Source organism: Thamnophis sirtalis, unplaced genomic scaffold (assembly GCF_051295495.1).
Source record: "Thamnophis sirtalis isolate CommonGarterSnake01/CBP01778 unplaced genomic scaffold, rThaSir2_p1.2 scaffold_5, whole genome shotgun sequence".
Lineage (NCBI taxonomy): Eukaryota > Metazoa > Chordata > Lepidosauria > Squamata > Natricidae > Thamnophis > Thamnophis sirtalis.
Window position 1 is genome coordinate 1,023,314 of NW_028261385.1, and position 70,055 is coordinate 1,093,368.

General features: G+C 50.0%; 2 protein-coding genes across 3 annotated transcripts; one reads left to right on the plus strand and one right to left on the minus strand.

The window, feature by feature from the left end:
* Positions 1-22,889: 22,889 nt before the first annotated feature.
* Positions 22,890-45,340, minus strand: LOC106551237 (galactose-1-phosphate uridylyltransferase). 2 transcript variants are annotated; one of them, XM_087715179.1, is made up of 11 exons: positions 45,201-45,340; positions 44,173-44,342; positions 43,760-43,835; positions 40,290-40,338; positions 38,755-38,884; positions 37,242-37,298; positions 30,630-30,752; positions 30,410-30,542; positions 29,350-29,433; positions 25,465-25,619; positions 22,890-24,106 (listed from the first exon to the last, which is right to left on the minus strand). In XM_087715179.1, exons 1-11 carry the CDS (start codon positions 45,229-45,231, stop codon positions 24,041-24,043), a joined length of 1,074 nt encoding a protein of 357 aa, XP_087571305.1. In that variant the 5' UTR covers positions 45,232-45,340; the 3' UTR covers positions 22,890-24,040. The 2 variants fall into 2 exon arrangements, with proteins under 2 accessions (XP_087571305.1, XP_087571304.1); XM_087715178.1 differs by lacking the exons at positions 22,890-24,106; positions 25,465-25,619 and having other exon boundaries at positions 28,825-29,433.
* A 150-nt stretch (positions 45,341-45,490) lies between these two features.
* SIGMAR1 (sigma non-opioid intracellular receptor 1) lies at positions 45,491-52,393 on the plus strand. Its single transcript, XM_087715180.1, has 4 exons — positions 45,491-45,722; positions 45,980-46,180; positions 51,693-51,785; positions 51,878-52,393. The coding sequence occupies exons 1-4, from the start codon at positions 45,554-45,556 to the stop codon at positions 52,102-52,104; spliced, it is 690 nt and encodes a 229-aa protein (XP_087571306.1). The 5' UTR covers positions 45,491-45,553; the 3' UTR covers positions 52,105-52,393.
* Positions 52,394-70,055: the final 17,662 nt, after the last annotated feature.

Below are 70,055 nucleotides of genomic sequence, written 5' to 3' on the forward strand. Positions count from 1 at the left end.
AGGCCAACCTGACACCCAGGGGACCGGGGGGGGGGGGCGGGGGGGGGTGTTTTCACTCTGAAAACCTCTTTGATTCTTTCAGGGAAGGCACGTGGGGAGAAGGGTTGGCATAAAGGCACATTTTTTCCGATGCTTCGCATCTGCCTGGAAAAGTCTCGCTGGGTTCGTGCTGCAGCTTGGAGCAGGGAGAAGCAAGGAAGAGGAACCTATCCTGCCTTCTCTGCACACATCCAGGGGAACAGCCTGACTAATGGGGAACCCTTGGCTCTGGGATGCGCATAGAACCATAGGACTGTGATGACTGCGATGAGGCAATGACCGAAGAGCAAAGCGCAAAAGCAGAATAGGCACACTTCCACATACGGCAACCTGCAAAATTATATTATATTGTCATGTCCTTTGTGTTTGGATTTGCATTTTTTTCCTTGTTTTCTTTCCTTTTTCTTTCTTTACTTGTGGTTTTTTTAAAGTTAAAAATGTTCTATTAATTTTTTTTTTTAAAAAGGAACCGTGATGGCAAACCTCTGGCACGCCATCTCTCCGGGAACGCCAGCCACTGCCTGCTGCTCTTCCGGGCTCCAGCACGCACATACAAGTTGATCTTTGTGCACGCCGAAAAGTGGGAGAGCAGCTCCTTGGCGCGCATGCCCATGCCAGAAGCTGGAAGCTTACCGTCCCGGCACGCGCATGCTCGCCAGGGAATTGCTCTTCTGGTTTCCGGTGATCCCCCACATGCACACGCTCCTGTCTTGGGACTCAGTGTTGAAAAGGTTCACCAACGCTGCTGCCATAGAACATAGAATCCTAGGGCTGGAAGGGACCTTGGAGGTCTTCTAGTCCAACTCCCTGCTCAAGACAGGCGATCCTGTACCATCTTGGAGAAATGGTTATCCACTCTCTTCTTGGTGACCTCCAGTGATGGAACACCCACAACTTCTGGAGGAAAGCCATTGCACTGATTAGAATAACTTTCATCGTCACTTTGAATGTACAGTAATCGGCATATATTAAAATGAAATTTCGTTGCATGCAGCTCTCAAAGGGTCTCCACCTCTAATGTGTTCTACATAAACATGACTAAATAAATAAATAAATAAATACAAAAGTATGTATATACCCACATATATATTATGACACAGAGAGACAATGCAGTCTAGTTCAGATGTATACATGGTGAGGGGAACGAATCTTGTTAGGTTACTGGATGGATGGCCTAGGGAACAAAACTGTTCCAGAATTTGGAATGCCTTCTAGAGATACTTTGAAACGTCCCCCCCCAGAGGGGAGCAATGGAAACAGACCGTGCAGTGGGTGTGTGGGTTAATGCTTTGAGCCCTATGCACAGAATGCTTTAAGCAGCATCCTGATTAACAGGAAGCAAGCTTCCTGTAATCTTCTCCACTGTCCTCACCACTCTCTGTAGGGACTTTCTATCTGAAGCGTTGCAGCCACCAAACTAAATAGGGATGCGATTTGTTAAGAGGCTCTTCATTGTAGGCCAGGACATAAGGAGAAAGAGTGCTCTCTTCATCTGGTGCAGGAAATGCAGGTGCTGGTTTGCATTTTTTAAATTAATTAACAGAATAAGAGAATTGGAAGGGATCCAAGGAGGTTTTCTAGTCCAACCTCAAACAAGAAACCAATACCGTTCTGGAAAAGTGGTTGCCCAGTCTCTTCATGAAGACCCCCAGTGATGGAGCACCCACAACCTCTGGAGGCAAGTCGTTCCACTGGTTAATTGTTCTAGTTGTCAAGAAATTCCTCCTTAGTTCCAGGTTTTATTTATTTTATTTATCTATTTGTTTCGTCAAGTGTGTGCAAGATAATAGATATAAGTACGTACAAGGTTATGAATCCATGAAATGGATACGAATAAATGGGGTTGTGAGGACAGGGACGGTAGGCACGCTGGTGCGCTTATGCAGGCCCCTTCCAGACCTCTTAGGAATGGGGTGAGGAGGTCGACAGTAGGCAGTCTAAGGTGAAAGTTTTGGGGGGTTGAGGATGTAACTACGGGGTCGGGTAGAGCATTCCAGGCGTTGACCACTCTATTGATGAAGTCGGATTTTCTGCAATCGAGTTTGGAGAGGTTTACCTTGAGTTTGTATCTATTGTGTGCTGGTGTATTGTTGCGGTTGAAGATGAAGTAGTTATTGACAGGTAGAAGGTTGTAGCAGATAATTTTATGTACTACACTTAGGTTGGACCGAAGACAGCGAAATTCTAAGTTACTTCTCTCTTTGATTAGTTTCCACCCATTGCTTCTTGTGCTGAGTGTTAAGTAAGCTCCCCGTTGGGAGAGAGAGTGCATTCAGAGAAGCGTTTGTGAGAGTTATGTTGGAGAACACACAAACCAGCATACAGAGACACTGCAGTTTAAATAGGCTTTTACTTTCGTGGAAATAGAGGTATCAGAGTCCATCAAACAGCCCAAGTCATACACGGATAAGACAGTCAGTCATCAACGTCTTTCAGTTAAGGGATAATCCAAATAACATAGTCCAGTATCCATATAATCAGTTCAGTACTCAAAGTTTGCTAGCAGTTGCAAAACTTACAATAGCTCACGGCACTTTCTAACAGCCAGCTTCCAAAACACTCAGATCAGATCAGCCCAGCATCTAACAAACAGAGAGAGCTAACAGTCATTCTGTCTCCCTCTTATGGCCCATTGAGGAAAACAGCAACCAATCACATTTTACAGTATGATTTAAAGAAACAGGTATAGCATTGCTATATGATTTATATATTGCCAACTCAACTGTTAGATTATATTCCTAACAAAAACTATATCCAAAACATACAAACCAATGCCTGGAAGGAAGAGCCACACCCTGCAAGAGGAGCTCAGAGTATTATATACATTTTGGGCAGACAGAAACAACGTTTATCCAATCAGAGACAAACCTGATCTTTAAAGCGTCCTTTTATCCAAGCTCCTGTCTCTGTCTCCCTTCTCTGTGGAGGATCCCTAGAGCCTTGGGGAGGGGGTGGCAGCCCCCCTTGGCCAAGTTGTTATTCCAGCAGAAGGCTTTAAGGATTTATGAGCCAGGAAAACTCCCTGGTTTGGTTCCTTTATCTATGGGGCCTGATATTCCCGTGTAACAATTTCTTCTATGTTTTCAAGAATGTGCCTAGCTTTGAAGCCAAGAATAGAAGCGAGACACAGCAGTGAGATAACATTTGGAAGTCCAGTATTAAGGTTACAATTTGCTGTCCTAGAGAGAAACTAATTTCTGACCGTATGCAATAATATAAGCAGAAGCCAACAGCAAAGCTCAATTCTTAATAAATGATTTCTAGCAGTATCTCATATCAGAAGCAAACGGCAAATATTGGTTTAATCAGTAACAATTATATAGTAACATAAGCAATTCATAATAAAAGCAAATAGCCAATATGGATTCATATTGATTCATATATTCCTTCATTATGACCACAATTAGAATCAGGTTGCCTGATGCTAAGCAAGGCGGCAATTAACTGAGTTGCACCCGGTTTTATCTTTCTGGCCAGGATTATTAAGCGATTCCCTTTGTCCAGGGTGGTATGAAGTCTCCAGCCTTGGGCAGAGGTTGGACTAGAAGACCTCTGAGGTACCACAGAGAGGAGAGGGGGTCAAGCTGTTTTCCAAAGCCCCCGAAGACGAGAGAAGGAATAATGGATGGAAACTGACCAAGGAGAGAGATTCAACCTGGAAACAAGAAGGAATTTCCTGACAGTGAGAACAATCAACCAATGGAACAGAAGTTGCCTTCAGAAGTTGTAGGAGCCTCATCCCTGGAGGCTTTGAAGAAGGGACTGGACTGCCCTCTGTCAGAAAGGATGTAGGGTTTCCTGCTTGGGGGGGGGTGTTGGACAAGATGACCTACAAGGTCCCTTCCGACTTTGTTAATCTGTTAATCTGATGCCCTGCACCAGAGAAGGAGAAGAAGGGAAGAAGCTTGTGAGGAAAAGGGGAGAAAGGTTTGAGCCAGAAAATACAGATAATTTACAGGCAACCCACAACTTATAACCATCCGTTTCGTGACTGATCGAAATTACAGTACTGAAGATTGAGATTGGACAACCATTTGGCTGAATTGATATAGGGTTTCTTGCTTGAGCAGGGGCTTGGGCTAGTCTAGGGAAGAGAAGGACCAGGGGAGACAGGGGAGCATCTTCCAATATTTGAGGGGCTGCCACAGAGAGGGGAAAGGGATCAAGCTATTCTCCAAAGCCTCTGAAGGCCAGTCAAGGAATAACGGATGAAGAGATTCAACCTGGAAATAAGGAATCATTTTCTGACAATGAGGACAATCAACCCATGGACAAGAAGTTGCCTTCGGAAGTTGTAGGAGCTTCATCCCTGGAGGCTTTCAAGAAGAGACTGGACTGCCACCTGTCAGAAAGGATGTAGGGTTTTCTGATCGGGCAAGGGGGTTGGACAAGATGACCTACAAGGTCCCTTCCAGCCCTAGGATCCAACGATTCTGTGCCAAGGATCCATCAACCCCTTCAAAGTTACCAGAATAAAGTTGGCAGTTTTTCCCTATTTCATCCCCACAGTACTTACATTTTATTTTATGTTTTTTGCTGCGTCTATCCTAACGCCCTCTGTTTTTTTAATACATAAGGTAGGACAGCCAGGCGACAAGGCCACAAGTCTCCCTCCCTGGGTGACAATCAAGATATGGAATAGAAGAGAGAGAGAGGAAAAACCTCTCTGGGCTGCTCAGAGCATTTAATTGGTGAGAAAGTTACTGCGCTGTCAAAAGAAGGACGGTGCAATAAGAATAATTTCCAAATTTCCAAATCCACCTCTCACCTGTGTGTCTGGCAATAGCTGGAAGATTTCTAATTTTCACATAAGAGATTCCTTTCGCCCCAGCAGGAGTAAAGGATACACAGCCGAAGTAAAACCAGGGCTTACTATAGCTCTGAATAACTTTTGCTTTGCATCTAATAGCTGGTCAAATGGAGACGTTTGGACTAAACCAGGAGTTTTTGTTTTTCCCCTCTGTACAAAGTCTCCATAAGACACTTTCACTCTCTGGTCTCCTGTCTAAAGTAGCAGCTGCAGCAGTGGTGAGATTCAAAAAGTTTTACTACCGGTTCTGTGGGCGTGGCTTGGTGGGTGTGGCATGTCTTGGTGGGTGTGGCTTGGTGGGTGTGGCAGGAGAAGGATACTGCAAAATCCCCATTTCCTCCTGATCAGCTGGGACTCAGGAGGCAAAGAATAGATGGGGCGGGGCCAGCCAGAGGTGGCATTTGCTGGTTCTCCAAACTACTCAAAACTTCCGCTACCGGTTCTCCAGAACTGGTCAGAACCTGCTGAAAGCCACCTCTGAGCTGTAGTGTGGAAGTAAGACCCTGAACCACTTCTTCCTAACCGTCTACTGTGATTTTTAGGCCAAACACCCCACCTTTTAGGGAAGCTAACAGAAAGCTCAGGGTTGAGGTCTGCGCTCCGTGGTGCTCTCTGAGCTTGGTGGCTTTGTTGCAAACGTTTCACGGGCCAACTAGGGAATGTCATCAGTGCTAGAAGGGAGGGAGGTTTGTGGAGAGGAGGGGAAGGGTAGGAGGAACACTGCGTGGTCCGTGGTGCTCTCTGAGCTTGGTTGATTTCTTGCAGATGTTTCGTGACTTAACTAGGTAACATCATCAGTGCTAGAAGGGAGGGAAGTTTGTGAAGAGGAAGAGGAGGAAGAGGAAGAGGAGGAGGAGGAGGAGGACAACAACAACAACAACAACAACAACGATGACAGTGGGGTCCCTGCTGCTCTCTGAGCTCTTTACAGATATTTCATGACCCAACTAAACCTCTCCAGTGCTAGAACAGAGGCATCATAAGTCTAGGACTACTAGGACTAAATAAATAAACAGAATGAAATCATAAAACGAGTCCTGTGTCGGGAGGTGTATTTGTGCCACACTGACGTTGCTCAAAGGAGGCCTTGTCCCATCACGAAACAATTCCAGAAGGAAACTGAGTCACGGGGCCTCCGGATTCAGAGCCTCTGAACCCAGACCTCCTTCCGAGTCACTCTGGCTCTTTCCTTGCCCCCTTCAATTTTTGCAACTCTGCTCGGTGACTTACCAATCCGAGACCATCTTCGCCAACTCCGCGTTCCGCTACCTTTTCGGAGATGTTCTCCACTGTCCCCCATTTGCATAATCCTTGTCCTAAATCACAGCCCAACAACCACAGCGCTCATTAGCCGCTGTTTAATTAAGCAATATGGATCCTGCTTTGATATTTACAATTCCGCTCTTGGCTGATTGATAGGGGAAAGTGTCTCATTTTTAAATACAGCGGCCATAAAGTTTAATACCGCTTGACTTATTGGGAGTTTTCATTTACCGCTCCAGATGCAGATCCAACCCAGCTTAAAGTAGTGGCCCTATTAAATTAGTGCTAACTGTGCGTGGAGCAATAGATGACGAGGTTCATTACTACCGGTTTGCCGGGTAATTATTGAGATCTGGATTTACACACTCGCACAAGTCTACATCACTCTTCTCCGACTCCGGGAAAAAGACAAGAAAGGACATCAAGATTCACACAAACCTTCTCAGCTTCTACCAAATTGTGGGCAACAGGTTTTCAAAGGAAAACTCAAATACGCAACTAGGAATGGGGAAAAAACAAAGGAAGTTACCCAATCTATAAATAAGGAGGGTTTTTCCCCTTCATGGAGCTGGGGTGGGTAGGGGCTGTGTGTGACACATCTGGCCCGCAGGTGCCAGTTTGATTTGCCAGCTCTTGGCCAGGGGTGTCAAACTGATGTCTGTTGTGGCCTGCCAGTGGCCAGAGGAGCTGGCAGAAGATTCGGACAGTGAGGAGGTTGGGGAGGAACCTGGGCCAGTCCTGGAGTCTGGGGAAGGCTCGGATGAGGGCTCCGGGTTGGAGGCAGAGAGGGGCCCAGGGCCAGCTGACAGTTATCAGCTGCCTTCAGAGTCAGACATCAGTAAGGCAGAGGAACAGCTGGAGCCTGTTCCCAGTGTGCACAGAATTGCCAGACAAAGAGAACAGCTAAAGAACAGGGGCCAACTCGGTAGTAAGGCCACCGGTGGACAATGAATGGCCCTTTCCCACAGGGAATAAAAGAGGAGCGAAAGGGGAGGGGAGTTTGCAGGAGACAATTAGTTCAATTCATTCGGGTGAAGATCTGTTCCTGACGTCTTGCCAAGTAATTGCTGCTACAGCTTGGAGTTTGGAAGATATCGGCCTGGCAGCTCTCCAAGCCTGGATCAAGGCCTGTAGTTGTGAAATCTCTTGAAAGACTTCGCTGGAGAGGAATTCACTTTAAATCAGTGGTTCTCAAACTCTTTTTTTGGCCATGCCCCACCTAAGCATCCTGATGCGCCCCCCCCCCCCACATATGATTCTTACTTTATTCAAATAGTGAACTCTACTCCCTGGAGGAAGCCTAAAAGGCCATTAACCTGGTTTGAACAAGGTTCAAATTGCCCCCATTGCAAATCAAATTGCCCCCCTGTGGGGCACGGGCCCCATGTTGGGAACCACTGATTTAAACTAAATAAAAGGGGTTTTATCGGGGGGAGGAGTCGGCTTCATGCTTTTGGGAAGCCTGGGCCAGAACAGCATCATCATGGCAGCTGTCAGGCCTGCAGCCATCTTGTCTTCTGGGTCTTTGGCCTGCCACCCTTTCTATTAGTCTACTATGCATTTTCTATGGTGGGAAAATGGGAGCGGGGATTGTACGGAGTTAGATGCTATGTAGCCATAACAACATTCTTTCCAGAAAGCCAAGGTCATCCTTTGTCTCTGCACCTCTGCACCTGACCGGAACTGGATGGGTGGAAGCTGCCAACGTAGCAGTGGGAGATTGGACCATGGGATGGGATTGTGGGTGTGGGGGCAAGATCTTGAACTCTCAACTGGGTGGGGAAAACCAGGAAGCTTTCAGATTCGGCTTTTCCCCGATGGGCCAACAGGGCTCTCTTCATAAATTGACCAATACTTTGCCTCGGACTCTGATTTACTGTTGGATGCTATTTGGAATCCTGAGAGTGGCATCACGTGATGTATCACAACTTTCCCCCCCTTCACTAAAGCGGGAGTGGGCATGGTCTGCCAGTGATGCATGGTGCTGTGGATCGCCAGTTTGACACCCCTGCTCTAGGCTATTACTTTGCGACTCTCTGCTACTCAACGTAGCCTTCAAGTACCAGAGAAACTCATCAGAACAACCTGTCTCACTTGGGTGAGCTCTCATGGTGCTGAAAGAGCAAAGACTAATTCCCTCTTTAGTTGGGGAGCTTCCTTTTGAAGATATCTCAGCAGGTAGCATGGCCTGGCTGACTTCATTTGGGCTTTTAACCTAAGCCGCCAAAGCGGCCTTAATTAGTATCTGAACAGTGGAAGGCTGAAGCTGAATATTCAATTTTTTTTTTTTAAACCACAAAAGCAGATGCACTTGTGAGGAGAACTACATGGATGCATCCATGAAATTATTCAGTCAAGCCAACGTTTTCCTCTCGTTCTCTCAACCCCTCCTGGATTTTTTTTCCTGATCATCAAATTTATTAGCAATCTCTAAGTTTGAGAGTACGAAGGCAGTACAAAAAGCAACGGATGGAAACTAATCAAGGAGAGAAGCAACCTGGAACGAAGGAGGAATTTCCAAGATCATGGGACGTGTTCATAACCGCTTTATAAGGCCTTGGTAAGACCACAATTGGAATTCTGCATCCAGTTTTGGTTACCACGATATAAAGAAAGATGTGGAGACTCTGGAAAGAGTGCAGAGAAGAGCAACAGAAGATTAGGGGACTGGGGGATAAAACATACGAAGAACGGTTGCAGGAACTGGGGATGTCTAATGAAAAGAAGGACCAGGGGACAGATAAAAGCAGTCTTTAGTCTGCCCCAAAGAAGTTTGTAGAGTGGAGGAGGGAGGAGAAGGAGAAGGATGGGAGGGAGAAGAGGAGGAGGAGGAGGAGGAGGAGGAGGAGGAGGAGGAGGAGGAGGAGGAGGAGGAGGAAGGAGGATGGGAGGGAGAAGAGGAGAAGGAGGAAGAGGAGGAGGAGGAGGAGGAGGAGGAGGAGGAGGAGGAGGAAGGAGGAGGATGGGAGGGAGAAGAGGAGAAGGAGGAAGAGGAGGAGAGGAGAAGGAGGAAGAGAAGGAGGAGAAGGGGAAGGATGGGAGGGAGAAGAGGAGGAAGAGAAGGAGAAGGAGGACTGCAGCCCTTGGTGCTCTCTGGGCTTGGTGATTTCCTTGCAGACATCTCGTGACCCACTTAGGTAACGTCCTCAGTGCTTCTCGGGGTTTGCTCCCATTTTCTGGTCTTCTACAACTTGGCCTTTGTTCCCTGGTGAAGCCTATTGAGCCTCTTTGATGGGTGACCTATACATCTTACAAATAAACGAAGTAAATCCATTTCTGTCACACGGGGGTCCAAGAAGGGCTTTGCCCTAATAACCCTCTATCCTGCTTCAAATAACACACTCACACCCCTTGTGGGGGGGGGAGCCAGGCTCCATTATTTCACACAAGTGCCCCAAAGCCAGATCTCAAACTCACAACCACCCACGACCGATCGCTCTGCTCCCCCCCCCCCCAATGATCCTCCCGAATGATGAATGTATGTTGCTTGCTATTTTATTACATGTTTTGTCCTAATGTCTGTATTCCCCCTTCCCAGTTTTTGTGTGAGCCGCCCTGAGTCCCCTCAGGGAAAAGGGCGGCCTACAAATTCTAATAAAATTCTAAAAAAAAAAAAATTCCTCTGCCCCAATTCCTCCACTCCCAGTTTAAAACCCCCACGCAGCACGTCCAACCTATCAAGACGTGTTGAATTTTAATTCCCGTCTTCTTCTGCAATGGCTCTTCTGTCACTCGCGGATTTCAAATCCCCTTCCCCCTTCCGCCGCCTCCTCCAAGCAAATAACTGGCATGATTGAAGAGGAGGGGGCTCCGTTCACAGCCCACCCACCCCACCTCTCCCGAATGACACGAGATTGATGAGAATGCCCCATTTGGATGTGTTCTCTCATTTCCCCTCTCATTCCTCACCCGGCAACAGGCGGATCTCGTGATTTGTTTTATTTTTTCCCCGGCTTCTTTCTTTTTCCTTTTTTTAAAGGCAGCTAATTTAAAAATGAAACACCGGTGGTGTGAAAACAACTGTTTTCCTGTGTGTGTGTGTGTGTGTGTATATATCTATCTGTCTTCCGGAGAAACGGCATCATGATATTGTTGGGGTCAGAAGTGTTATATATATATGGAAATAAACACGGTGAGGTTCTTTTAATGGAGAGACAGAACAGAAACTCAGCAGCAGCAGCAGCGGCACCAAACATCACAACTCCGCTCTGCAAAGGGAATCGAGGCAGCTAAAGGTCTTATGCAAAGGTCACAACTCTTTTGTCACAGGGCGGTACAAAATATTCGGCACATGTGCACACACACACACACAAACGCACACACCGCTGCAGGATACAGGTAATCTTTAACGGGCAACCCACAATGGATCCAGAATTTCTGCTGCAACCTGAGAGAATGATGAAAGGAGTTTTGCCCCGTTTTACGGCCTTTCTTGCCGCCGTTGTTAAGTGAATTGCCACTGTGGTTAAGCTGTTAACCCGGTTGTTAAGCGAATCTGGCTTGTCCCCATTGACTTTGCTGGTCAGAAGGTGGCAAAGGGGGATTCAAGTGACCCCGGGGGAGCTCTCCTCCGAAGTACAGGTAACCCTCCGTATACGCCATATACTCATTTAGCAACCATTCAAAGTTACGATGGTCCTGGAAAAGGTGATTGTCACAGTGTTCAGAGTTATGACCGTTGCAGCATCCCTGGGGTCACGTGGTCAAAATATTCAGACGCTTGGCAACTGACTTACATTTATGACGGTGGCAGTTTTGCGACCTACTGAGCAGGAAAGACCATGGGGAAGCCTGATTCACTTAAGGACCAGGTTCCTAACTTAACAACTGCAGTGATTCATTTAACTATTGCAAAAAAAAGGTAGTAAAACGGGGCAAAACCACTTAACAACTGTCTTGCTTAGCAACACTTGGGCTCAATTATGGTCGTAAGTCGAGGAGTGCCATACATGCCAGCTACAAGAGTCCAGATTTTGATCACGTGGCCACAGAGTTGGCTGCAACTGATGGTGAAAGATGGTCATTTTTTTCCAGTGCTTTTGTAACTTTGGTCATTAAATGAACAGACGTATGTTGAGGACAATTCCGACCCTCTCAATTCCTGGCAAATAGATGGGGAAGAAATGGAGGTCGTGACTGATTTTACTTTCCTGGGCTCCAAGATCACTGCAGATGGGGACTGCGGCCCAGAAATCCAAAAATCACTTTGCTCCTGGGGAGGAAAGTGATGGCAAATCTAGACAGCATCCTAAGCAATAGCAATAGCAATAGCAATAGCAGTGGACTTATATACCGCTTCATAGGCCTTTCAGGCCTCTCTAAGCGGTTTACAGAGAGTCAGCATATTGCCCCCAACAATCTGGGTCCTCATTTTACCCACCTCGGAAGGATGGAAGGCTGAGTCAACCCTGAGCCGGTGAGATTTGAACCGCTGACCTGCTGATCTAGCAGTAGCCTGCAGTGCTGCATTTAACCACTGCGCCACCTTGGCTCTAAGAAGCAGAGACATCACCCGTCCTAGAGGAGATTATCCCTGACTGCTCTTTAGAAGGCCAGATCCTGAAGAGGAAACTCAAATTTGAACATTGATAAACTTGAACATTGGGCGCTATCTAATAAAATGAAATTCAATGGTGAAAAGAGTCAGGTTCTACATTTAGGCAAGAAAAACGAAATGCACAGGTACAGTATAGGTGGCAACTTGCTCAATAGTAGTAACTGTGAATCGGGGATCTTGGAGTCCTAGTGGACACCATTTAAATAGGAGCCAGCCGTGTGCAGCAGCTGCCAAAAAAGCCAACACAGTTCTAGGTTTGCATCAACAGAGGGAGAGAATCCAGATCATGTGAAGGGTTAATACCCCTTTATAATGCCTTGGGAAGGCCACACTTGGAATACGGCATTCAGTTTTGGTCGCCATGATGTAGAAAAGATGTTTGAGACTCTAGAAAGAGTCCAGAGAAGAGCAAGAAAGAAGATTAGGGGACTGGAGACTAAAACATAGGAAGAACGGTTGCAGGAACTGGGGATGTCTAGTTTAATGAAAAGAAGGACTAGGGGAGACATGATAGCAGCCTTCCAATATCTCAGGTTCTGCCCCAAAGAAGAGGGAGTCAAGCTATTCTCCAAGGCACCTGAGGGCAGGACAAGAAGCAATGGGTGCAAACTAATCAAGGAGAGAAGCAACTTGGAATTAAGGAAAAAATTCCTGAAAGTGAGAACAATTAACCAGTGGAACAACTTGCCTCCAGGGTTGTAAATGCTCCAACACTGGAAGTTTTTAAGAAGAGGTTGGATAGCTATTTGTCTGAAATGGTATAGGGTTTCCTTCCTAGGCAAGGGGTTATTATTATTATTTATTAGTTTTGTATGCCACCCACTCTCGGAAGACTCCGGGTGGCTTACAATAAAAAAGGGAGGGGGGATATAAAAATAAATAAAACAACAGTTTAAAATTACAACAACATTCACAACCTAGAATGGGGCTGGACAATTCAACAGCCCCAGGCCTGCCGGAAGAGCCAGGTCTTCGTCGCTTTACGGAAGGTTGGAAGGGTAGTGAGGGTCCGGATCTCAGCGGGGATATCGTTCCAGAGGGCCGGAGCAGCTACAGAGAAGGCCCTCCCCCAGGGGGGGGTCGCCAGCCTACATTGACCAGCCGATGGAATCCGGAGGAGGCCTAGTCTGTGCGATCTAATTGGTCGGTGGGAGGTAAATGGCAGGAGGCGGTCTCTCAGGTAGCCAGGTCCGATGCCATGTAGGGCTTTAAAAGTAACGATTAGCACTTTGAAGCATGTTCGGAGACCAATGGGAAGCCAGTGCAGCTCGCGGAGGATAGGTGTAACGTGGGTGTACCTAGGTACCCCCACTATCGCTCGCGCGGCTGCATTCTGGACTACCTGGAGTCTTCGGACACTCTTCAAGGGCAGCCCCATGTAGAGCGCATTACAGTAATCCAGTCTTGAGGTGATGAGGGCGTGAGTGACTATCTAAAAGGCCTCCCGGTCCAGGTAGGGTCGCAATTGGTGCACCAGGCGGACCTGGGCAAAGGCCCCCCTGGTCACAGCCGACAAATGATGTTCTAATGTCAGCTGCGGATCCAGGAGGACTCCGAAATTGCGAACCCTCTCTGAGGGGCGTATAATTTCACCCCCCAGGCTAAGCGATGGAATAGCTGGACATCCTTGGGAGGGAGCATCAACAGCCACTCAGTCTTGTTGGGATTGACTGCAAGCTTGTTCGTTCCCATCCAGACCCTGACAGCCTCCAGGCACTGGCGCATCACTTCTACCGCTTCACTGAGTTGGCACAGGGCGGACAGATACAATTGTGTATCGTCCGCATATTGACGGTATTTAATCCCGTGCCGGCGTGTGATCTCACCCAGCAGCTTCATGTAGATGTTAAATAGGAGGGGGGACAGGACCGAACCCTGCGGCACCCCATAATTGAGGGGCCTAGGGGTCGACCTCTGCCCTCCGACCAACACCGACTGCGACCTGTCCGAGAGGTAGGAGGAGAACCACCGAAGAACGGTGCCTCCCACTCCCACCTCCCGCAACCATCGCAGAAGGATACCATGGTCGATGGTATCGCAGGCCACTGAGAGGTCAAGGAGCACTAGGATAGAAGAGTGACCCCTATCCACTGTTCCCTCTAAGGTGCGCGGCTGCGCGGCCGCGCATGTGGCAAAAAAACCCCGCGCAGCAGTTTCTAACTGCCGCGCAGTGATTTCTCCCAAAGCAAACGTGGGGAAGTCCTTTGCAGGCAGCTAGAACTGGCCGTCCGCAAAGGACCTCCGCAGACTTGTTTTGAGCGACTGACGGTAGTTTGTGCCGGCCGCGGCCGCTCAAACTAGCATCAGTCGCCCCTGTGTTCAGCAAAGCAAGCCCGGGGAGGTCCTTTGTGGGCGGCTAATCCTAGCCGCTTGTGCCCGGCGCTGCAGCTGAAGTAACCCCCCAAAGCCCCTTCCGCCACCAGAATATCTGCTGCCTCCTCCTCCTCCTCCTCCTCTAACAGCACTGGATTTGCCGCCCGATGCCGCAGCTGTGATGAAGCCGCCAAAGCTCCCGTCAGCAGCACCCCCGCCTCCCCCTCCACGCGGAGCACCTGAGCTGGCCCGCACGTTATCCCTCCCCCTTCCTCCTCTGCCGTGCTTTTGAGGAGCCATGAGTAGAAAGGCGACGAAGGGGGCAGGAGCAGGAAAAAAGGCCTCCTGGCTTCTGAAAAGCACGGCGGAGGTGGAGGCTGCGGCAGGGGTAACCCAGAGCCCAGCTGAGGTGCTCCGAACGGAGGGGGAGGCACCGCCGCCGCTGCCATGGGCGGGGGCGCCTGCGGGAGCTTTGGAGGCTTCACCTCGGCTGCAGCGCTGGGCAGCAAATGTGGTGGTCCTCTTGGAGGAGGAGGGTGAGGCGGCAGCAGTTATTCTGGTGGGGGGGGCTCGTCGGCATCTTCAGCGGCCGCCCTGCCCCCTGTGAAGAAACCTGAAGATGGAGCAGATCCACGCAGATGACGTCACCGCAACATGACTGGAGGAGGAATTCTGGGAGTTGAAGTCCACAAGTCTTAAAGCTGTCAGGTTTGAAGACCCCTGGGATTTTTCTCCCTAAAGGGTTAGGGGTGCAAGCATCTTGTAACAACAGCTTTAAGAGTTGCGTGCTTCAAATGCCAGACTTTCTGAGCCAACATTTTGGTTGCTAAGCAGGAGCGTTGTTAAGTGATACTGATATTATATAACACTTTTAATTAAGCGGGTACCTTGAATAAACATAACTTTGCGTTTCAAATAATACTGATTTCGTTGTTGTCTTAGGTGACATCTGTGAAAAAAATTCAGGTGCTCAGGCATGAAAATGTGCCGCTCAAACACTATACTTTTCCGCTCACACTGAAAAAAATTAGAGGGAACATTGCCCCTATCCCTGGCTCGCCAGAGATCATTGATCAGTGCGACCAAAGCAGTTTCCGTGCTGTAACCAGGCCTGAAACCGGACTGAAAGGAGTCCAGATAATCGGTTTCATCCAAGGACCGCCGGAGTTGAAAGGCCACCACCTTCTCAACAACCTTCCCTATAAAGGGGAGGTTGGAGACTGGACGATAGTTACTCAAAATGGCTGGATCCAGAGAAGGTTTCTTCAGGAGGGGTCTCACCACCGCATCCTTTAGGAGGAGCGGGAAGGACCCCTCCCGGAGAGAGGTGTTAACTATTGTCTGGATCCAGCCACGTGTCACCTCCCTGCTGGTCGAGACCAGCCAGGAGGGCCACGGGTCCAGTATACAGGTGGAGGCACTCACCGCTCCCATGGCCTTGTCCACTTCCTCAAGAGCGACAAGTTGAAACTCGATCCATGAAATACGCTCAAGACCTTCCCCCAGTACCTCGGCTGGTACTGTGCAATTGGAGTCCAGATCTGTCCGAATCCGAGCGATTTTATCCGCTAGAAACTGAACAAATTCCTCAGCTCTACCTTGTAAAGGGTCATCCGCATCCCTCCCTTTCAAGAGGGAGCGGGCTATTCTAAACAAGGCGGCTGGGCGCAATTCAGCGGATGCAATAAGAGTGGCAAAATGCGCACATTTCGCCGCCCGTATTGCCACGAGATAGGTCCTGATATAGGCTCTCATCAGTGCTCGGTCTGATTCAGAGTTACTGGCCCTCCAGTGGCACTCTAGGCGTCTCTTTTGGCGCTTCATCTCCCAGAGTTCCTTGGTGAACCAAGGAGCCCTCCTGGATCCGCTATCTCGGAGAGGCTGCAAAGGCGCAATCCAGTTTAGAGCCCCCACCGCCGCTGTATTCCAAGCAGCGACCAAGGACTCCACCGGACTGTGGACGAGAGCGTCAGGTATTTCTCCAAGCGCCGTCTGAAATCCCATAGGGTCCATCAGGCGCCTGGGGCGGAACCACCTAATTGGTTCTTCCTCCCTACAGTGGGGGATTGGTTTCCGAAAGTCAAGCCTCAGTAGGAAGTGATCAGACCATGGCAAGGGCAAGATCTTAATGCCCCTCAAATCTAGATCACGTCTCCACTGCTCCGAGAGGAATACGAGGTCGAGTGTGTGACCCGCTGAGTGAGTCGAACCCCGGATTACTTGGGTCACGTCCATGGCTGTCATGGAAGCCATGAACTCCTGCGCCCCGTCAGAGTGTCCATCGAGCGAAGGCAGGTTGAAATCCCCCAGCACCATAAGCCTGGGGAACTCTACCGCCAGCTCTTCGAGTTGGACTAGAAGACCTCCAAGGTCCCTTCCAACTCTGCTATTGTATTTGTAATAGTAAATACTTTGGCCACCTAAGGAGAAGGAAGAAGGACTCCCTGGAGAAGAGCCTCATGCTGGGAAGGATGGAGGGCAAAAGAAGAAGAAGGGGACGGCAGAGAAGGAGGTGGCTGGATGGAGTCACCGAAGCAGTCGGAGTGAGCTTCAATGGACTCCAGAGGAAGGGAGAGGACAGGAAGGCCTGGAGGAATGTTGTCCATGGGGTTGTGATAGGCCAGACACAACTTTGCAGCTAACAACAATGTTGAGGACTAACTGCATTTAATGTCCAACCCTAGCAAAATCAGCGGATTCAGACTTGATTTAATGCAGCATCTCTATTTTCTGTCTTATGGATTCCACCTTCTCCATCCAGCCTGATGTAAATTGCCAACCAAGCACCAGTTGGCGGTCTTAAGATTATGGCCGATCGTGATGGGTAATTTCCTAGACCCAAAAGAAATTGGTTGAAAGCTGCATTTAACTCTCATCATCCTCATTGAGATGCATTCTCAGTCCTCTGAGGAAGAGGGGGTTGTATGAAGAGAAAGAGAGGGAGGGAGGGAGGGAGGGAAAAGGGGACCCTCAATGCTGAACATAAAATGTCATGCATTTCAAGCCAGAAATATTTTCGCTAGGGATTTTGCCTGAAACTTATAATAAAGAGATTACCTATTTAATTATCCATATATTAACTGCAGCTAGAAATGTATTTGTACAACATTGGAAGAGTGAAGAGATTCCTATTGATGAGAAGCTGATCTGGAAAATATTAGAATGTGCAGAAACGAATAGATTAACACTAATAATTAAAGAAAAAGAAAAAACTGAATATTGTAAGATATGGGAAGATATCAACAGTTAGAGGAAAAAGGGGGAAATTGGAAATGAAGGAAAGAGATAAAAGAAGAGTAGAAAATATGTTAAGATGGAGGTATAAACTTTAATAATTGTTAGTATTGTGATGAGGAAGATCATTACAATTAATGCTAGTATTGTATTTTTATCAGAAAATATGTTAACAGGAAAATGAATAGTTTGATAGTGTTCAAATTGCTTAATATACTGCAATTTTAAGATTAGAGAATTAATATTAATGTGAATGATGTTGTAAATGCTGAAGGCTGTTACACAGAGGACACACTGTTTAAGGAAAGATGAAATGTTTATGTTGAAAAATAAAAAATAAAAAACTTTTTATTTAAAAAAAAAGCATACATTCTCCTACAAAGGCAAAATGAAACTTTTCTGGCGATGAATCCTCTTCTATCACAGCGGCTGAACATTCCTGATGGGCAGCAGATGCCCAAATCTGCACAGTGCAATTTTTAAAAAGCAAAGACTCTAATAGTCCAGGAAAATGAGAGAGCCAGTTGTGATTAAGGTGCTGGCCTAGGAGTCGGTGACTTCTAGTCTTGCCTTGGGCAGAAAAGCCAGCTGGGTGTCTATGGACCAATCACCAGGAGACTGTGAGTTCTAGTCCCACCTTAGGCTGAGTGACTTTGGGCCAATCACTAGGAGATTGTGAGTTCTATTCCTGCCTTAGGAATGAAAGCCAGCTGGGTATCTTTGGGCCAATCACCAGGAGACTGTGAGTTCTAGTCCCACCTTAGGGATAAAAGCCAGTTGGATGACTTTGGGCCAATCGCCAGGAGATTGTGAATTCTAGTCCCACCTTAGGCTGAGTGACTTTGGGCCAATCGCCAGGAGATTGTCAGTTCTATTCCTGCCTTAGGAATGAAAGCCAGCTGGATGACTTTGGGCCAATCACCAGGAGACTGTGAGTTCTAGTCCACTTTAGGCATGACTTTGAGCCAGCCAATCTCTCTCATCCCAACCTCCCTCACAAGGTTGTTGTTGTGGGGAAAATAAGAGGATGAGGGAGTATTAGGAATGTTTGCTGCCTTGAGTTACTTAAAGAGTGATAAAGGCAGGATTAAAAATTAAATCTACAAAAACCCCAAAACTCTTGACCCTATACTAGTCGAGAGAAGACGGATGAGTGTGGCTTATCTCATTGTTTTAGAATCAGAATAGAGCTGGAAAGGACCTTGGAGGTCTTCTAGTCCAACCCCCTACTCAGGCAGAAAGCTCGATACCATTTGAGACAAATAGATGTCGATTCTCTTCTTGAAAACCTCCAGTGATGGAGCACCCACAACCTCTGGAGGCAAGTTGGTTAAATTCAGGTCAATTATTCCCACTGTCAGGAAATTTCTCCTAATTTGGGGGTTGCTTCTCTCCTTGATTAGTTCCCATCCATCGTTTCTTGTCCTGCCTTCAGGTGCTTTGGAGAATAGCTTGACCCCCTCTTTTTCGTAGGAGCACTTCAAATATTGGAAGGCTGCTATCATGTCCCCCTTAGTCCTTCTCTTCATTAGACTAAACATGCCCAGTTCCTGCAACTGTTCATCGAACGATTTTGGTTCAATTATATAAATATATTGAATTGTTCTGTATAAAAATCCCTGTGTCTGGTTTTTGATGTGCTCCTTGGGCGTGAAACACAGGTGAAATTCAGCAGGTTCTGACAGGTTCTGGAGAACCGGCAGATACCACCTCTGGCTGGCCCCAGGAGTGGAGAGGGAATGGGGATTTTGCAGGATCCTTCCCCTGGAGTGGGGAGGGAATGGAGATTTTGCAACATCCTTCCCCTGCCACGCCCACAGAACAGGTAGTAAAAAACTTTGTATTTCACCACTGGCATGAAACCGAGATGCTTCCTGCTTCTGTACAAGCAAAAGACGTTTGTCATTCCACAATTCCTCGATGGAATAGAATAGAATCATGGAAGGGACCTCGGAGGTCTTCTAGTCCAACCCCGATTGGCTTCTTCACTCTGGGTAACAGCTCACTGGGGCGTGGGGGGCAAGAGCTAGGACCCCCAAGGTCACGGGAGGAACCTGTGCACCATCTGATTTCCCCCACACCCTCCTTCTGCCCTGCCTTTGCTGCCCCCACTGGCATTGCCACACCAGACGCACGTAAAGATTAATTACAAATGAGGCTTTAAAAATAAATCTGACCGTTTAGATGCAGAGAAGGGGAGAGAGAAATAAAAAATGGGGAGTCCCATTAGCAGCCAGATGACTTCTAAATACGCAGTTCTCAGCCTTTGCAAGCTGTGAGCATCGCAGGATCAGGCCAGTTTGGGGAGGGGGAGAGGCAGAAGCCCCTGCAAGGAATCAGCTGGCAATTTCCATTCATTAGACCCCAGGACAGCACCTCCAAAAGCGTAAAGGCAAATATCCCTGCTGGTTCTCCATAAACCTCCTCTGGGGAAAAACGGATTTATTTCGTCCTAAAGCTAAAAGACCTACGGAGATTCTCGGCCATCCAGGTCATGGTTGCCCCAAAGGGGCTTTTTCAAAAGGCAACTGGACTTTCTCGGGGTGTTGTGGCAACGGTCAAAAAAGCCAACACAATCTTAGGCTGCATTAACAGAGGGAGAGAAACAAGGTCACGTGAAGTAGTTAATACGGCTTTATAAAGCCTTAGTAGGGCCACACCTAGAGTCCTGCATCCAGTTTTGGTCACCACACTATAAAAAAAGATGTGGAGACTCTGGAAAGAGGGCAGAGAAGAGCAACAAAGAGGATTAGGAGGCTGGAGGATAAAACAAAGAACAGTTGCCGGAATCGGGCATGTCTAGTAAAAAGAAGGGCCAGGAGCGACAGCAATAGCAATAGCAATAGCAGTAGACTTATATACCGCTTCATAGGCCTTTCAGGCCTCTCTAAGCGGTTTACAGAGAGTCAGCATATTGCCCCCAACAATCTGGGTCCTCATTTTACCCACCTCGGAAGGATGGAAGGCTGAGTCAACCCTGAGCCGGTGAGATTTGAACCGCTGACCTGCTGATCTAGCAGTAGCCTGCAGTGCTGCATTTAACCACTGCGCCACCTTGGCTCTTGACAGGACAAGAGTGTTCCAGTATTTTGAGGGGCTGCTGCAAAGAATAAGTCAAGCTGTTCTCCAAAGCATCTGAAGGCAGGACAAGAAGCAACGGATGGAAACCAATCAAGGAGAGGAACAATCTGGCATTAAGGAGAATCTTCCTAACAGGAAGGACAATCAACATCCAGTGGAAGAGAAGTTGCCTTCAAAGGTTGTGGGTGCCCCATCACAGGAGGCTTTGAAGAAGGGACTGGACAGTCAATTGTCTGAAAGGGTATTGGGCAGTGATGAGAACCTTTTCATCACAGAGTCCCAAAAGTAGACGGTGCATGCATGTGCGGGCACGTGTGCGCACCCGAGTGCCAGAACCCAGAAGACAGCAGCTGACTGGCACGCATGCATGCAACAAAACCCAGAACAGCAGCTGGTGACATTGTTCATGCCCACAGAGAGGGCTCTACGTGCCCCATCATCCATCCATCCATCCATCCATCCATCCATCTCTATCCATCCATCCATCCATCCATCAATTTATCATGTATCCATTCTCTCTCATCTACATCTTTATCTGTATGCATCTACTGATCTATTGATCGATCAATCCATCATGCAGCTATCCATCCATCCATCCATATCTATCCATCCAACAATTTATGTATCCATTCTCTCTGTTTCTCTCCCTAATCTCTATCTAATCTCTATGCATCTACTGAGCTATCATTTCATCATACAACTATCCATCTATCCATCCATTAATTTATCATCCATTCTCTTTTATCTACCTAATCTCTATCTAATCTGTATGCATCTACTGATCTATTGATTGATCAATTCATCATACAGCTATCCATCCATCCATCTCTATCCATCCAATAATTTATGTATCCATTCTGTGTTTCTCTCCCTAATCTCTAATCTCTGTGCATCTACTAATCTATCGATCAATCAATTCATCATCCATCCATCTAACAATTTATGTATCCATTCTGTTACTCTCCCTAATCTCTAATCTCTATGCATCTACTGATCTATCAATCTACCAATTCATCATGCAGCTAGCCATCCATCAATTTATCATCCATTCTCTTTTATCTACCTAATCTCTATCTAATCTGTGTGCATCTACTGATCTATCTATCAATCATCATCCATCCATCCATCCATATCTATCCATCAATTTATCATGTATCCATTCTCTCTCTCATCTACTTAATCTCTATCTGTATGCATCTACTGATCTATTGATCGATCAATCCATCATGCAGCTATCCATCCATCCATCCATCCATCCATCCATCCATCCATATCTATCCATCCAACAATTTATGTATCCATGCTGTTTCTCCCTAATCTCTATCTAATCTCTATACATCTATTGATCAATCAATCAATTAATCATGCAACTGTCCATCCATCCATATCTATCCATCCAACAATTTATCATGTATCCTCCCTCTCCCTCCCTCCCTCCCTCTTTCTCTCTCTCTGTTATATTTGTGTACACTTTTGAGAGCAGGCAAGAGAATTTCATTTTTAATGTGTGCCAGTGTGCCCACAGAATATGACAATGAAAGTTATTGTATCTTAATCAACTGGTTCATATTCATGACTTTTGAATCGTCCCAAGGTCCACGTGATCCCCTTTTGTTACTTTCTGAGAAGCAAAGTCAACCGGGAAGCCGGACTCAATTAACAACCATGTTCCTAACTTAATAACTGCAGTGATTCACTTAACAGCTGTGGAAAGGTAGATCGTAAAATGGAGAAAGCTCACTTAACAAATGTCTCACTTAACAACATAAACTTTGGGCTCACGTGTGGTCATACATCAAGGTCTACGAGAGGAAGCTGGCTGCCAGATGATCCCACAGCGTTTCTGAACCCTTTTTTTAAAAAAAACAACAACCCAAAAGACCTTTTTTTTATATATAAAAATAATGAAACGTTGCATCCTCCCCTCCAGCCGGCCTCTTCCCATCATTTTATCGCGAGTCTCAAAATGAATAAAACATCACGCCTTCAAAACAAAATCACAGCATTTATTACTCCAGGAGAAGAAAAAAGAATATACATATTTAGATTCCCTTTTCGAATACGAAATATATTATGGACTTCGAGTGGTCCTGAGTGAGCGCGGAGCTGCAGGCTGGGAGGAGATGGCCAGCCGCGTCTTCTCACATTAAGCGTGATGCTGGGTGGAAACACAGCACCTTCGCAAAAGTGTGTTGGTGAAAATTGAGTTGATGGCACGCAGCAACGGCCCCCTCGCTTCCCGTCACTGGGGGAGGTTCAGCCTCACACGAAGCCTAGCAAATCCCATTTGCAAATGGGGGAATAGCCCCAGGACCTCCACCTCTGCACCCAGGGAACTGAATTAATAACAGTTCAGATGGCATCAAGAGCGTGTGAAGCATTAATGTCACTTGATAAGGCCTTGGGAAGGACACACTTGGAATAAGGCATCCAGTTTTGGTCGCCACGATGTAGAAAAGATGTTTGAGACTCTAGAAAGAGTGCAGAGAAGAGCAAGAAAGAGGATTAGGGGACTGGAGACTAAAACATATGAAGAACGGTTTGCAGGAACTGGGTATCTCTAGTTTAATGAAAAGAAGGACAAGGGGAGACAGGATAGCAGTCTTCCAATATCTCCCACAAAGAAGAGGGAGTCAAACTATTCTCCAAGGCACCTGAGGGTAGAACAAGAAGCAATGGGTGGAAACTAATCAAGGAGAGAAGCAACCTGGAATGGAGACGGGGAGGCCTGGTAGTATCTTCTAATCCTTGGGGGGCCACCAGGAGGAAGTCATCCGTTTACTCTCCGTAGCACCTGAGCGCAGGAAAAGAAGCAATGGGCAGAAAGTCCTCAGAAGGAGATCCAACCTACAAGAGTTAATTTCCTGATGGAAATGGAATCGTTTGACACCTGGAGTCACTAGATGCTTTCGAGAGAAAGTCTTATTATTTAACAGAACAGAATAACAGAGGAAGAGAGTTGGAAGGGACCTTGGAGGTCTTCTAGTCCAGCCCCCTGCTCAACCAAGAGACCCTCTTCCATTCCAGACAAATGGTTGTCCAACCCCTCCTTCAAACCCCCCAGGGATGAAGCAACTACAACTTCTGGAGGCAAAGTGTTCCACTGGCTGATGGTCAGGAAATGTCTCCTTAGTTGTAACCCTAAGCCTAACCCCTCGAAGATTGGAAGGCTGCTATCCTGTCTCCCCTGGTCCTTCTTTCTCTTAAAACTAGGCGTACCCAGTTCCTGCAACCGTTCTTCGTATGTTCTGCCCTCCAGTCCCCTAATCGTCTCTGCTGCTCTTCCCTGCACTCTTTCTAGCATAATTTGGGGAGAGTTAAAGAAAAAAAGAAAGAAACAGCCCAGCCTCACCGCGAAATATCCTGATTTAATAGTGCCAGGACCTGGGCAGAGCAGGAAAGAACCACGGCCGCCCATCACGAGGAGCAGTAGAGACTCGGTGGTGCTGGGGAAGTGCCCTCACAGCCCCCTTCTCTGAGGAAGGGTCTCGCCTCTTGCGGGCACTCAGGGCACGGAGCCTCCGGTTCCGCAGAGGGCTTTTGAGAAGGGGAGACGTCCTGGCTTAACCGGTTGCCAGCATCACCGTCTTAATGGAGCCGGGCAGCCACAGTGGCATCCTGCCCGAGGTCAGGCAGTTCCTGTCAAGGACAGGCCCCTCTTCCTCTGCCTCTGGGGTGGTTCTCCTCCAGGCTCTCTTCGGGTTCTCCCTCTGCCTCAGGCACCAACAGAGCCACCGTCTGCCTTAGGGGGCCTCCTTGGCCTCCAGCTTGTAATGGTGCTCAGGGAGCTTCCTCAGACGTTCTGCGGCCTGTGGGGAGAGAAAGCAGCATGGAGGGAGAAGGAGGAAAGGGGTGCAGGCAGGGGGCCTTCCTCTTTCTTTTCCAGGCTGCAGGGGGCTTTAGTGAATGCTCCCCCCCCCCAAAAAAAGAAACAAAACTCAAGGACTTCTCCTGTCCTTCCTGGCTCCTTCGGTATCTCCACAGTTTATTATAGGAGGTCTCCAAACTTGGCAACTTTACGACTTGGGGACTTCAAGTCCCAGAATCCCTCAGCCAGCTGGCTGAGGGATTCTGGGAATTGAAGTCGCCAAGTCTTAAGGCTGAGGGATTCTGGAGTTGAAGTCCACAAGTCTTAAGGCTGAGGGATTCTGGGAGTTGAAGTCGCCAAGTCTTAAGGCTGAGGGATTCTGGGAGTTGAAGTCCACAAGTCTTAAGGCTGAGGGATTCTGGGAGTTGAAGTCCACAAGTCTTAAGGCTGAGGGATTCTGGGAGCTGAAGTCACTAAGTCTTAAGGCTGAGGGATTCTGGGAGTTGAAGTCACTAAGTCTTAAAGCTGAGGGATTCTGGGGGTTGAAATCCACAAGTCTTAAGGCTGAGGGATTCTGGGAGTCCACATCTTAAATGTTTTGAAAGCCCCTCGTTTTATCACAACCCTTTCCCTTAGAGCTCTGTGACTGCTTAGCAACTTTAATGTCCGAAAAGCAGCGTTTGGCCACTAACTGTGAAGACTCCCCTCCCAAAGGCCACACAACGCCCCAGAGTAGGGTCCCCCCCCCCCTCTTTCAACAACCCTCAGCCTTTCCCTGCCGATTCCCAGGGATCAGTTCAGCCAACTCAATGCTGGAATTTTAAACTTGGAAGCTCCTTGGTGCTCTCTGGGATTGTTTTCTTGCAGACCTTTCATTACCCAACCAGCATGGATGATGTTGCCTAGTTTGGTCATGAAACGTCTGCAACAAAACAAGCAATCTCAGAGAGCACCAAGGACTTCACAATCCTCCTGTTCTCCCCCCCCCCCAACTCCCCCTTCTCCTCCTCTTCTTCCTCTCCCTTCTAGCACTGATGAGGTTAACTAGTTGGGTGATGAAACGTCCACAAGAAAACCACCAAGCTCAGAGAGCACCAAGGACCCCTCAGTCCTCGTCCTCTTCCTCCCTCCTCCTTTTCCTCCTCCTCCCTCCTCCTCTTCCTCTTCCTCCTCTCCACACACTACACCCCTTCTAGCCCTGATGAGGTTACCTGGATGGGCCATGAAACGTCTAGAAGAAACCCATCAAGCTCGGAGAGCCCCCAGGGACCCTCCTTCCCACCCTGGGCTGCAAATACCCGGTTTCACTTTGAAGCTCTTTCCAAGGAGAGTTGCAGACCGTCCCCTGCAGCCCCTCACCTGCTCCGGGGTCAGGTCCCTCTGCGCCTGAGCCAGCATCTCGTAGCCCACCATGAATTTACGGACGGTGGCGGAGCGCAGCAGAGGAGGGTAGTAGTGGGCGTGGAGCTGCCAGTGCCTGCAGTCAGCCTCCAGGTACGGCCCCGTGGGGGCCCCTGTGGGGAAGAGAGAGAGAGAGCAGGAAGCCAGGCTTTAGCCCAAGGGAGGGAGGCCGGGTGCCAGCAGGATTTGCTCCCTGGGGGGGCAGAGAGGAAGGAGGCGGCCAGGACGGAGAGAGAAGCCATAAAACCAACACCTGTGAGCTGCCCCTTTACAACCCGTGGACTTCGACTCCCAGAATTCCCCGGGGAGTTGAAGCCCACAAGTCTTAAGGCTGAGGGATTCTGGGAGTTGAAGTTCCCAAGTCTTAAAGGTCGGAGAGCCCACATGGAAAGGTGCTTCACATCCTCCTTTTCAATCTATGGCTCTCAGCCGGGGGGGGGGGGGGGGGGGAGGGGGGGAGTGGCTGGCGGTTTGCAAAAGTTGCCTGCTATAAACTCCTTTGGCCAAGGAATCCCTGCTGGTGGGGCCCAGGAGAAGCTCCGGCCCTTTGGAACATCTCGCCACCAGAGGGGAGACCCCTGCCGTCTTCTTGGGCATCAGGAAGGGCTCTAGGACTTGGTTATGCTTGGCTGGCATGGGCCCCACGGAAGATGTAGGGCTGGAGGCAGCTGGTAGAGAAGGCGCCACTGCTGCTCCCTCCTCCACCCCCAAAAGAGGCTTTGAGCCTCTTCTTCATCCTTTGAAACTTCTTGAGTCTGTTCATAATTGATAATTGCTTTTTATTTGGGGAGGTTTTATTATGTTGCAAGCCGCCCACTGTTGCTTTGAGATGTGAGATGAGACACATAGAGCCAAGGGAGGGAGGGAGGAGATGGGAATGAAGGGAGGGAGGGAGAAAGAAAGGGAGGAAGGAAGGAGGGAGAGAGGGAGGAAAGAAGGAGGGAGGGAAATCAGAGGCAGGGAGGGAGGGAGAGAGAGAAGGCAGAAAAACAGAGGCAGGGTGGGAAGGAGGGAGGGAGGGAAGGAAGGAAAACAGAGGCAGGCAGGGAGTAAGAAAGGAAGGAACGAAGGAGGGAGAGAGAGAGGGAGGAAAACAAGCAGGGTGAGAAGGAGGGAGGGGGGTAAGTAAGGAAGGAAAACAGAGGCAGGGAGGGAGGAAGAAAGAAAGGAACGAAGGAGGGAGGGAAATCAGAGGCAGGGAGGGAGGAAGAGAGGAAGGGAGAGAGAGAAGGTAGGAAAACAGAGGCAGGGGGGGAAGGAGGGAGGGAGGGAAGGAAGGAAAACAGAGGCAGGCAGGGAGAAAGAAAGGGAGGAAGGAAGGAGGGAAAGAGGGAGGAACGAAGGAACGAAGGAAGGAGGGAAATCAGAGGTAGGGAGGGAGGAAGAGAGGAAGGGAGAGGGAGAAGGGAGGAAAACAAGCAGGGTGGGAAGGAGGGAGGGGGGTAAGGAAGGAAGGAAAACAGGCAGGGAGGGAGGAAGAAAGAAAGGAAGGAAGGAAGGAGGGAGAAAGAGAGGGAGGAAAGAAGGAACGAAGGAGGGAGGGAAATCAGAGGCAGGGAGGGAGGAAGAGAGGAAGGGAGAGAGAGAAGGTAGGAAACAGAGGCAGGGGGGGAAGGAGGGAGGGAGGGAAGGAAGGAAAACAGAGGCAGGCAGGGAGAAAGAAAGGGAGGAAGGAAGGAGGGAAAGAGGGAGGAACGAAGGAACGAAGGAAGGAGGGAAATCAGAGGTAGGGAGGGAGGAAGAGAGGAAGGGAGAGGGAGAAGGGAGGAAAACAAGCAGGGTGGGAAGGAGGGAGGGGGGTAAGGAAGGAAGGAAAACAGGCAGGGAGGGAGGAAGAAAGAAAGGAAGGAAGGAAGGAGGGAGAAAGAGAGGGAGGAAAGAAGGAACGAAGGAGGGAGGGAAATCAGAGGCAGGGAGGGAGGAAGAGAGGAAGGGAGAGAGAGAAGGGAGGAAAACAGAGGCAGGGGGGGAAGGAGGGAGGGAGGGAAGGAAGGAAAACAGAGGCAGGCAGGGAGAAAGAAAGGGAGGAAGGAAGGAGGGAAAGAGGGAGGAACGAAGGAACGAAGGAAGGAGGGAAATCAGAGGTAGGGAGGGAGGAAGAGAGGAAGGGAGAGAGAGAAGGGAGGAAAACAAGCAGGGTGGGAAGGAGGGAGGGGGGTAAGGAAGGAAGGAAAACAGAGGCAGGGAGGGAGGAAGAAAGAAAGGAAGGAAGGAAGGAGGGAGAAAGAGAGGGAGGAAAGAAGGAACGAAGGAGGGAGGGAAATCAGAGGCAGGGAGGGAGGAAGAGAGGAAGGAGAGAGAGAAGGGAGGAAAACAGAGGCAGGGTGGGAAGGAGGGAGGGAGGGAAGGAAGGAAAACAGAGGCAGGGAGGGAGGAAGAAAGAAAGGGAGGAAGGAAGGAGGGAGGAAGAGAGGGAGGAAAGAAGGAACAAAGGAGGGAGGGAGGGAGGAAGAGAGGAAGGGGGGGAGGGAAGGAAGGAAAACAGAGGCAGGGTGGGAGAAAGGAAGGAAGGAACGAAGGAGGGAGAGAGAGAGGGAGGAAAACAAGCAGGGTGAGAAGGAGGGAGGGGGGTAAGTAAGGAAGGAAAACAGAGGCAGGGAGGGAGGAAGAAAGAAAGGAACGAAGGAGGGAGGGAAATCAGAGGCAGGGAGGGAGGAAGAGAGGAAGGGAGAGAGAGAAGGTAGGAAAACAGAGGCAGGGGGGGAAGGAGGGAGGGAGGGAAGGAAGGAAAACAGAGGCAGGCAGGGAGAAAGAAAGGGAGGAAGGAAGGAGGGAAAGAGGGAGGAACGAAGGAACGAAGGAAGGAGGGAAATCAGAGGTAGGGAGGGAGGAAGAGAGGAAGGGAGAGGGAGAAGGGAGGAAAACAAGCAGGGTGGGAAGGAGGGAGGGGGGTAAGGAAGGAAGGAAAACAGGCAGGGAGGGAGGAAGAAAGAAAGGAAGGAAGGAAGGAGGGAGAAAGAGAGGGAGGAAAGAAGGAACGAAGGAGGGAGGGAAATCAGAGGCAGGGAGGGAGGAAGAGAGGAAGGGAGAGAGAGAAGGGAGGAAAACAGAGGCAGGGGGGGAAGGAGGGAGGGAGGGAAGGAAGGAAAACAGAGGCAGGCAGGGAGAAAGAAAGGGAGGAAGGAAGGAGGGAAAGAGGGAGGAACGAAGGAACGAAGGAAGGAGGGAAATCAGAGGTAGGGAGGGAGGAAGAGAGGAAGGGAGAGAGAGAAGGGAGGAAAACAAGCAGGGTGGGAAGGAGGGAGGGGGGTAAGGAAGGAAGGAAAACAGAGGCAGGGAGGGAGGAAGAAAGAAAGGAAGGAAGGAGGGAGGGAGAAAGAGAGGGAGGAAAGAAGGAACGAAGGAGGGAGGGAAATCAGAGGCAGGGAGGGAGGAAGAGAGGAAGGGAGAGAGAGAAGGGAGGAAAACAGAGGCAGGGTGGGAAGGAGGGAGGGAGGGAAGGAAGGAAAACAGAGGCAGGGAGGGAGAAAGAAAGAAAGGGAGGAAGGAAGGAGGGAGGAAGAGAGGGAGGAAAGAAGGAACAAAGGTGGGAGGGAGGAAGAGAGGGAGGGAGGGAGGGAGGGAAGGAAGGAAAACAGAGGCAGGGTGGGAGAAAGGAAGGAAGGGGGAGAGAGGGAGGGAAGAGAGGGAGAGAGGAGGGAAGAAAGAAAGAATAAAAAAGAGAGAAAGAACGAGAAAGAAAGAGAAAGGAAGGAAGGAAGGAAGGAAGGAAGGAAGGAAGGAAGGAAGGAAGGAAGGAAGGAAGGAAGGAAAGGCCTCCCAATCCCGAGAAGGCATCTCCCAAGACCGCTGCTTCCTGCCTGCCCCGTGCCCAAGCCCTCTTGCCCTCTCCCCGAAGCTCACCATGCCAACCCATGGAGTAAGGGAAGGAAACCTGGAAGAGATTGTCGTATCGGGTGAGGAGCCTCTTCATGATGGAGGCCAGGCCTGCAAAAAAGGAGGCTCAGAGGAGTCAGCACCCACCAAGCCACCCCCCAACCCAACCCCCCCTGCCAACAGTTGGGCTGGAGCCCCCACCCAAAGCAGCCCCATTTGCACATCTCTGAAGGGAGTGGGGGTTTGCAGCCAGGGGAGGAGGAGGAGGAGGAGGAGGAGGAGGAGGAGGAGGAGGAGGAGGAGGAGGAGGAGGAGGAGGAGGAGGAGGAGGAGGAGGAGGAGGAGGAGGAGGAGGAGACTGTGAAATCCTTGATGGCCTCTCAATTTGGAACTTTGCTTTCATGACCCAACTAGGTAACATCATCAGTGCTCGGAGGGAATGTGGAGAAGAGGAGGAGGAGGATTGTGGGGCTCTTGGGGCTCCCTTGGTTGTTTTCTTGCAGACATTTCATTACCCAACGTGGTAACATCATCAGTGCTAGAAGGGAAGGCTATCTGTTTGTAGCAGCTTTCTCTCTCTGTGTTGGTGGGGGTGTTGTTGTTGCAAGAAAACCACCAAGCTCAGAGAGCACTAAGGGCCCCACTGTCCTCCTCCTCCTCCTCCTCCTCCTCCTCCTCCTCCTCCTCCTCCTCCTCTCATTAAACAGCTGCAAGAAAATAGCCAATCTCAGAGAGAACCAAAGACCACACTGTCCCTCTCCTCCTCCTCCTCCTCCTCCTCCTCTCAACATCTTTTTTATAGTGTGTTGACCAAAACTCTTCCTTCTCCATCTTCTTTTCCTCCTCCTCCTCCATCTCTTCCTCCTCCTCTCATTAAAGAAAACAGCCAACCTCAGAGAGCACCAAGAACCCCACCCCTACTTCTCCTCCACCACTACCATCTCTTCCTCCTCCTCCTCCTCCTCCTCTTCCTCTCATTAAACCTCTGCAAGAAAACGGCAGAGCTCAGGCAGCATCGAAGGACCCCACAGATCCCTCCCGAGCCCACCGCCCAAGGCCCCCCTCTCTCCACCGTCCACTCGCTTACTGTCTCTCTCGCCCTCCCGCAGCTCCTCCAGCCGGCAGACGTGTCTCCGAGGGAGCAGGAGGGTCTGGAAGGGCCACACGGCCCAGTAGGGCACCACCACCAGCCAGTCCGCATTTTCCACCACAACCCGTTCCTGCAAAGGAGCTCCAGATCAGCCTCGGAGCCGGCATCCCCCAGTGGAGTCCGGCCCCCTCTTGCCTAACGGGCCAGGGGTCCCCACCTTCCGCTCGGCCTCCAGCCGGGCATAGTCCAGCAGCATGGGGGCAGAATTCTCCTGGTAGTACTTCCGCTGGGACTTGTCCTCCAGCGAGGCTTCGTTGGGCAGGAAGTTACTAGCCCAGATCTGCAAAGAACGGAGAGTCAGCGGGAGGACTGCCGTATTTTTCGGACTACAAGACGCACCGATGTCTAAGACACACCAAGATTTCAAACAGATAAGTAAGAAAAAAACGGTCTTGTCCTCCCTGGCCCCCAGGAACACTCTGCAGGCTTCAGCAGGGCTGGGGGGGAGGCAAAAACACCTCCATTTTTGCAAAATATGGGCAGAAAATGGGCCATTTTGAGAAAATTGGCATTTTTGCCTTCCACCAGCCCCGCTGAAGCCTGCAGAGGGCTCCTGGGATCTGGAGGAAGGCAAAAATGCCTCCGTTTTTGAAAAAAATGCACTGTTTTTTTTTTTTTTTTGCAAAAATGGGATGTTGGGGGGGGGAGCTTCAGGATGCCAAAAATGGCTGTGTATAAGACGCACCAATATTTCCACTCTCTTGGGGGGGGGGTGCATCTTATACTCTGAAAAATACGGTAGGTATGTCTAATGAAGAGAAGGACCAGGAGTGGCATGATGGCAGCCTTCCAATATTTGAAGGGCTCCTACAAAAAAGAGGGGGTGAAGCTATTCTCCAAAGCCCCCGAAGGCCGGAGAAGCCACGGATGGAAACTAATCAAGGAGAGAAGCAACCTAGAACCAAGGAGAAATGTCCTGACAGTGAGAACAATTAACCAGTGGGACTACTTGCCACCAGAACCTGTGGGTGCTTCATCCCTGGAGGTTTTTAAAAAGAGCAGACAGCCACTTGTCTGAAATGGTATAAGGTCTCCTGTACGAGCAGAGGTTAGAATGGTTGGACTAGAAGACCTCCAAAGTCCCTTCCAAATCTTTTATTCTGTTACTCTAATTTCTGCTGACTGCCGGTTGACAGCAGTTTGAATCTCACCAGGCTCAAGGTTGACCCAGCCTTCCCTCCTTCCAAGCCCTCAACAGAATGAGGACCCAGATGGTTGGGGGAAGAGGCTGACTCTGTAAACCACTTAGAGAGGGGTTGTAAAGCATTGGGAAGTAGTATGTAAGTCTAAGGCCTTCCTTCCTTCCTTCCTTCCTTCCTTCCTTCCTTCCTTCCTTCCTTCCTTCCTTCCTTCCTTCCTTCCTTCCTTCCTTGATTACAATTTTCAAGATCCATTACTGGCAGTGATGGCGGGCGATGGAGAAGATTGGGGAAGTTGGATCCACAGTGCAGGGATTACAATGCAATATTGCAGACTGACTCTGCCCATAGCCAAGAGTTCGATCCTGACTGACTGAAGGTTAACCCGGCCTTCCATCCTTCTGAGGTCAGTAAATGAATAAATGGTAAAATGAGGACCCAGATTGTTGGGGGCAAGAGGCTGACTCTGTAAACCGCTTAGAGAGGGCTGTGAAGCAGTGCGAAGTGGAATATAAGTCTTAAGTGCTATTGCTATGAACCAATGGAACAGATGTTGCCTCCAGAGGTTGTGGGTTCTCCACCACTGGACATTTTTAAGAAGAGACTGGACAGCCATTTGTCGGAGATGTATAAGGTCAATCTAAGGTCTCCGGCTTGAGCAGGGGTTGGACTAGAAGACCTCCAAGGCCCCTTCCAGCTCTATTCTGAAGGAATGATATACAGTTACATCCAGTCCCAGGACTCTAGGTTCTACAATTTCCGAACGCCCAGCCACGTGCAACAGCCTAGAGCAGTGTTTCCCAACCTTGGCAACTTGAAGATGTCTGGACCTCAACTCCCAGAATTCCCCAGCCAGCATTCGCTGGCTGGGGAATCCTGGGAGTTGAAGTCCGGACATCTTCAAGTTGCCAAGGTTGGGAAACACTGGCCTAGAGACTAGAGAGCTCCATGCTTGTGCCTTGCAGCTGAGAGCAGCCCATTTGCAAGCGCACACTGCCACCCTGTGGCTCTGGAACAGCCACAACTACAAAGCTCTCCGTCAGAGCTTTGACAAGTGGGGTCTGCGACAACTCGCCACAGCCAATCCCCCACTGACAAGGGGCTGTGCACAACTGGCCTCAGGAGAAGCCCCCATTGCAATCTCGCTGCGGGGCAAGAGTTACGCTAATCTCAAAGAAAGGGTGGAACAGAATAATCGTCAAACTATCATCGTCAAACATTGTCAACCTGTCAAACCGTTCCCCAAGGCTGCGTTACTATTAGTCTTCTCATCGTTCCTATCCCCCATCTCCTCCTCCCACTTGTGACTGCAGGACTGTAACTTTGTGGCTTGTATCCTTACGATTTATATTCTTTCCAAATTGGCTTATTTGTACCCTGCGACTAACATTAAGTGTTGATTCTTGACGAATGTATCTCGTCTTTTTATGCACACTGAGAGCAGATGCACCAAAGGAAATTCCTTGTGTGGCCAATGAAGAATTCTATTCTATTCCATTCCAATTCTATTCTCTATCCTATCCTATCCTATCCTGAGTATCCAACGATACCCAGTTGTATCTGTCTGCCCTGTGCCAACTCAGTGAAGCGGTTGACGTGATGTGCCAGTGCCTGGACGCTGTCAGGGTCTGGATGGGGGTTAACAAGCTTGTGCTCAATCCAGACAAGACCGAGTGGCTGTTGTGTTTCCCTCCCAAAAAATTGGTTAGTATTCCATCACTCAGGCTGGGGGGGTGAAATTTTATACCCCTCAGAGAGGGTTCGCAATTTGGGAGTCCTCCTGGATCCACAGCTATCATTTGACCACCACCTGACGGCTGTGACTAGGGGGGCATTCGCCCAGGTTCGCCTGGTGCGCCAGTTGCGACCCTACCTGAACCGGGAGGCACTCACAACAGTCACTCACGCCCTTGTGACCTCAAGACTGGACTACTGCAATGCGCTCTACATGGGGCAGCCCTTGAAGAGCATTCGGAGACTTCAGCTTGTCCAGAATGCAGCCGCGCGAGCGATTGTGGGTGTACCTCGATACGCCCACGTTACACCTATCCTCCGCGAGCTGCACTGGCTTCTAATCGGTCTCCGGATACGCTTCAAGGTGCTAGTTATTACTTATAAAGCCCTTCATGGTATTGGACCTGGGTACTTGAGAGACCTCCTGCTGCCAATTACCTCCCAAAGACCCATTAGATCTCACAGGGTTGGCCTCCTCCGGGTTCCGTCTACCAGCCAATGCCATCTGGCTACGACCCGGGGGAGGGCCTTCTCTGTGGCAGCTCCGGCCCTCTGGAACGAACTCCCCGCGGAGATTCGGACCCTCACCTCTCTCCAGGCCTTCCGGAAAGCCGTTAAAATCTGGCTGTGTTGGAAGGCCTGGGGTTGATGAGCTCCCTTCCCCTCTCGACAGGTGTGGTTGTTGGTTATTTTAAATGCTTGTCTTGTATTTGTATGTTCCCTTTCCCACTTGAGTTGTTCGCCGCCCTGAGTCCCTGCAGGGAATAGGGCGGCATATAAATAAAACAAAACTTCAAACTATCCTATTTTCTGTTCTGTTCTATTCTATTCTCTATTCTATTCTATTCTCTATTATATTATAATTCTGTTGTATTATAATTCTATTCTATTCCATATTTTTAATTCATATTCTATTCTCTATCCTATTCTATTCCATCCTATTTTCTGTTCTGTTCTATTCTCTATTATATTCTGTTCTTAATTTTAAAACGGGGTAAAATTCATTTAATAAATGTCTCGCTTGGCAACGGGAAATATTGGGCCCGTTTGCGGTCTTAAGACAAGGACTAACTGTAAACCAAAAACGGTTTTTGTCTAAGGCAGGGGTGGTTAACCTTTTTATACCTACCACCCAGTTTTGTATCTCTGTTAGTAGTAAAGTTTTCTAAGCGCCCACCGGTTCCACAGTCATGGTGATTTATAAAGTAGGGAAGTAACTTTACTTTATAACATTTATAAAGCAGAGCTACAGCAAACCCCTTCTGCCCACCGTGAAAGCTGGAATGCCCACTAGTGGGCGCTAGGCACCAGGTTGACTCCCACTGATCTAAGGGAAAACTTCCTTACATGGATATTCCATTTCTATAGCAATAGCAATAGCAATAGCAGTAGACTTATATACCGCTTCATAGGCCTTTCAGGCCTCTCTAAGCGGTTTACAGAGAGTCAGCATATTGCCCCCAACAATCTGGGTCCTCATTTTACCCACCTCGGAAGGATGGAAGGCTGAGTCAACCCTGAGCCGGTGAGATTTGAACCGCTGACCTGCTGATCTAGCAGTAGCCTGCAGTGCTGCATTTAACCACTGCGCCACCTTGGCTCTTATTTCATTTCTCCCTTTGGAAAAGAGCAGCCCCCCCCCACCCCACCCTTGGAAACAAATCCTTGCCCCCACCCTCCCTTTTCGGCAAGAGATCCCACCGCTACCCCCGCCTCCAACTGCCCTCACCTGTCAGGCTTCAAAAATGAAGAAGAAAAGAAAAGAACCCCCTTTGAAGTGCCTTGATCAAAGGCCTCCCCCAGACAAGCATCTCAATCAAAATATTATGGAATTGAACAAAACCCTCTGAATAATCCCAAGAATAATTTATGCCCTGCCCTTCCACTTCTGGATTGTTTAGCTTCAAACTTCGGCAAACCAGAAAGGCTGGAATGAATGTCAAGAGTTTGCTGCAGCAATCACATCCAGAAAGCACACACAGGAAACTGATTGAGCAGGATTCATTAACTTCTCCTTGGAAAGTATGCAGTGGGGGACCCCAAGGCTCTGCTTTAGGCCCAGGACTCTTCAACATCTTCATCAATGATTTGGATGAGGGAATAAATAGGGAATTCATCACATTTGCAGATGACACCAAGCTGGCAGGAATAGCCAACGAGAAGACTTAAGGCTTAAGATACAGAAGGATCTTGACAAACTTGAACATTGGGCACTATCTAAGAAAATGAAATTCAATGATGAAAAGAGTCAGGTTCTACATTTAGGCAACAAAAACGAAATGCACAGGTACAGGATAGGTGGTACCTTGCTCAACAGTAGTAACTGTGAGAGGGATCTTGGAGTCCTAGTGGAGAACCATTTAAATAGGAGCCAGCCGTGTGCAGCAGCTGCCAAAAAAGCCAACACAGTTCTAGGCTGCATCAACAGAGGGAGAGAATCAAGATCACGTGAAGGGTTAATGCCACTTTATAAGGCCTTGGGAAGGCCACACTTGGAATATCTGCATTCAGTTTTGGTCACCATGACGTAGAAAAGAATGTGGAGACTCTAGAAAGAGGGCAGAGAAGAGCAACAAAGAGGATCAGGGGACTAAAACATATGAAGAAAGGTTGCAGGGATTGAGTATGTCTAGTTTAATGAAAAGAAGGACTAAGGGAGACAGGATAGCATCTTCCAACATCTCAGGGGCTGCCCCAAAGAAGAGGGAGTGAAAGCTATTCTCCAAAGCTGCAACACTGGAACTTTTTAAGAAGATGTTGGATAACTATTTGTCTGAAATGTTATAGGGTTTCCTGCCAAAGCAGGGGGTTGGACTAGAAGACCTCCAAGGTCACTTCCAACTCTGTTATTCTATTCTATTCTATCTAATATAACACATGAGTTCCCACCCCCCAAAAAAGAGGGTGAAAATCTGGGTGCGTCTTGTACACCGAACGTAGCCCCACCGACCCCCACCTGAGGCCAAAACTGCAATGCATGGAGACAGCGATGGTCTGTGGCAATCCCTGCAGCCTGGAGCAGCTGATTGGAGGGGTATTCCGGCAGTCCGATCCACCCACCAATCAGCTGTGCTGAATCAGGCTGCAATAAGTGCTGAAGCTGACCTGGCTGGTCAGAGCTTTCATTCAGAAAGCACCCTCAAGTAAGCAGGATTCAAAATAATAATAATATACAATACAAAAGCAGGTTTTCCAAGGTAGCAGTAAATGCAAGCAAAACACAAGCAGTTTCACTTTCAGTTCTCTGCTGAGCTGGGATCCTTCCTGTCTCCTTGTTGCTCCCACAGCAAATTTCAGAGTCCAAATAGCCCTCATTGGCTGACTTAGTTGCTATGCCTATTCATTGGCTGATCTTGTTACCATGTGTCAGCTGAGCACCATGGATGCTGTTAGGCAGATACAGAATTTTTCTTCTTCTTATCTTCCTGCCCAAAAACTAAGGTGCGTCTTATACTCCGGAGCATCTTATACTCTGAAAAATACGGTATATACAATACCAAGAGTGGTTCTTCCAACGTGGTACAAGCAAAACAAAAGCAGTTTCACTTCTAGTGGCAGGCAAATAGTTTACAGCTCTGCACAGACTCAGAGCTACAGAGCTAAGCCACGCCCAGGCTCCAAAGTGTTTCAGCTCCCATTGGCTGACCTTGTTACGAAGCCCGATCCCAGTTCATGAATATATCTATTCTGACAATGATTTTTAAAAATAAAAAATAAACAAACACCATCGTCAAATGTCCAGGTAAGTTTTTAAAAAAAGATTTGGTAGTGGGCTGCGACACAGGAGATGGGGACCCCTGTTCAAGAGCCTGGAGATGTCCTTCAAAAAACATCTTCTGATGATCGGACCTTGGGCGACAGCTCTGTTGCAAAATTCAGGGGGGGAATCTCCTTACCTGACAATGAGGGTGGGAATTCGAACAACCCATCATGGCTCCCTTGTTCTCAAAGATCTGGAAACCAAAATAAACAAGGTAAAGGTTTCCCTTGCACATATGTGCTAGTCGTTCCCAACTCCAGGGGGCAGTGCTCATCTCCGTTTCAAAGCCGAAGAGCCAGCTCTGTCCGAAGACGTCTCCGTGGTCATGTGGCTGGCATGATTAAATGCCGAAGGCACACGGAACGCTGTTCCCTTCCCACCAAAGGTGGTCCCTATTTTTCTCCTTGCATTTTTATGTGCTTTCGAACTGCTAGGTTGGCAGAAGCTGGGACAAGTCACGGGAGCTCACACGGCGCTAGGAATTCGAACCACCGAACTGCCGACCTTTCTGATCGACAAGCTCAGCATCTTAGCCACCGAGCATCCCTTTTAAACAAGGAGACAGAACAACAAACAAAACAACAGGATCGTTTGGTTTACATCAGGGGTTTCCAACCTTGGCCACCTTAAGACTTGTGGACTTCGACACCCAGTGTCAGGCCTGCAAGCCATCTTTTCTTTTGGATCTTTGGCCTGCCACATTTCCTATTAGTCTCCTATGCATTTTCTATGGTGGGGAAATGGGGGGTGGTGGTTTAGAATTTAGAATTTATTTGTGATTTATAGGTCGCCCTTTTCCCTGAGGGGACTCAGGGCGGCTTACAGTTCATGGGAAGGGGGGTGCAAGATAAAACATAAGACAGTGCGTAAATAAAAATAAAACAATAAAACACAACTTTCATTCAGCATTCGGGTGGGGCGGATGAAAATCTTATCCCCAGGCCTGACGGGACAGCCAGATCTTGAGGGCTGTGCGGAAGGTCTGGACGGTGGTGAGGGTGCGAATCTCCACGGGGAGATCATCCCAAAGGGTCGGAGCTGCTACTGAGAAGGCTCTCCTCCGCGTAGTCGCCAGTCGGCACTGACTGGCCGATGGAACTCGGAGGAGGCCTAATCTGTGCGATCTAATCGGTCGAAGGGAGGTAATCGGCAGGAGGCGGTCTCTTGTACGGAGTTAGATGATATGCAGCCATAACAACATTCTTTCCAGAAAGCCAAGGTCATTATCCTTTGTCTTTGCACGTGGCCGGAACTGGGTGGGTGGAACTGCCAGCATGGCGGTGGGAGATTGGACCATGGGATGGGCTGGTGGGCATGAGGACAAGATCTTGAACTTTCAACTGGGTGGGGAAAACCGGGAAGCCTTCAGATTCGGGTTTTCCCAGATGTGCCAACGTGGCTCTCTTCATCAATTGGAGCTTTGAGGAATCCTTTGCCTCGGACTCCGATTTACCTTTGGATGCTATTTGGAACCTTGACACTCAGAATTCCTCAGGCAATGTTACGATGTGAGGACTTCGACTCCCAGAATTCCCCAGTCAGACAGCAAGTTGCTAAGGTTGAAAAACACTTGGACCACACTGGTGTAGGATTTAAACTGGGCACAGCAGAGGAAAGGCTGGGCCACCATCCCTGGCAGAGATACTCACCTGCACCCAGGTGTAAGAGGCACCCAACTCGACCGCTATCTCCACCCACTTGTCAATCACCCGGCGGATCTCAGCAAGAGACATGAGGGGCAGAGTCAGGTCAGTCCAAGGATGGAAGCACATGACTTTGCTGGAGAGAAGAGCGGGAGGGAGGGAGGGACAAAATGAGGCAACAACAGAAAGTACCATCCCTGAATTCCATCTACGCAGGTGACCCTTATCTTAAAGGAGAGAAAGGGGGAAGCAGAGAAGGAGCAATACTCCATCCCCGGCCTATTTGGTTCTGAGGGGTCCCTGGTGCTCTCTCAGCTTGGGGGTTTTCTTGCAGACGTTTCATGACCCAACTAGGTCACATCATCAGTGCTAGAAGGGAGGGAGGTATGAGGAGGAGGGGGAGAAGGGGGAGGAGAAGGGGGAGGAGGATCTAGCTATCTACCTACCTACCTACCTACCTACCTACCTACCTACCTACCTACCTACCTATGGTGGTTAAAATGCAGTATTGCAGAACTAACTCACTGCTCACTCCAGCATTTCAAGCTTGACCGGTTCAAGGTTGACTCAGCCTTCCGTCCTTCCATGGTCAGTAAAATGAGGACCCAGATTGTTGGGGGCCATAGGCTGACTCTGTAAACCGCTTAGAGAGGGCTGTAGAGTACTGTGAAGAGGTATATATAAGTCTAAGTGCTATTGCTATCTATCTATCTATCTATCTATCTATCTATCTATCTATCTATCTATCTATCTATCTATCTATCCCGCCCTCCCTCCCTCCCTCCGTCTATCACAATAGCACCTAGACTTATATACTGCTTCACAGAGCTTTCCAGCCCTCTCTAAGCAGTTTACAGAGTCAGCCTCTTGCCCCAAACAATCTGGGTCCTATTTTACTGACCTCGGAAGGATGGAAGTCTCAGTCAAGATTGAACCTGGTGGGATTCGAACTGCCAAATTGCAGACAAGCAGCAGTCAGCAGAAGTAACCTGAAGTCCTGCACTCTAACCACTGCACCACCAGGTAGGTAGGTGGGTGGGTGGGTGGGTGGGTGGGTGGGAGGGAGGGAGGGAGGGAGGGAGGGAGGGAGGGAAGGAAGGAAGGAAGGAAGGAAGGAAGGAAGGAAGGAAGGAAGGAAGGAAGGAAGGAAGGAAGGAGGGAAAAATAGGGAGGGAAGGAAAAATGCAAGGAGGGAGGAAGGAATAACAATAGGAGACTTAAGATACCACTTCACAGTGCTTTCCAGCCCTCTTTGAGTGGTTTATAGAGTCAGCAAATCGCCCCCAACAATTTGGGTCCTCATTTTACGGACCTCAGAAGGATGAAAGGCTGAGTCGACTTTGAGCCTGGTGAGATTCAAACTGGCGAACTGCAGTCAGCTGGCAGTCAGCAGAAGTAGCCTGCATTACTGTACTCTAACCACTGCGCCACCATGGCTTATAGTTCATAACATCATAAAATGGAAATAACAGCTGAAAGCAATTCCCCTTCCGGGGTTAATGAGACTTAGCTCAGGGCAACAAAGAGCAGGCTAGACTTACCACACGCCTCGCGCTGACGCTGAACGCAACAAGGGATGTTCGTCGGGCTCTGCAGGAGAAGAATGTCCGTCAATAAGAAAAAGGAGGTATAATTAAGAGAAAACGGGAGGCAGGTATCCATGGACCAACTAGCGAACGCAAAAGAAATAAACACTCTCAGGATATTTGAACTCCTCAAAAGTACAACTTTATTGGATACACCATCTCAGAACTGCAGAAGCAAAACCAGCTCTGGGGTTTCCCGCCCAAATATTCGCTTAATGAAACAATAAATTCCCTTTCTCCCCACCCCTGGGTGATCCCACTGTCCAATGATGAGACGTCCTCTTGCTATGGGAACAGTCCATCTCTTTCTCCAGCACCTGCAGCTGTGACCTTGATGGTTTCCGGGCTCTCAGGCTCTCCACACACCCATTCTCAGCATTCAGTTTCCCTCTTCCCTCCTCCCGCTTGAGTGACAAGTTGAAGAGCGATGGAAGCTCAGAATAAGCAATTCAATCTTGACCGCAGGATGGCGAGTCCTGTCAAACTGATTAATTCAGTCTGGCAGGGTCCATGAGGAAGGCCTCCTCTCCTGTGGCTCCTCCTTCTGAACATCTTCCTCCCTCTGCCTCCGTGTGAGTTTGGTCCCAACCCTCCTACCTTTTCATAAGGGCCTTAAAGACCTGATTGGTTGGCTCCCCAACAGGGGGACAGCACGGTGGAGGGGATTTTATCGAGTAAAGACGGATCCCACCTCTCCCCCATCTCCCATTCCACCCCAGCTCTCCCCCCCACCCCCGCGTGTCCTCAGATTTTAATGATTGGGTTTTAATGTATTCATGTTTTAATGCGGCGTTTCTCAGCCTGTGCAATAACTTCAACTCCCCAAATTCCCCAGCCATACCCCTTAAAGCTGCAGAGGTTGAGAAACACTGTTGCAATGTATATATGTATAGATACATTTGTCAGCCTGCAGCATCTTTTCTTTTGGGTCCTGGGGCTGCCACACTTTCTATTATTCTACTGCCTCTTTTTCTATGGTGGGGAAATGGGAGGGAGGGATTGTACAGAGTTAGATGATATGCAGCCATAACAACATTCTTTCTAGAAAGCCAAGGTCATTATCCTTTGTCTCTGCACCTCTGCACCTGACCGGAACTGAATGGGTGGAACTGCCAGCATGGCAGTGGGAGATTGGACCATGGGATGGATTTGTGGTGTGTGTGTGTGTGTGTGTAAGATCTTGAACTTTCAACTGGATGGGAAAACCAGGAAGCTTTCACATTCGGAATTTCCCAGATGTGCCAACGTGGCTCTCTTAATAAATTGGAATAAAAGGAATCCTTTGCCTTGGACTCTGATTTAATTTTGGATGCTATTTGAAACCCTGACAACATTTTTATGACTGTAAGCCACCCAGAGTTACCCAGAGTAAGATAAGATGGGCAGGCAATATTTATTTATTTGTTTCTTTGAAAACGCCCAAATAAATAAATACATGGCAAATGTTTGAAGGGGATTCGCCTTAAATCCCACCCTTAGGTGTCTCACAAGGAAGTCCCCAATTAGAGACTGGCTGCTCTGATGTACATTTCAGACAATGGAAGAAACAAATAAGCTACGGTGAGTTCTCAACTAACAGCCATTCATTTACTGACCCTTCAAAGTTGTAACAAGTGAAAAAAGTGACTTATAGGATGAACAAATGCATTTTGCAGTTTTTTGTTCGGTCCCATTTAAACTAACATCTGAAGGACAGGGAGAGATACACCCCCCTGGCACCACCAAGCCAACATTCTTGGCTTAGTGTCTATGGAGATCCTCAGTCATCCCAGGTCATGGTTACCCCAAAGATGCTTTTTCAAGAGGCAATTGGACTTTCTGGTTCTTCTTTGAAGACGTTTCGCTTCTCATCCAAGAAGCTTCTTCAGCTCTGACTGGATGGTTGGAAGGATTTATATTCCTTGCAGACAGCTGGTCATTTGCATCCTTTTTGAAGAGCCGTTGAGGCCCCTTGGAGGCTCATCTGTGTCCTCGGGGCCACCTGAGTGGTGCAGACGGCCTTCCAGATCTTCCAAGGAGCTATTCTGACCTGGCCTTCCCAGAAGCAAGAAGCAAGACTCCCCACAAAGGAAAAAAAAAAACCCCTCTTTATTTACACATTGGGAATTAACTGCATTCACCAACAGAAAGTCCGGCCAAGAGTCCTGGTAAGAAGTCAACTGAAGCCATAGTCCTTATCAGCACGTTAGGATAAAGGCAAGATTGTGAGATCCCAGGCTGCAAATTAAGTCAGTTCAAACAGAGAAATAGACAAACCTCAGTTCTGGCAAGGCAGCCTTTGTGACATGAAACACGATGAGCAAAATCTTCAGAAATACGAACTGTTGTCCCTTACAACCACCACTCCACTTTCCTTCTATTTATTCCCCAGCCAGGGAGGGGCCATTCAGCGCCCACGTTTGATTTGCTTCCCAAGTCGACTCCTCATCCTCCGTTGTTCACCTCTCCTGACTGCTCTGCGCATATGTGCATCTGGCACAGACCCCAGCTGTTCTCCCTCCTCACTCAACTCAGCCTCCAAAGGCAATAGCAATAGTTAGGCTTATATACCACTTCATAGGGCTTTCAGCCCTCTCTAAGCGGTTTACAGAGTCAGCAAATTGCCCCCAACAACAATCTGGGTCCTCATTTTACCCACCTCGGAAGGATGGAAGGCTGAGTCAACCTTGAGCCTGGTGGGATTTGAACAGCCAAACTGCTGAACTGCAGTGCTGCATTTTAACCACTGCGCCACCTCGGCTCAGCTGCCTCTCCGGTGCCCGGGGAGTGTCAGATGGCCCTGGCTCTGTCTCTGATGCTGGGCATCCATCAGAGCCTTCTCCAGGCTCCAGACTTGGCCCACGTTCTTCCCCAACCTCCTCCTCATCCGGGTCTTGATGCCAGCTCTGCTGGCAGCTGGCAAGCCACAACAGGAGCCACACCTATTAGCACCACTCAAGTGACCCAATTGTGGTCGTAAGTCGAGGCACCCAGAGAGCAGCCCTGTGTTTCAGCAACCTCTCCCTGGGACCCAACAGGCCAACCTGGAGCCCAAAAGAGACGGGGGTGAATTTCAGCACCATGGAAAGCAACCGGCCATCGCCCTGATGAAGGGAAGGTGAGCTCTGGCCATCCTCCTGCCTAGACCACTGCAATGAGCTCTACGTGGGGCTACCCTCGAGGAGTGTCCAGACGTCTCACAAAGTGACCACCCTGAGGACAGAGACAAACCTCCAGGTGGCCTCAAGGACCCTCTCAAACGGTTGCAAATGACCAGCTGTCTGCAAGGAAGACCATAAATCCTTCCATTCCCCACCATCCAGTCAGAGCTGAAGGAGCTTCTCGGTCTTCAAAGAAAAAAACAATAAAATCCAGTTGTCTTATGAAGAAAAGAACAGACTTGGGGCATTCTTGGCTTAGCCAAAGACGAAAAGAGCTGTTCTTACCAGGTTCCGGAGCATCTGGTTGCAATGCAGGGAAATCATTGTCAAAGACGAATGTGCTCTCATAGTGAGGATTTACCTGCATGAGACAAAGAGTGAGGGGTTATTAAGATATTAGTTATATAATGAACTGTTTGGGGGGGGGGGTGTCCAAGATTTTTCCTCCTTTTTGGATAAGATCAAGGTGCCACAGGGGGTCCTCGGCATAAACCTTCCATTTGGAGACTGTTACTTACAATAGCACTGAAAAAACCCACCGGTTTTCACCCAATCCCCACAGCATCTCTGCGTTCGTGTGACCAGAATTCAGATGCTGGGCAACGGACTCATGTTAATCACGGTTTTCATTTATGTCCCGTGATCCCCTTCTGTGAGCTTCTGAGAAGCAGATTCTTTCTGTTCCCCAGGCTGCCTACCTTGCTGTTTGCCCGCGTGGCCCCAGGACACAAAGGGTTGGCCGGGTCATGGCGAGGGGGCTCCTCCTCGGGGGGCTTCTCCACCTGCCCTTGCCAGGGGCGCCGCATGCGGTGGGCAGAGACCAGCACCCAGTCCTCACGAAGAGGGTTGTAGCGCAGGTGTTGGTGCTCTGGGGAAGAGACGCGGGTGGTGAGGCTGGAAGGGGTCCCACCAGGTGATCAAGGGCCCTGCCGGGAAATGCTGCTCTCCAGCAACAGCCCCCCCATCCCCAGCAACAGCCCCCCCCCACCCAGAATAATCCAGTAAGACCCCACCCTCTGGGCTAGCCACTCCTCTCCATTAATAGGCCCCGCCTCACCAGGATAGCCCCTCCTCCCAAGCAAAAGGTCCACCCATCCAGAATAACCTTGCCCCTCCTGTCCAACAATAAGCCCCACCCTTCAGGATAGCGCTGCACCCAATAAGACCCCACACCTCCAGGCTAGCCCCGCCTCTCCAGCAATAGGCCCCGCCCCTACAGAATATCCCCTCCTCCTAAGCAACAGGCCCAGCCCATCCAAAATAACCCTGCACCCAGTAACTCCCCACCTCTCCTGGGCAGTTCCGCCTCTTCACTAACGGGCCATGCCCCTCCATGGTAGCTCCTCCTCCCAGGCCAGAATAACCTTGCCCCTCCTCCCCAGCAATAAGCCCCTCCCCTCCAGGATAGCTCCTCCTCCTAAGCAACGCCACGCCCCCCTCTTCTGAAGAACCAGATCCACTCGCTCCACCCACCCCACCCAAAAGCCCCGCCACTCTCGGACAGGCTCCGCCCCTTTTGCCAAGAAAGCCCGCCTCTCCCCTATCCAAGACTCCGGCGCCTCCCTAGCAGGAGACCACGCCCCCTTCCTCCGTCTCCTCCCCCTGCTGCTCCTCCCCCTATCAATAGGCTCCCCTTTCATGGGAAGCCCCGCCCGCGCCTGCGCAGTTTAGAAAGACCCCCTTCCCCCGCGGGAGGTGGGAGGGGGGCTGTGGGCAGCGCTGGTACCGCTGGGCTGGAACTTGGCAGCCGCCTCCATGCCTTCCGCCTGGCACGATCACCTTGAGGGACGGGGGGGGGAGTCGACGGAGGAAGAGCCACGTCTCCTCCGGCTAGCGCGCGATTGGCGGGCTGCGATGACGCCACCAGCGCGTGGAGGGGGGGGCGGAGCCGACCCGCCGCTGGCGCCGCGCTCATTGGCTCGGTCGGGGGACGTCGGGGTGGGCGGGGCGAGGGCGGCGATTGGCCAGGGCTGCCCAGCGCGCGCGGCGTGACCTTGCCCGGCCCCTCCCACGGCCTCACTTTGCGTCCCCTCAGCGGCGGCGGCGGCGGCGGTTTCGGGCGAGAAGAGCGGCGGGAAAATGCGGTGGCTCCCCGGGCCGAGCTCGGGCTGGGCCGGTCGGGGCCTGCGGGTGGCGGCGGCGGTGGTGGCGGCGGCGCTGCTGTTCCAGGCGCTGCGCGGATGGGTCTCCTCGCGGCGCTACGAGTTCGAGCCTGAGGAGATCGCGCTCCTGGCCAAGCACCACGCCGGTCAGTGCGGGACTCCAGCGCCCATGGTGCTCGGCGGAGGGCTGGGGAGGCGGCGGTGCGGGTGGGGGGAGAGCGGTGTGGGCGAGCGCCGGTGTCCATGGTGCTCAGCGAAGGAGCCGTGAGGGGGGGGGGGGTGCGGGCGGACTCCAAAGCCCATGGTGCTCGGCGGGGCCCTGGGGATCCCCCCCTCCACGGCCCTGGTCCCCGCTCAAGCGCCGCTCCTTCTCCCCCCCCCCCTCCCTCCCTCCCCCTGTCAGGCCTGGACCACGAGCTGGCCTTCGCCAAGATCATCGTGGAGCTGCGGCGGAGGCATCCGGGCCACATTCTGCCCGACGAGGACCTGCGCTGGGTGTTCGTCAACGCCGGCGGCTGGATGGGCTCCATGTGCCTCCTGCACGCCTCCCTCTCGGAGTACGTGCTGCTCTTCGGCTCCGCCGTCGACACCAGCGGACACTCCGGTGAGCCCACCCCGCTCCTCCCTCCCGCCCACCCGTGAACCCCGAGACGCCCCGACCCTCCGCGTTTTCCCCCCAGTATAAGACGCCCCCAGGCTTTGAAGAGGCAAATTTTAAAAAGACAAAGGTTTTTGCACTGTGCAAACTCCCCCCCCCAAATGGCACGAATAGCCTTTAGGGGGCTTGCAGAGTCCTCCTGGGTCCAAAACGAGCAAAAAACGACCCGTTTTTCACGAAAACGGGCTGGTTGTCAAAAAATAGCAGTAGACTTATATACCGCTTCATAGGCCTTCAGCCCTCTCTAAGCGGTTTACAGAGAGTCAGCATATCGCCCCCAAACAATCTGGGTCCTCATTTTACCCACCTCGGAAGGATGGAAGGCTGAGTCAACCCTGAGCCGGTGAGATTTGAACCGCTGACCTGCTGATCTAGCAGTAGCCTGCAGTGCTGCATTTAACCACTGCGCCACCTTGGCTCTTGCCATGCGTAGCCTTTGGGAGGCCTATTATAGAGTCCTCCTGGGGGAGCAAAATTGAGCAAAAAACGGCCCCTTTTTCACTCCTTTCTGCCCTCCCCAGGAGCTCCGAAGGCCGCCTACGGGGTCTGCAGGGCCCTTTTGGTGAAAGGGGGGGCGCGAGACTTTGGGAGGCAAAAAAAAATGCTGTATTCAGTGTATAAGACACACCCAGATTTTCAGCCTCTTTTTCGAGAGAAAAAGATGCGTCTTATACTCCGAAAAATACGCTATTTAGCATCATGGTACGGCATGCCAGTTTGACAGCCGCGAATAGAAAGACACAACAGAGGGTTGGTGAGGCCGGCACAAAACATGCCCTCTGACACCCCTAGATGAGATCGCATGGGCTCGCTGCCTTAGGAGGGGGAGGAAAACCCTCAGAGACGGCTTCTTTACCCTCCCACCGTGGGGAAGGAGATGTAGAAGCATAGCCAGCCAGGCAAACAGGCTGAAGAAGAGTCTCCATCCGTGGGCTGTCGGACTCCTGAATGCGAAATAACGTCATAACTACGTAGTACGATGGACTTGCAGGGCCAACGCAACATGTAACATGTTCACACGGGTTTAATGGGACCGGGTGTTTGTTAATATGATTTATTGGGCTAGGGATTTTCTGTCTTCACTGTCATGATGATGATGATGATGATGATGGTTTATTTGTCAGTGCACAGCACATGTACAATGAGATTGGTTGAGCTCCCTCAGTGCACACACAGGCCCCCAACACAATACACAGTGAAGACAGAAATCCCTAACCCAATAAATCATATTAACACACACGCAGTCCTATTGTGTGAACATGTTACACATTACACCGGCCCTGCAAGTCCATCGTACTACGTAGTTATGACGTTATTTCACATTCAGGAGTCACATACAACCTGTGAGTTGTATTGCGTTGGGAGGGATGCACTGAGGGACCTCAGCCAATCTCATTGTACATATGTTGTGCACTGACAAATAAATACTGCATTTTTTGGAGTATAAGATGCACCTTTTTACTCCAAAAAAGAGGGTGAAAATCTGGGTGCGTCTTATACTCCGCATGTAGCCGCCTAGTTCGTCTGGAAAAGGGGCAGGTGAAGCCGGCGCTACAGAGATTGTGATGGCCGGAAAGGAGAGATGTTTCGCTTACGGGGCTCCCGCTCGGCTCCCAGGAGGGCTCTGGCTATGGTGGCGGTGGCAGCGGCGCCTCACATTGCTGGGGAGTGAAGTCATTGTGGCCATTGTCTCCCCTGAGCTGCCCGCCGAATCTCTGAGGCACCTTTCACTTGCAGGAGGAGGAGGAGGGCGGAGTATACCAAAGACTTTGAGTAAGTGGGAAAGAAAGCCGAGCTTGGAACCTGCCAAAAACTGCCGCCCGAAAAAGTTCGCCTTTCTTTCCCAGTTCCTCAAAGGCTTTGGTTTAAGGAGGCGCTGCTGTATCTCTTTGCTGCATGGCAGATCGTGTGTGTGTCTGTCTGGGATCAGTCATGCAGCAATGAGATACGGCAGCTGGGCGCAATAGCAGTAAGCAGATCCGGAGAGACTGTGGGATTGAGGAAGGGAAGGGAAGAGAGGAAGAATCTCTCTAGGAAGACTTTGGTTCTTGAGATTGCTGAGTTGCCACCCAAAACGCTGGCATTGTGATCTCTGCGGTACCCGCTTGACCTGCCCCTTCTCGGGCGGTTCCGGGCGGCAGAGATCGCGGTAATAGCATTTTCGGGTGGCAGGGATCTCAGGAGCCAAAGCCTTTGAATCACGCTTGATTGTACCCCATTCCAGGTTTTTAACTTTCCAATCTAGCATTCTGATAAAATTGATTTTGATTGATTTATTGGGATTTATATGCCGCCCTTTTCCCTGAGGGGACTCAGGGCGGCTTACAACCACAGGGGAGGGGAAGTGCAAGGTCAAAACAAAACAATTGGTGAACAAAAGAAAATTAATAAAACACAACTTTCATTCAGCAATCAAACACTCGGGCGGGTGATTGGAAACCTATTCCCAGGCCTGCTGGGAGAGCCAGATCTTGAGGGCTGCGCGGAAGGTCTGGATCGTGGTGAGGGTGCGGATCTCCATGGGGAGCTCGTTCCATAGGGTCGGGGCAGCAACAGAGAAGGCTCTCCTCCGTGTGGTCGCCAGTCGGCATTGACTGGCTGATGGGATTCGGAGGAGGCCTAGTCTGTGCGATCTAATTGGTCGGTTTAGGGAGGTAATCGGCAGAAGGCGGTCTCTCAAGTACCCAGATCCACTACCATGGAGTGCTTTAAAGGTGGTCATTAGTATCCTGAAGCGCACCCGGAGACCAACAGGTAGCCAGTGCAGCTCGCGGAGGACAGGTGTAACGTGGGCGAACCGAGGTGCGCCCACTATCACTCGCGCGGCTGCATTTTGGACTAGCTGTAGTCGCCGGATGCACTTCAGGGGCAACCCCATGTAGAGCCCATTGCAGTATTCCAGTCTAGAGATCACGAGGGCTCGAGTGACTGTTGTGAGGGCCCCCCGATCTAGATAGGGCCGCAACTGGCGGACCAGGCGAACCTGGGCAAATGCCCCCCTGGTCACAGCTGACAGCTGGTGGTCAAAAGTCAGCTGTGGAAGCCTCCCTAGAGGGATTGTTCCCCTTCCCTTCCTCCCCCCTGCCCTCCCCCCCGGGCTCTCTGGATTTCCTTATGGCTATTGTGCCCAGCTACCGTATCTCTTTGCTGCACGACCGATCCGACACAGACACGCACACGTGATCGGTCATGCAGCAAAGAGATACGGTAGCTGGGCACAATAGCCATAAGGAAATCCGGAGAGCCCGGGGGGTGGGGGGGGAGGAAGGGAAGAGATCCAATCTCCTCTGCACAAAGACTTTCCTCGGGACCCCCCACTTTCTCTCTGGAAAATTGCTATTTGCATCGTCGGGACTTTGGCTAATGGAAGAAGCACAGGATGAAAAGGGAACTTGGGAATGCAGGAGCTCCCTGCAGCTGCCGCATTCCAAAGTTTCCTTTCCATCCCACACTTCTTTCACTGGCCAAAATCCCAACGTTGCCAATAGCTTTTTCCCCGAGAGAAAGTGGAGATCAAGGGTCCCGAGAAAAGTCTTTGTGCAGAGGAGACTGGACCTCTTCCCTTGCTCCAACCCCCCCACCCCAGTCTCTCCGGATCTGTCATGCAGTGCTTATTGCTGCTGGTGCTATTGAGCCCAGCTACCGTATCTCTTTGCTGACAGATCCAGGCAGATTTGGGGGGGGGGAGGTGACGAGGCAGCCTCGTTTCTTTTATGCCAGTCCAAGGGGAGGGGGAAAAACAGCAAAGCACGGAGACAGCTGTTTAGTCCTGCCCTGCCGTGGGAGAGGTAGAGAAAAGTGGATTTGAGATAGATAAAAGCCTTTTTTTGCCCTCCCCAGGAGCACTTTGCCAGCCTCCCAAACTCTTTGCATGCCCCATTTTTCACAAAAAAAACGGAGCGTCCAGATGATTTGGGATGCCTGCAGAGTGCTCCTGGGAGCTGGGGAGGGCAAAAACATTTTTTGTTTTTTTTTAAATTTACCTCTTCAAAATTTGATGCATCTTATACTCTGGTGCGTCTTATACTGCGAAAAATACGGTAATTCAATTCTGTGCATTTGTTTTTTCTTGCCTAAATGTAGAACCTTACTTTTTCTACCATTGAATTTCATTTTGTTAGATAGGGTCCAATGTTCAAGTTTGTCAAGATCCTTCTGTATCTTAAGCCTTAAGTCTTCTGGAGTGTTGGCTATTCCTGCCAGCTTGGTGTCATCTGCAAATTTGATGAGTTCCCCATTTATTCCCTCATCCAAATCATTGATGAAGATGTTGAAGAGTCCTGGGCCTAAAACAGAGCCTTGGGGTCCCCCACTGCATCCCTCCCTCCATGTAGATGCCGTTCCATTGAGGATGACACGTTGAGTGCGGTTGGTCAGCCAGTTCCGAATCCATCTGGTGGTGATGCCGTCCAACCCACATTCTTCCACTTTATCTAGTAGTAGGTTATGGTTGACTTTGCCGAGGTGGCGCAGTGGTTAAAATGCAGCACTGCAGTTCAGCAGTTTGGCTGTTCAAATCCCACCAGGCTCAAAGTTGACTCAGCCTTCCATCCTTCCGAGGTGGGTGAAATGAGGACCCGGATTGTTGTTGGGGGCGATATGCTGACTCTGTAAACCGCTTAGAGAGGGCTGAAAGGCCTATGAAGCGGTATATAAGTCTACTGCTGTTGCTATTGCTCTATCTATCTATCATCTATCTATCATCTATCTATCTATCTATCTATCATCTATTCTATCTCTATCTATCTATCTATCTATCTATTCTATCTATATCTATATCTATCCCTCCCTCCCTCCCTCTATATCTATCTCTCCCTCTCTCTATATCTATCTATCTATCTATCATCTATCTATCTATCTGGGTGAAATGAGGACCCAGACTGTGGGGGCGATATGCTGACTCTGTAAACCGCTTAGAGAGGGCTGAAAGGCCTATGAAGCGGTATATAAGTCTAACTGCTATTGCTATTGCTAATTTGGCAAAGCCTGGCCAGTCCCACCTATTCCCTTGCCAATGCTTCCTTTATAAGAGCCAAGGTGGCGCAGTGGTTAGGGTGCAGTACTGCAGGCCACTTCAGCTGACTGTTATCTGCAGTTCAGCAGTTCTAATCTCACCAGCTCAAGGTTGACTCAGCCTTCCATCCTTCCGAGGTGGGTAAAATGAGGACCCAGATTGTTGTTGGGGGCAATATGCTGACTGTAAACCGCTTAGAGAGGGCTGAAAGCCCTATGAAGCGGTATATAAGCCTAACTATTGCTATTGCTATTGTCAGGTTGCTGTTGTATTTTGCATTGCAGTGTTTTTCAACCGTGCTAACTTTTAAGATGTGCCGACCTTTCCTCTGAATTCCACGCTTCTTAAAAGTTCACAAGGTTGAGATACAGAAACTGTTAGGAACTATTCTTGGGACACCTGAAACAGGGACTAGCATCTGGATGTTCTTTCTCCCCACGGCAGGTCGCTATTGGGTTGACATTTATGACACCCTCATCTCAGGCACCTTTTGGAAATGGAGAGAGGGAACGACTAAACGCGAGATTTATTACCCAGGTGAGTTTGAGATTCCTCGCCTGGAGGCCTGCGTGACAACGGGAAATCCCAAGATGGGGGGGATCTAATTGCTGCCTGTACGCCTCCCGCAGGAGACACCACTATCCACCTTTCCGGAGAGGGCACCTCCGTGCAGTGGAGCGCCGGCACGTGGATGGTCGAATATGGCCGAGGCTTCATCCCCTCCACCCTGGCCTTCGCCCTGGCTGACACAATCTTCAGCACTCAGGACTTCCTCACCCTCTTCTACACCCTCCAGGTTTATGCCAAGGCCCTGCTCTTGGAGGCTAACACATACTTCAGCAGCACCAGTCAGTGAGTCTCGGCCCACTCCCCACTCCCAGCCGATGAGAAGCTCGCCCCCTTCCCCACCCTCCCATCTCGTGTGCTGGCGAACCTGGTGCAGCTCCCGGGCCTGCCCTTCTTGGCCACACGCGGCTGGGTGCATCGCCCGCGTGTCAGGAAGCAGAGGTGGGTCCACGCCCTTCTCAGTTGCCCATCCACGAACACCTGGATGTCCTGCTGTAAATAGGTATCCAAGCTGCCCCCTGGGTGACAATTCGGTCTCTCTTGGAGCATTTTGGAGCCACGCAGAGAAAGAGAGGGGGGGGAAAAGTCCCAGGTGTTTTATGGCAGGAGTGGTGCCCATGTGCAGCGGCATCGGTGCACAGTTGACCCAAATAATGCCATTTGCATGATGGCATTTGCCAGGCCCCTTTGGAAAGAGACGTTGCATCCTCTTTGCATGCTTTGAGTCGAGGTGCCTCCTATAGTAGCATTGTCACCAACGCCCCTTGGTCCTTCTCAGCTTGGTTCCAAGTGGGCCTTTTGATCTGATTTACAGCAGGACAAATTTTGATAGGCAGCTGAGAAACAACAGCAGAATTGTGTGGATGGAGCCCTTCAGAGTGTACATTTCCACTGCTGTTTAAGGCAGACCAGAACTTCCTGGCACTTCCTCTTCCTTCCTTCCTTCCTTCCTTCCCATTTCAATTTCTCAGGTGGAAAACGGGTAATTTGGCTGAGCAATATCTGCCTTCGCTGGTTGGGAAGCACCCCTGCAGACCTTGGGGGGGGGGGGTGTTTCTGGCTGGGCTTCTGGAAAGTTCTTTCCGGCAGACTCGCGTTGTTCTCTGCCTGGGATCTCTGCGGGTGGATCTTCCACAGCTCTCTAGAAGATCCACAGTAGTTTGGAATTCCGGTTGCGTCTTCCTTGGGTCTCTCGTGATCCTTTTTCTCTCACGACAAATCAGCCAACTGCATGGACAGTTGGTTCATCCTTCCTTCCATGCTTGCAGCTCCCCTATTCCAGCTAATTTCCTCTAACCCTTTCAAAGGAGACTGGGAGAGGGGGGAGGTATTTCCCCGTTCCTGTCCTACTCTCCTACTCCCACCCTAGAGAGAGAACAACTCACCGTGGGTTGGTGACTCTTGTCCACGCGTACCTCATCCGTTGAAGAGTAGATCTATTTGGAGCTAAATCTAGCCGAGTCAGCTCCCCTTGTGGAATTTGCACGTTTATCTTCCCCTTCTCTTCTCCATCCGTGGCCCAGTGATGCCCCTCGTTCCCACAGAGCTCGTGGTTTTGAAGAGATGCTATTATAATTAAGCAGTAGTAGGAATATTAGCATTGCAGCTGCCTTTCGTGGCCGGTTCTTCCTGTACGTCTTAATGCCTGGAGCGCCAATAACCAAAAATGTCTTTTGCAGCCCTCCTTTTCTTCTCCCCCCCAAAAAAAAACCCCCCTCCAGATTGTAGACATTCTCAAGATCTCATCCAGTTTGGTCCTGTCATAATGCAGAACCGCCATCCGTCACCCAAACTATGCGCCTTATTCTCTTGAGCTATGCACGTCTGTGTGTGTATGTGTATACCTCCTGTCGTTGATGTTATCTGGCTGAGAACCAGTAGTTGTTCATGGGAGTTGAAGGGATCCCTGGGAGAACGGGGATCCAGTGAGACTGGACCTGCTTGACTCAGAAAGGGATCTTGTAGAGTTGCAGAAGTGGCCAAACCCTGAATGTTGAGTTTGGGGCCTTGAAATTCAAGCAATGGGACCAAACCCAGGGTGGTTGATTCTCTAGAACAGGGGTCCCGGTGGGCTTCCAACTCTCATGCTGGCTGGGGGATTCTCCAGTTGAAGTCCCACCCGTCTTAAAAGTTGCCGAGTTTGAAGACCTCTGCTCTAGAACGAAGCGATGCCCGTCTTCTCCCCTCAGAGTAGCCCGAAATTGCAACCATCAAAAAAGGGGTGTCATTACTCAACAACGAAGCTCCCCTCCTTCGTACTAACCCAGTATTATTAACCGGAAGACCCTGTTTCTGTAGCGTGGGAATTAGGCTTAGGGTATTGGTGGCCTGTCCTGGGTCTTCTCCCTCAGAACGGCCTTTGAGGTGGCTGGATGGTCAAAACCTGGATCCATTTTGGCTCCGGTCTGGATCCTGGCTTATTCCAGAGTTTCATTTTGCCTGGATGAAAGAGCCCGATGGGAAGGGAGGCTCCTCTCTTCTTGTGTTTCTCCTATGGAAATCCTTCCCTCCCCTTTTCATCCTTGGCCTTTTCCTTTTCATTTCATTTTCCCCCCTTTATTTGTATGCTGCCCTTTTCCCTGGGGGGGACTCAGGGCGGCTCACAGTTCAAAAAGGGGGGGGGAGGACAAACAATTTCCAACATACAGACAATACAACATATTAAAAAAAACACACACAACAGCCACACAATTTGGGTGGGGAATCTTAACTCCAGGCCAGCCGGGACAGCCAGATCTTTAGGGCGGCGCGGAAGGACTGGAGGGTGGTGAGGGTCCGAATCTCCACGGGGAGTTCGTTCCAGAGGGTCGGAGCAGCCACCAAGAAGGCTCTCCTCCTTTTCCCCTGAAAGGTGGGTGAGGGGTTGTTGGTAGAAAGTGCCAGTAGGTGGCAGTAATGCCTTGTCCTGGCCATCCCCAGTGTAGTTGGGGAGAGGGCCTTCGATCCCCCCCTCGCAACAGCCACGGGGAGCCTGTCGAACTATTGCTCCACTGACACACACACACACACACACACCCCAGGGCTGCTGCATGCAGGGCTGGTAAGGCCCAGTAGGCAGATTGGATGGGCTGCATGGTCGCCAAGTTGCCTCTGCCCATGAGGGGGCCCCAACCCCTCCCTCCCGTAGGGGCCTCCTTGCCCTTCACCAATTCCCGCTTTTTTATTTTATTTTGATCAGTCTTAAGCGCACATCCCCCCCCTCCCTTTCCTCCCACCCTGAGCCCTCCTCCTTCGTCCAGGTCAGCTCAGAGGCAGTGACGCATTGCAGAAAGTTTGCCTGGCACCGAGGCCTCCCCCCCTGCCCCCCCCCTCCGTGCCTCTCCTTCCTCCAGCTGCTCTCTCTGAAGCCGTCCTCCTCCAGGGAGGCTGGCAGCTAGCTGGCCTGGGCAGCCCAGAATTTGCAGTCCGTGGGAGCCACCAGTCAACTATATAACAAGCATGTCTCCAGTTTCTGTTTTCTCAGTGACTGCAAGCGTTATCTTGTCTGATGTTCACAAACAAGTGTTTGAGAATCCACGTGGGTGTGTGGTTGTTATATTTTGACTTTTAAAAAGAAAAAAAACCCCAATACAATGGACTGTGATTAAACCTGTCGCTTTGCGTGTCTCTGTTCTTCTTTGTCGCTGAGCATGCTGGCAAAAATAGACTTTTGCGAAGGACACCCTTGTCCGCATCGGTTCTGTCTGAATTCCCTGCAGGGCTGGGCAGGCAGAGAGAGATTCCGTAGGCACAGGTGGTCCTTGTTTTAGTGACCATTCAAAGTGACGACGACACTAAAAATAATGACTTATGGCTGCTCTTCACACGACCGTTGCAGCATCCACAGGATCACGGGATCAAAATCTGGGTGTTTGGCAGCTGGCTCATATTTATGACGGGGCTCCATGACCCCCTTTTGCGACCTTCCGGCAAGCAAAGTTAATGAGGAAGCCAGATTCACTTAACAACCGTGTTGCCAACTGAAGAGCTGCAAGCGATTCACTTAACAACAGTGGCAATAGAGGTTATCCAACGGGGGCAAGACTCACTTAACAACTCTCTCATGTTAGCAACAGAGATTTGGGGCTCAGTTGTGGTCCTGAGTGAAGGGCTGCCTGCATTACTTTCATCTGGACTCATCTGGACCCCTGCAGAAGCAAATGTTGCCTCTGTCTTTGAACTCTTGGCGGCAGCAGCAGCGACTTCATGCTCTGCTTCATTGGTAACTGTCTGAAGGGGGGGGGCTTACACCCCCCCCCCAGTGTACAGTGAAGGCATTAAAGCAGCCCAGCAAATGGAACATTTCTCCCATCATGCTACGCCAAGAAGCAGCATCGTAAATCAGTGTAACCAGTATTTAGTTTTACTTTAGTTTATTGTCGTTGCACCTCGTACCACGAAATTAAATGCCATCATACGTAAGAAGACTGTAAAAATAAAAGAAAAAAAAACACGTCCTTCACATTCTCCGCAATTGAATTGAAAAGCCCCCCACACACACTGTATTAACATTACACTCTCCAGTAGAATTCAAGATAGCGGCTGCCCTGGGAGAGGAGCTCTTTCTCAGTCTACCCATCCTTGTTTTTATCATCCTCTACCGGCTGCCGGAGGGTTAAAGAAAAGGTGCCCAGGATGAGATGGATCTTTAAGGGTGTTTCGAACCCTCTGAAGGCAGCGGGAGCTCTAAAGCTCTTCCAAAGAGAGGAGGGGGCAACCTGTGGCCCTCTGGGCAATGACATTGGCCCCTCCTGGAGCACTGTCCTGTCTACCACAATTGTCAAACCGTACACAGTTTATGCAGTAAGTTAAAATACTCTCCGTGGTGCAGCAGCAGTAGAAGGCCACCACCAGCAGCCTTTCATTCGGTTGTTCCGTTTCTCGAGAAGCCTCAGGTCGTATCCTCTCTGCTGGTTTCTTTTGACCAGGGCTGCTGCAATGGGAGTGGGCCCCGGTCAGCTCCTCCCTTCGGAGAATACCCACGGCCGAGTCTCAAGGCGCAGCCATGCCTGGGGAAGGGGGGGGGGGCGATGATGAACATTGGAAACTGGGTCATAAGTCCCATTTTGGAGGTCTGCTGCACCTCTGAATGGTCACTAAGCCACTGGTCATAAGTCCAGGACTATACCTATAGCTTACCTGCAAATTTCCCCTCTGCTGATCCTACTGCCTGTTGCTTCCAAAGCCCACCAGGGGGCGGCAGCCACCCACTTTTGCACAAATGCACCTTAACACAGATGGAGTTGCATTTGTGAAGTTGGTTCATGCCAAGCACTTAAGTTCGTCTGCCCCGTTTTCCCCCCCCCCTGTGTCAGTGGCCTCCTCCTCCTCCTCCTCCTCCTTTAAATCCCAAGCAAGCGTCAGGACTCTACTTCCTGGGTAGCAGTCTTTAATACCTGGGAGAAGACCTTCAAGACTAGGGGCCTCATGGTAGCAGCCTCCCCATGTTTGCATATGGAGGTGAGAGCAGCTGTGAACATGCAACCGAAGCCCTTTTAGGTAGGCCCCCCGTGTGGCATCCCTCAAAGAGAAGGTGGACGTCTCTTGACTTTGTTGAGCCTCCTTAAATGAGCTCCTAGGAGTTCCCGAACAGCTCCAGCGGTGCTGCTCTGGGATAGGATGGACAGATGGAAGAGAAAACGAAACGCCAAGCACCTCCTGGACAGCTCACGGAGGCAAAAATCACAGCATTGCCCCTCACTTCTTTTGGAGAAAGCAACCGTGCTTAGAAGAGGGAAGAGGAAGCCAGGCTGCCAAAGAACACGGCGGCTGGGTGTCCTCAAAGCAGACGCCGGCCACAGCAGATAAGGACTCCTAGCAGCAGGGCAAGATTGGAAGACGCAGGGGGACCTGGCCCAGATGGTCACCAAGGGTTAGACATGGCTGAGAGTGGGTCACATTATCATCTAGTCTAGGGAAGAGAAGGACCAGGGGAGACAGGAGAGCATCAGCTGACTGCTAGTTCTGCAGTTCAGTGGTTCTAATCTCACCGGCTCAAGGTTGACTCAGCCTTCCATCCTTCCGAGGTGGGTGAAATGAGGACCCAGATTGCTGTTGGGGGCAAAATGCTGACTCTGTAAACCGCTTAGAGAGGGCTGAAAGCCCTATGAAGCGGTATATAAGTCTAACTGCTATTGCTATTGCTATCTTCCAATATTTGAGGGGCTGCCACAGAGAGGAGTTGGGGGTCAAGCTATTCTCCGAAGGCCAGAGAAGGAAGAATGGATGGAAACTGATCAAGGAGCGATTCAACTTGGAAATGAGGAATTTTCTGACAGAACAATCATCCCATGGAAGAGAAGTTCCCTTCGGAAGTCGTGGGAGCTTCATCCCTGGAGGCTTTTGAGAAGAGACTGGGCTGCCATTTGTCAGAAAGGGTGCAGGGTCTCCTGCTTGGATGGGGAGGGGGTTGGACTAGATGGCCTGCAAGGTCCCTTCCAACTCTCTTAATCTTCTGTATCAACATTATCTTCATTGATCTAACGCGGGGGTCCTCACACTTTTTAATCAGGAGGCCATTTCACGATCCCTCAGACTGGGGGAGGGGGTGGACCAGCTGAGTGGGCATGTGACTGGGTGGACGCAGCCAATTTAGCAGCCCAAACAAGGCACACAAATTAATTTGCTATGCTTGTGTGTGTGTGTGTGTGTGTGGAAAGCAGGTTAGTGGAGGGATGTGGCTGTCTTGGGGTGTGTATGAGGGACTTTTGTGTGTGTGTGTGTGTGTGTGTGTGTAGGCTGGGAAGGTGGGTGGGGGCCAGTGGGTGAGTGGGGCAATGTGGGCGGGGCAGCCTCCTCGTCCCAGGCGGGCCGGATTAATGGCTTTGGTGGGCCGTAGTCTGAGGACGAATGCTTTCTAAGCATGAAAGCAATCAACCGGGGGAAGGGCTGGCCTTCAGAACCCGAAATCTGATTTAAAACAAAAGAACAAATCCCCACTAAATTGGAAGGGCTCCTTGTGCCAAACTGAAATGTGACTTGTCAAAACAATCATGTGTTGTGTCGCCTGATCTAATGCACAGACATAGACGTACATACACGGCCTGATACGTTACATGTAGTCCATGGCTTCAGTGGGGACCATTCAAAGTGACGACGGTGATGGAAAAAAGTGAATTGTGAGCATTTTTCACACTCAGGATGGTTGTAGCCTCCCCATAGTCTCGGGATCCAAATCCAGGCACTTGTCCAAGGCCTCGTATTTATGACGGTCGCAGCCTCCCGGGGTCACGTGATTCCCATCTGCAACGTTTCCGACAAGCCAAGTAAATGGGGAAGCCAGACTCACTTAACAATCGTGTCACTAACCTTAACGACGTGAGTGATTCGCTTAACAACAGTGGCAAGTAAGGACGTAAACTGGAGCAAAACTCACTTAACAGCTCTCTTGCTTAGCAACAGAAATTTTGGGCTCAATTGTGGTCGTACGTGGAGGACTATGTGTACAATGGCAATAAATAGCGATGCCACTTAGACTTCTATACCGCTTCACAATTCTTTCCAGCCCTCTCTGAGCGGTTTGCAGAGTCAGCCTCTTGCCCCCAGCAATCTGGGTCCTCATTTGACCCACCCCGGAAGGACTTTGAGCCTGGCGAGATTTGAACTGCCAGATTGGAGGCAGTCAGCAGAAGGAGTCCCGCATTCCAACCATGTGCCAGCATGCACTCTAAACAATGGTGTCAGGCCTGCAGTCATATTCCTTTTAGGATCTTTGACCTGCCACACTTTCTATTATTTTTTCTATGCTGTTTCATTAGTGGGGTAATTGGGAGGGGGGAAAGTGAGGAGTAGAATGTGGTGGTGTCAAAATAAAACATTCCTTTTGTTAGGAATATAATCTAACGGTTGGGTTGGCAATATATAAATCATGTAACAATGCAGAGAGCTGAGGTGGCGCAGTGGCTAAATGCAGCACTGCAGGCTACTTCAGCTGACTGCAGTTCGGCTGTTCAAATCTCACCGGCTCAAGGTTGACTCAGCCTTCCATCCTTCCGAGGTGGGTGAAATGAGGACCCAGACTGTGGGGGCGATATGCTGACTCTGTAAACCGCTTAGAGAGGGCTGAAAGAGCCAAGGTGGCGCAGTGGTTAAATGCAGCACTGCAGGCTACTGCTAGATCAGCAGGTCAGCGGTTCAAATCTCACCGGCTCAGGGTTGACTCAGCCTTCCATCCTTCCGAGGTGGGTGAAATGAGGACCCAGACTGTGGGGGCGATATGCTGACTCTGTAAACCGCTTAGAGAGGGCTGAAAGCCCTATGAAGCGGTATAGAAGTCTAACTGCTATTGCTATACCTGTTTCTTTAAATCATACTGTAAAATATGATTGGTTGCTGTTTCCTCAATCGGCCATAAGAGGGAGCCAGAACGACTGTTAGCTCTCTCTGTTTGCTAGATGCTGGGCTGATCTGATCTGAGTGTTTTGGAAGCTGGCTGTTAGAAAGTGCCGTGAGCTATTGTAAGTTTTGCAACTGCTAGCAAACTTTGAGTACCAGACTGTTTGTATGATTATGGTCTATGTTATTTGGATTATCCCTTAACTGAAAGACGTTGATGACTGACTGTCTTATCCGTGTATGACTTGGACTGTTTGATGGACTCTGATACCTCTATTTCCACGAAAGTAGAAGCCTATTTAAACTGCAGTGTCTCTGTATGCTGGTTTGTGTGTTCTCCAACACAACTCTCACAAACGCTTCTCTGAACGCACTCGCTCTCCCAACGGGGAGCTAACCTAACACCTTTCTAGAAGCCCAAGGTCATCCTTTGTCTCTGCACCCGACCGGAACTGGATGGGTGGAAATGCCAGCGTGCCAGTGGGAGGTTGGACCATGGGATGGACTTGTGGGTTTGGGGATGCAAGATCTCGAACTTTCAACTGAGTGGGGGAAACCGGGAAGCTTTCAGATTCGGGTTTCCACAGATGTGCCAAGATGTCTCTCTTAATAGATTGGAACTTTGAGGAGTCCTTTGCCTCGGACTCTGATTTAATTTTGGGCGCTGTTTGGAACGGTGACGGGTGGTTTGTTCATTAAAAGTTAGTCAAACAAGCCGAGAGTCACCGTCTTCTCTCCCATCTGTTGATCCTGTCCCAGAGCGGCAGCCCTTGAGCTGTTCAGGAACTGCTCATCCAAGGAGGCTCAGCAAACTCAAGATGCCACGCAGGTGGTCTTCATGAAAGGGCAGGGTTGCATGTCGGTTGCATGCCCGTAGCTGCTGCTCAACTCCCACGTGCCAAACCAAAGCCCTAGGCCCGTGATGGCAGACCTACGACACGCGTGCCAGAGGTGACACAGTTCAGCTCCGCCGCGCATGTGGGTGTGCCTCCCGCCGGCCAGCTGAACTTTGTGTCTCTGACGCACATGCGTGGGGGGTGTGGTGCATGTGGGGGGGAACACGTGCGTGCGCGGGGGAGGGAGGCAGGGGGCCATGCGCATGCACGGGGGGTAGTGCGCATTATGCGCGCTGTGGGCACTCAGTCCAGAAAAGGTTAGCCATGACTCCCCTCGGCTCTTCCTCCCCTTCGCCTCTAAAACTTCTCTTGACTTTCAAAATAAGAGTTTTGGGGACTTTTATGGATCCAAGCGGTGGCTTAGTCTGTGGTTGGGGGTGGGGGGGTGGAGGTTTTCCTGTTTGTTTGATCCGTTCCATTTAATTCTCTCAACTGAGCCGATTGTCATTAAGATTGGTAGCCTCTTCCAATTAGCCAGGCTTCTCTTCATTGGGGCTGAGAGCATGTTGCGCAGTGTTGGAGCGCCTGTCTCTAAGCGTGGACCCGGGGGGGGGGGGGAGGAGGAAGCGTCTACATCCGTGTTAAAGAAAACCCCGGTTGGCAGGTGCCGGGAATGGATTTAATGGGAAGGAGACTTTTTCATCTGATTGCTTTTCTTCTCTGCACCTTCATTCTTTCACGAAGGTGCGTAATAAATATTGTTACTGCCCTCCTTCCTTTTTTTTCCTGATAACTCATTGACCAGGATCCATAATCTCCTGCCATCAATACTTCTCTTTCTCCTTCCCCTTTTCCTTCTCTCTCCTCCTTATCCTTCTCTCCTTTCTTTCCCTTCTTCTCTTTCTCCTTTCTTCTTCTCCTTCCCTCTTTTCTTTCCCTTCTTCTCTTTCTCCTTTTCTTCTCCTTCCCCTTTTCCTTCTCTCTCCTCCTTATCCTCTCTTTTCTTTCCCTTCTTCTCTTTCTCCTTTCTTCTCCTTCCCCTTCTCCTCCTTTCCCCTACTCTCTTCTCCTTCCCTTCTCTTTCTCCTTTTCTTCTCCTTCCCCTTTTGCTTCTCTCTCCTCCTTCTCCTTCTCTCTTTTCCTTCCCTTCTCTTTCTCCTTTCTTCTCCTTATCCTTTCTCCTCTCTTCTCTTTCTTCTTCTCTTTTCTTCTCCTTCTCTCTCCTTCTCCTTTTCCCCTTTCCTCTCCCATCTATCCTCCTTTCTGCTGCTCTTCCTTCTCCTTTTCCCATCTCCTCATCTCCCCTTTGTTCTTCTCCCTTGTCCTTCTCCTTCTCTTCCCGTATTCTTCTCCCTTGTCCTCCTCCTCCTCCTTCCTGCTGCAGGAGGATGACTCAAGTCTTATCGCTTGTAAAAACCAGTCAATGGCAAAAGGGAGATGTTCACTGATGCAGGCAGGTCCTGGCAGGGTAGACCACGGGTTAGAGTGACCCTTCGCCAGAAGGAGACTCACAATGCGGCTGCACAGAAATTGCTCGCTTTTCTGCCCAACCTCTGGCCTGTAAATTCCTCCGGGAGATGCACCAAAGGTGCTTTATACAAGAGGCGGCTGGAGTCAAGAGCTCTTCAGAGCTGGAGAAGCTTCTGGGATGAGAAGTGAAAGGTCTTCAAGGAAAACCCAGAAAGTCCAGTGGCCTCTTGAAAAAAGCCCCTTTGGGAGTGAGGGTCTCTATAGACATCTTCTTCTTCTTCCAGGAGATAACAAACCTGTCCTCTTGCTTGAGCAAAGGGTTGGACTAGAAGACCTCCAAGGTCCCTTCCAACCCTGTTACTCTGAAATCCCTCAAAACACATCTCTCTCAACGACGCCCCTGCTGCAGACGGGGAAACCGGCAAGAGGACAGCCTGTTCCCCACCCACCCACCCAAACCCCGCACTTCCTGTCCCCCCCTCCCTCTTGGAAGCTGAGCCGGGGGCAACCCCCCCCCCCCAAAACCCTTCTCAAAGCCCATGGCTAAAAAGTTAAAGGCAGTCGATGTTGATTTGCATTCCTGAGCAGCGGCCTCTGCTCTGCCCGATGGATCAATGGGCCCTTCATTTCTCCAGCCAGGAGTTGCTCAAAACCCGCTTTAAAACAAAGGCAGATATAGCGATTGGAAGTAACTGGACTCGCAGCGGCGGCTTTTGAACTCTTATCACTGAGCTCGCTCCGAGCTCCCCCCCCACCCCCCCGGCAACCCTTCCACGCCAGCCCCAATCTATCCCATCGATTGTCATAGGTGACACTAATTAATAAACAGGGAAAGCTAATGAATGCAAGACACAGTCACTGCGGCTTCCAACCCCTCGCTCCTAATTACAAGGTTGACTTTAGGGGGGGGGGGGGGGAAGGATCGGCTTGGATTAATTAAAAGAAAATGTCCCCCGATTGACACGGAGAGCATAAAAACTTCGGGCATTGTGCAAAAAATATCACACACACACACACACACACACACACACACACAAGACAGCTTGACCTGTCCTCAACTTAATGACCACAATGGAGCCCCCGATTTCTGTTGCTAAGTGAGACATTTGGGATGTGTGTTCTGCCCCATTCTATGACCTTGCCACTGTCATTAAGTGAATGGCTGCAGTTGTTAAGTTAGTAACCCGGCTGTTAAGTGAATCTGAAGGCAAGCGGATCCACTGGCAGGAAATGTCTTCTTATTTCCCTGTTGCTTCCCTCCTTGATTACTTTTCGTCTCTTGTTTCTTTTCCTGCCTTCAGGTGATGCTTTGGAGAATAGCTTGGCTCCCTCTTCCTTGGGGCGGCCCCTGAGGTACCGGGAGACTGTTCCACCTTACTCTTCCTTTTCATTCGACTAGACACGCCCAGTTCCTGCAACTGTTCTTCATGTGTTTTAGCCTCCAGTCCCCTCATCCTCTTCGTTGCTCTTCTCTGCACTCTTTCCAGAGTCTCCGCATCCCTTTTCTACATCGTGGTGACCAAAACTGGATGCAAATATTCCAGGTGTGGCCTTAACTAAGGCCTTGTAAAGTGGTATTAACCCTTCAGGTGATCTTGGAAATTCCTCCTTAGCTCCAGGTTGCTTCTCCCCTTGGTTAGTTTCCATTCAATGCTTCATGTCCTCCTGCCTTCAAGAGGTGAGCTGAACTTTGGTGGGTAGAGTGCAGGACTGCAGGCGACTTTTGCTGACTGCTGGCTGCCTGCAATTTGCCAGTTCAAATCTCACCAGCTCCAGGTCGACTCAGCCTTCCATCCTTCTGAGGTGGGTGAAATGAGGGCCCAGATGGTTGGGGGCAAGAGGCTGACTCTGTAAACCACTTAGAGAGGGCTGGAAAGCCCTGTGAAGTGGTATATAAGTCTAAGGGCTATTGCTATTGCCCTCTCTCCTCTCTGTGGCAGCCCCTCAAATACTGGAAGATTGCCATCATGCCTCCCCTGGTCCTTCTCTTCCCCAGATTAGCCAGGCCCAGTTCCTGCATCCATTCATCAGATGTTTTACCCTCCGGTCCCCTCATCCTCTTTGTTGCTCTTCTCTGCCCTCTTTCTAGAGTCTCAACATCATTTTTGTAGTGTGACAAAAACTGGGTTCAATACTCTAGGTGGGGTCTTACTAAGGCTTTATAAAGTGGTATTAGCACTTCACGTGATCTTGGAAATTCCTCCTTAGTTCCAGGTTGCTTCTCTCCTTGGTTAGTTTCCACCCATTGCTACTTGTTCTACCCTCAGGTGCCTTGGAGAATAGCTTGACTCCCTCTTCTTTGGGGCAACCCCTGAGATATTGAAAGGCTGCTATCATGTCTCCCTTGGTCCTTCTTTCTATTAAACTAGACCTACCCAGTTCCTGCAACCGTTCTTCATATGTTTTAGTCTCCAGTCCCCTAATCATCTTCATTGACCTTCTCTGCCCTTTTTCCAAAAATTCAATATCTTTTTGTAATGTGACCAAAACTGGATGCAGGATTCCAGCTGAGGCCATACTTGTGAAATTGTTCCATTTCGGCCACTGAGTAGCAAAATGGATCATGCCCAAAATGGACAATCCAAGAGGGGCTGCCACGGAGAGGAGGTGGTCAAGCTATTCTCCAAAGCACCCGAAGGTCAGAGAAGGCATAACGGATGGAAACTGACCGAGGAGAGATTCATCCTGGAAACAAGGAGAGATTTCCTGACAGCGAGAACAATCAGCCCATGGAAGAGAAGTTGCCTTCGGAAGTTGTGGGAGCTTCATCCCTGGAGGCTTTCAAGAAGAGTCTGGAGTGCCCTCTGTCAGGAATGGTGTAGGGTCTCCTGCTTGGGCAGGGGGTTGGACTAGATGACCTACAAGGTCCCTTCCGACTCTGTTAATCTTTTAAATCTGTGAAACCGAAAGGGCCTCTGAAGTTTTCTAAAGTTTTGAGACTCCGACCCAAAAACTTCTCCCGTAATTAGCGAAGTTTCCTTCGACAAGGGAGCCGGAGAAGAATCAGAAAGGAGGACGGATAAAGGCTTTTGTTCCACGCAGTCGATACTTTTATTGAAAGAGACGCCATCGCCAAAAAAAGAGAAAGGATAAATAAAAGCTTTGTTCAACAAAGAGCGACAATTAAAAATGGCAAGGCTAGCACACAAAAAAAAGGGACTCTGATATAAGGAGGGAATCGCCTTGGGAGTGCCGTTCATCGCAGCCGCCGGCCCTGCTGTGCAAAAGCCCTCCTGGCAGCCCACGCAGGAGGTCGATGGCGGCCGTGGCTGCCTTGCCATCAAGCAACTGTCCCGGTTGGACATTCTGGCCATGTGGCCACCAACTCCCTCTCCTCTCGGGTGTCCGTTTCATTGAGGGCCGCCTCGGGGTTGTGTTTGATCTCGGAGGGCGTGGGGGGGGGGGTATGGCCAGGGTGAGCATTTGACACAGGCTCAAGACCAGAGGTGGCCTTCAGCAGGTTCTGACCAGTTCTGGAGAACCGAGTCGTTCGGAGAACCAGTAACAGAGGTGGTGGGTTGCTCCCAGTTTGGCCTGGATCGGGCGAACCGGTAGTGGCGGCGATGGGAAGCTCCTCCCACCTCGTTGTGCGCATGCGAGCACAAATGAACCAGTTGCGCCGAGATTTGCAACCCTCCTCTGACCAATAAATACCGCCTCTGGCTGGCCCCGCCCCATCTATTCTCTGCTTCCAAAGTCCCAGCTGATCGGGAGGGAATGGAGATTTTACAGTATCACGCCCACCAAGCCACGCCCACCAAGCCACGCCCACAGAACTGATGGTAAAAGAAATTTGAATCCCACCACTGCTCAAGCTGCGTTTTCCCCCTTCTTTCTTCCCACAGTTCTTTACTATAACTATTTTCCTATCTCTTCGACCAGATATTACTGGCAAACATTTATTACTTATTCTTCATACTCCGCTAAACTTTTTATTTCTAAAATTATGCCCCGTTTGTTTAATTGCAAATTGCTTTTCCAGGCAGAAAAGCTATTTATGCTATCGTCTCTTTATTATTCACCTAATAATAAAAATACAATAGCTTAAATAACATGATAATACAAGATCTAACAGAAGACGTTTCGCTTCTCATCCAAGAAGCTTCTTCAGCTCTGACTGGATGGTGGGGAAGGAAAGGACTGGTACACCTTCCAGAGAGCTGGTCATTGGCGTCCTTCTTAGAGAGCCTTTTTCGGGCCTCTTGGAGGTTTCTCTGTGTCCTCAGGGTCACCTGAGTGGGGCAAATGGGTCTGGAGTCTTCTTGGCTACAGGATGTTTTCTGCCCCGTGTCCTTCTTGGAGGAGAAGCGAAACATCTTCAAAATAAAAAACCAGAAAGTCCAGTTCCCTCTTGAAGAAAAGCACCTTTGGGACAACCGTGGCCTGGAGGACTGAGAATCTACAGATTTTTAGCGACACAATTTGGGATGAGGACCCTTGGAATGGTGGGGGAGTAGGAATGGGTTTCCGGAGGAAAAAATGGCAGACTACAGGAACCATTTGCACCACTCAGGTGACCCGGATAAACCTCCAAGGGGCCTCCAGGACCCTCTCAAAAGGATGCAAAGGACCAGCTGTCTCCAAGGAGTATAAATCCTTCCATTCCCCATCGTCCAGTCAGAGCTGAGGAAGCTTCTTGGATGGGAAGCATAATGTCCAGTTGCCTCTTGAAAAAAGTCAACTGGGGAGTCTTTACTTCTTTGGGGTTCTCTAGTCGGACCGTTGGCAGAGGCCTTGATCATCCTTAAGGACCTTCCCTCCAGCACTGATATACCCCCCCCCTCCCCTCTTTCTTAAACGGCAGGCTCTCTTCCCCGGCCGGCCGGCCGCCTGCCACCCCTGTGCTCCAGACAATTACATTCCCTGCTGGAGACCCATGGATCAGTTTTGATTAATGCTCGGGAGATGGCAGGTGGCCTCCTCCATCCAGCCTTCCGCCCCGGGGGGTCCTCCCTGACCCTGACCCTCTAATGAAGACTGCCGAGGCCCAGTCTCACCTGCACCCATGTGATGCTTCCCCGGCCTCGGCTGCAGCCCTCGGCGCTCCGGCCCCCTGCTGGGTGATGATTGGCAGCAAGAGACCAAGGTGAGACCCCAATTAGCCATGGAATCGATGGCAGTCCCTTGGAACCCCCCCTGCAGGCTGCCAGCCTGCCTGTGCCAGACGCTCCAGCTTGTTAAGATGGTTTAGTTCCCGGGATTCTGGGAGGGGGGGAGGCACACGCCCCCCTCGCCCAAGAAATAAAGACCAGATCCTCAGCACAACATGCCAGTCGCTGATTAAGGCTTCATCGACCCGTCGCCTTCCGGGGTTTGAAACTCCAAGCAATGGGCACGAGGGTGGCTGGTTTCTGGGATTTATTCCCTTTATATCAGAATAGGAAGCTGTTTCCCGCACGTTCCACAGGAAAAGGTTCAACCCCACCCCACCCCCTCCGGAGGCAATTTCAGTAGCTTAGAGAAAATATTCCGATTTTGAAAGAGAGAGGCAGAGGAAGAGCTCACACAGGTATGCCAGCCTAATGTTGTGGTTGTTTTGGGATTACACACTTTCAGAATGTGTCAAAGTATGGGGGAGAGTAAGTCCCCAGGGGAAGAGATTCCTTTTTTCCAGAGGGGATGGGGGTGAGTGGTGTAGAGTTAGAGTTAGGATCATTAAAAAGTAGAACTTTCTGAAATAAGATCTTGGAATAGAAATTCATTCCTCCTTCCTGCTTTCCATTCTGCCTTGCTCCTTCCTTCCATCTTTCCTTCCTTGCCTCCCTCTCTTTAATTCCTTCCTTTCTTCCTTCTTCCTGCCTTACACCATTCCCTCCCTCTCCTTTCTTCCTTCTTACCTTCCTTCCTCTCTTAATTCCTATCTCCCACCCTCCTTCCTGCCTTCCATTCTGCCTAGCTCTTTCCTTTCTTTCCTTCCATCTTCCCTTCCTCCCTCTCTCTCTTAATTCCTTCCTTTCTTTCTCCTTCCTGCCTTACATCCTTCCCTCCCTCTCCTATCTCCCTTTCCTGCCTTCTTTCCTGTTTTAATTCCTGCCTCCTTCCTGACTTCCATTCTGCCTTGCTCCTTCCCTCCTCCTTCCCTCCTCTCCTTCCTTCCCTCCCTCCCTCCATGATATAACAATAGGGAATGGATTCCTTCACTCTAAAAGGGGGTACAGTAGCTCAAAGCTGACGTCCCACCCACCCCCGGAGCAAAGGAAAACTCAAGGAAATAGTGCAAGTTGGAAGAGGTGGAGAGACCTGGCCAATAGACTCACCAAGACATGACTGGACATCATCATCATCGTCGTACTCCTCCTCAGAGCCTACTTTCAATGGATTGGTTGGTCATGAAACCCTACTGAATAAATCCATTCCAGGTAAACATAAGGATTTCATACGTATGTCGCTTGGCAATTCAGAGGGACACAATGTGTGGATCCGGCCATTCTACTGTGGTTTATTTGCTTCAGCAGAACTCATGTAGCCAACACACCAATATATTGTTTTTATTAACCCAGTTGTGGCATGCTGAATCTGGATGATCCTGGACCAATCGGGAATTCTGACTTCAAGTCCTACCATAGCAATGAAAGCCAGCTAGGCAACTTTACACACCAGTCTCTGTCCCTCTCTGTCTCTCTCTCTCTCTCTCTCTCTCTGTCTCACTCTCTCTCTCTCTCTCTCTCTCAACACACCTCACAGGATGGTTGTGGGGGGAAATAGGAGGAGAAAGGTCTGTTGGGTATGTTTGCTGCTTTGAGTTAATTGTAAAATAATAAAGGCAGGGTACAAATAAAATAAATAAACATGCTGCCTCTGCTGTCTCCTTGAGAGAATTAACAGAGGGGTAATATAATAAACGGTCGTTTTGCCGTAAGGGCTTGATCGAAATGCAGTCCCGAAGGTGTTTTGCTTTTCATCTTCCTTTCTTTTTCGCTTCTCATCCTTCTTTGGCTTCTTGGATAAGAAGCAAATTGTCTTCAAAGAAAAACCAAAAACCAAACCCTTGGGGGCAACCATGGCCTGGAGGACTGAGCATCTCTACAGACTTTTAGCTGTCCAATTTGGGATAAGGACCCTTGGAATGTTGTGGTAGTAGGAAGGGATTTCCAGGGGAAAAATTGCAGACTACAGGAACCATTTGCACCACTCAGGTGACCCTGAGGACACAGATAAACCTCCAAGTGGCCTCAAGGACCCTCTAAAAAGGATGCAAATGACCAGCTGCCTGCAAGGAACATAAATCCATCCATCCCCCAGAGCTGAAGAAGCTTCTTGGATGAGAAGCGAGACGCCTTCAAAGAAAAACCAGTAAGACTAGTTGCCTCTTGGGGGAAAAAAATGCTCCTTTGGGACAACCAGGACCTTGGATGACGGAGAAGCTCCATAGACAATACAATGAGAAACATTTATTTTTGCCCACGTTTGTTTTGTGAATTGTGTACCTAGAATCTTCCTCGCTGTGGCCAGAAACAGGCGACTCTGCTCACATTGAAGGTAACTAGGCGAGTCTTTCTAACATCAGGACCCTGGACAGCTTCCGGGTGCGAGCGAAGCCGGTTCGTTTCCCTGAAGTCAGGACCCTGGACAGTTCCCGCGTGAAATCTCCCTCCCCTTCCGGGCCAAATTGGGACTTTTG

Bases quoted from the DNA above. Each gene is read 5' to 3' on its own strand.
- LOC106551237 (XM_087715178.1), bottom strand. From the start codon at position 45,231: ATGGAGGCGGCTGCCAAGTTCCAGCCCAGCG. The intron at 43,836-44,172 runs GTAGGCAGCCTG...TGTCTCATGCAG, and splicing joins CCACGCGGGCAAACAGCAAG to GTAAATCCTCACTATGAGAG. The intron at 30,753-37,241 runs GTAAGGAGATTC...CGTTCTTTGCAG, and splicing joins ATTCCCACCCTCATTGTCAG to ATCTGGGCTAGTAACTTCCT.
- SIGMAR1 (XM_087715180.1), top strand. From the start codon at position 45,554: ATGCGGTGGCTCCCCGGGCCGAGCTCGGGCTGGGCCGGTCGGGGCCTG. The intron at 46,181-51,692 runs GTGAGCCCACCC...TCCCCACGGCAG, and splicing joins CGACACCAGCGGACACTCCG to GTCGCTATTGGGTTGACATT. The intron at 51,786-51,877 runs GTGAGTTTGAGA...CGCCTCCCGCAG, and splicing joins ACGCGAGATTTATTACCCAG to GAGACACCACTATCCACCTT.